Source organism: Sprattus sprattus (assembly GCF_963457725.1).
Source record: "Sprattus sprattus genome assembly, chromosome: 13".
Taxonomy (NCBI): Eukaryota; Metazoa; Chordata; class Actinopteri; order Clupeiformes; family Clupeidae; genus Sprattus; species Sprattus sprattus.
The window spans coordinates 3,541,487-3,613,575 of record NC_137911.1 but is presented as its reverse complement, the minus strand read 5'-3'; the positions used below and the strand labels follow the sequence as shown (position 1 = coordinate 3,613,575).

Here is a 72,089-nt window from a genome sequence, read left to right as displayed (position 1 = left end):
GACAAAATATTCTCATCCACATTTAATAGCATACCTGCAAACTCGGAAGGGCTGAAAAAGGTGACAAACCAAACCCCTGTAGGGGGGTCTGGGGGCACCCCCCCCCCCCAGATTTTTTTTGCGATCTTAACATGTAAATTAAGCATTCTGGTGTACTCAAAGAGGAAAATAAAAGGGAAAAGACCATATTTGCTTAGGGTAAAACATTTTATTCATATATCATTATAATTGAATCTATTAAATAGCTAATAATTTAAAATTCATTTTTTAAAAATTTTGGCCTGGACCAGCCTTTCAAGGGCCCGTTTTCTTTGCTTGGCCATGTGCCTCTTTCGGGCCACACTCTCTCCATCCACCACTTCCGCCCTATTCTGAGCAGCACTGGTGGATGGCTGGCAGCCAAATTCCACCCTCCTCTCCCTCACTTTATTTAACCTTGTTTGTCGCTGGGCTTTGTCCCTTGCTCCAGCAGAGCAAATGTTGCCACAGAGCCTCCGATCTACAACACCAAGCTTAACATCTTCGCGTTTAAACATTTCAACACCACTCTGCTTCCTGCACAGCAGAGCATATTTTACTGTCTGGACAGCACTGAAGGTGGAGATGTTCATGCTGGTGGACCTTATGTCGATGATGTTGCCCATGACGTTGAAAGAAGATTCAACCAGGGGACCATGGAAAATTGACATGGCAGCCTTTACTGCGTGACACAGGCCTGGATATTTGTCTGGTCCACATTGTATCTCAGAATCTCCTGGTGTGTGTCAGCATCAGGTGGTAGCAGGTGACCCATCAGCTCAATGAGTTTTCTCAGTTTGGCTAAAGTTTGAGAATGCCCTCTCACAACCTTGGCCGACAAAGACTAAAGGGTCTCGCTTTGCAAAGGCAGCTTTTTCTGCAAGTATTTGGCACATGTGTTGTAGGCCTGGGACACTTCCTGCAGGAATGGCTTCAGCAGCTGAAACAGATCAACAATACTTACTTATATACATGCAATCATACAAACCCTGCAGAGACTCCTAATTAATCATTAATCACTGTAATTACTGTACACAATTTGATGTACTCACAGGGTGTTGTGGATGTGCCGCTCTAAATCGGTCAGCCTCCCGCCCCACATATATCTCCCTCAAAGGTAGCAGCTTGTTGTCAATCTCCAGGGTAGCCAGAGTTTTGGGCATCAGGTTAAGGTGTTCCGATTTTACAAAGTTCAAGAAAACTTGCAGCTGTTTGTCATGAAGAGTATGCACAAGTGTCTGACTGCCCTATAAAGAAAATAACATGAACAATGTGGTTCAATGTACCAAAATGCACACGAGGAATGCATACCAATTATAACTTAGGTATCTAGAAAGTTAAATAGCATTCACCTCGTTATGGAAAAGCATAAAAGGACATATCCAAGGACCTACAGATACCATGTGCTCAAAGAAAATGTTGCATCGATCGCTATGATTTTTTTTTTACCCAGGTACCACAGAATCCTGTTCCATTTTTATCATGATCATCCAATTCTCATGGTTTAAGATTTTTTTTCCCTTTTCTCATTTTGAAAAACCTGACGAGAAATGTAGCATTCAATGTTCAACTTACCTGGAAGACCATAACATACTCCTTAAGGATGGCAAGCACTCCTGTATAGACACTGAGGTGCAGCTCAGTTATGGTGGCTTCATGCCACACCTTCCGAATTACCCTGCGTCATGCCTGGAAAAATCAAAGGCATAACAAAGCTCTTTACAAAAACTAACAATCTTTTGGCTACCATAGTGCAGGTAAGCAATCCGAAAACCTAGGAGAAACAACTGCGATGCGTTACCTTTTTTTCTGAGGTCCTCATGAAAGGACCGAACCTGTATCTGAGCTTTTTCGCTCACTTTGTAGTCAGCAAAGAGCTGCTTTAGGGGGTCCTTGTAGAGGGCCTTGTCGTCCTTGTCCATAAAACCAGAGTATAGGACCTTGTAGGCAGGAAGCAGCCTCTGGGTGCTAATGGCAACATCATAAGCCGATAGCCAGCGATGATGAACAAATCTTTTAGGAGCCGAACAAGGAATGCTCATGAACTGGCATATCTCTCTGAGGTATGCCAACTAAGAGAGAGAGAGAAAAATCAAATCAGCATTGTATTTTTATTTCAAAGGGCTTAAGAAAGATACAAGGATTCACTTGGATGTCTCTCAGGTTAATATGACAGTACGTATTAAAGAACACTGCACGAAAAGCAAGATTATCGGGCCCGTATACGCTGTGATACAGCCGCGAATGATCACCATTCCTGGCTGATCGCAGACATTCCCCCGAAATATCTGTCTGCCGCATACTGACGGAATTTCCCGGGAAGGAACCTGCGAGGGGAGGGGGGCCGATGTGTTTAGCAGTCTCACCTCCCGCTGACAGAGGTGCGAAATGCTCTTATTAGCATATTGACTGTCAGCAGTCTAGCCACACACACCCTGCTGCAGCCATTGGTTGAAAACGACAAGGAATTAAATTAAAACGTCTTGTGATGAGACGGAATGAGATTCTGTCTAAAGGTCAGCTTTCAACTGACAAAACGTATCCCCTCCCATTTACAGCTATTGCCCCATAAAAACGAAATTAAAAATAATTTAATCAATATTCTGTCTTTAGGGTTTTGGTCCGGGGTTATCACATTTCTTGATTAACCTTCCGTTTTCAGAGTTCTGCCTTTAGGGTTTTGATTCCGTGGATGTCACGATTCTTGCTTTGCTTTGCCTTTCATTTTCAGAGTTCGAGGGTTGCAATGTACTTTGGAGGCTGTTCCACTTATATTCCCGAGCTTCCTCTCTGTAATGTTCTTGAGATTCACTTTTGGCATGTAATTATACAGAGTCGGGCTTACTCTGATATTGAGATAGTCATTTCGCATCTTGGGACATGTTTGCCACTCGTGAATATCTATCCTGTGTCTTTTCAGGTAGATTTTGAAATCTTGCGCGAGCTTCGAACCTGCCCTCTTCAGGTTAATGGTATTGTATACCTGTGTCTAACCGCTTAGCCACGTTGCTGGTAAGGATCAAGCTCTTCGGTGCGACCAAGTACCTGGTTTATCATTCCTCCCTCCTCTGGCGTATTTCTCTTCTGTTACTGGAGCGTGCGAATTGGGAATTGTTTAGTGGACTTATGTGACGTTTTAATTATGTTCACGTAAAGGCGCCCGAGGCAACATTAGAAACTTTAGATTCGAATAATAAACGTTCAATTTCTAGTCTTTTTTACACGTAGTAAGTTTTAATAACACCATACCATTACATATCGACATTCACAGTGGTAGTGGTCCCTGGAGAAGTGGGTATACTTTTTATTTATTCATACAGCACAGGATAAACACCCTGTTTTGAGAAGTGGGTATACCCAATGCTGACTGAAAAATAAGTGGGTATACTCTGTATACCTGCGTATACACTGGACTACACCACTGGACATTCAAGGAGCAAAGATGAGACGTCGTTGTGTGGTGAGAACTGATAAAAAAAATCGCCTGCCTTCTGTTTTCCACGGTTGATCGCATGTTATGCTAGAAATGGCTTAGCATGGGTGGGATGGGGAAAGATAACACCTTTCCATCCAGACGCAAATTTAGCTAATCGGAATCTGTAAGTGGTTTCCAGATATATATATAGTTGATCCCTCTTATTTCACGAAGCAGTGAGTTAGCTGTCTTTCAATGTCTCTTGTCGAATTATCTCACATGTTTATGGTGGTATGTGTTTAAAAGTTTTAACTTAAGCTATGTGTAATGTTCCTAACTTATATATTATTATTTCACCTTAATGTTCTTGAGATTCGTTTCTGGCATGTAATTATACAGAGTCAGGCTTACTCTGATAACAGTCATTAAGAGTCGTTAACAGTCGTTAAGCAACTTGGGCCATGGTTGCCACTAGTAGGGATCGAACCTGTGACTTTCAGGTTTTTTAAATCAGTGAAGCAGTGACGGGGTGCCTCCCCTGGCGGGAGGGGGGGGGTGTTTTCAATCCAGGTCAATTCAATTAACATAACAAAACCTAGGCCTGGTCAAGGGAAGGGGTGGGGGGGCTTTCACACCAATGTGGGCTTCTACGGCAATACACAGGGTCGAATACTGTCGTAAATCCCACATTTCATGCGGTGGAATTTTAGAATGTAGATTAAAATATACATCTAGAAAATACACTCTCCCAAAAGGTAAGTATAGCAGCAGGTAAGTTACTGTAAAGATACAATTTGGTTGTTAGTGTATTAGTGTAGAGGCACGCATTGCTGTCAGTTGCATGTATCATTCTGAACTAAAAAACATCTTTATTAAAAGAAATTGAATTCTAACCTGGTCTGTGGCCAATTGATGATCAGTATGCAGGTTAGTGAAAAGCTTTTCAAGATGGTTGCTGAAAGGTACTGCAAAAACCTTTGCAGCATTGTGTATGTGGTGGCAACTATCACTGTCAATATCAAGGAGACTTGGGCAGTGGTTCTGGCGTATCCTCGTTTCCAACCCCATCTTACTGCCTCGCATGACACCGCAGGAGTCCATCAGCATGCTGACCAGATTGGACCATGGGATGTTGTTCTCTTTAAAAAATGTATCTAGCAACTTCTCAAGCTTGAGAGAGTTAACTTTCAACACTTCTAAAGATCCAAGGTGTTCCACATCAACCATCTTCCTGTCTGGATTGAAATAGCTAACCAGGATGGAAAGCACTTTTTTATCACCATTGGTAGTGCTTTCATCAAGGTAAATAGAAAATGGATATCTCTGGGTATTGCAGAAGATCCTTTCTGAAAAGGTGAACCCCAAACCATGCACCATTTTGTAAGCTGCCGATGTGCGTGATAGCTTGAGCCCACTCAAAGCTACTTTATCCTCGGCCAGCACTTGGGCCAAGTTCACCATCACTGGAGCAAAGGTGAAAGGGAGTGAGTGTTCCGCAAGAGTTGCAAGAACCATCGCCTAGACAAAAAAAGCATTGTTAGATTTTCATCAGTAAAACTTTAGAAAATGCCCTGCCTTTTATCATAACCCTGTAACTGTATGGCTTAATATTCACAAACTTCCACTGTTATTGTATAGCTTTTAGAGTGTAGCCTAATTGCAATAAATTTAATTTAAATTGACTAAACACACCATGTACAATGTGTTCCGGTAATGGAGCCTTCTCTTATGTAGCCTGACATTAGCCTATTAGTAAGTGTCAAGTAGTCTATTTCAATACTTAATCATAACTAGTTAGCCCTTGTTGCAGTCATTTATTTCTTTTAAGCAAAGGCTGCATTTTGAATACCCTGCTTTATCAATTTTTTTTAAATACTGTGACAGCGGGAAGCTGTGCTGAACTCCCTTCACCTCAGTCTTGACCTCTATTTTTAGCCAGGCCCAGCTCCATCTGCACCTCAGCCCTGAATCAAGCTGTGCTACATAAATAGCATCTTCCTCTATAAGTTCTCTCATTCTGGAAAAGAATTAACCAAATATTATTGGCTGGGTCAGGGGTCCTTTTCCCGCCAGAGCAGGCGGTTCCATCACTCATTTAAGGCCGTATTGACACTTGACTTCTGTTTTTCAACTGCCAGCGCCTTTTTTTACATGCTCGAAATTAACTTGGCTGGTAGATGGAAAAAATGACCAGCCATCATATTTTTTACCAGCCAAAACTAACCCTAGCATTTCAGACCTACTCTGACATTGTTTGACATAAACAGCCTTTATATAATGTAAAGGTTGTTTATGTCAAACAATTTGATTTTAATATCACCTGGCATCGTGAAAAGTAAAAAAAAAAAAAATTATAATAATTATCAAATAAAATACATTTTAATATTTCTTTACTATTCTGTGGTATAAATGTATTTTATGCATGATTCCAATAATTTACAGCATTTTTATAATCAAAATCGCTGAATTTGCGTATGGTCTGTTCAAACAGACAGACGACAGCGACACGATGAGGCAGTGACGAGCTGTGCCTCTTCTCAGATCACTCACAAACTGGGTTGAGCGCATGCTTAGAATCTATTTAGTCTTTCTGATCTGACAAACCCGCAATGAAAAAACACAGAAGGCTCAAAATATTCGAACTTTATAAACATATTCGCGGGAAAAATATTAGAATTTTCTATTCGCGGGCAAAATATTAGAACTTTGTTTTTTCACGGGTGCCAATTTCAAGCCCTGCATGATACAACCCTATGAGAGAAGAAAGAAGGCGGACGCGTTTTAGAAACTTTTAAAAAGCGCAGTGCCCGACTCCTTTTTGAGTTCAATTTTCTCAGCTTTTCAGAAAAGCGCTGGGTGACTTGAAGCGCCTTTCTGACAGCTGACCAATCAGGTCGAGAGTACGTACGCGTGTACGTTCCCTAGTAACCTACTACCTTAGTTACTCACGCCCCCTGCTTTTCCCTTTTGAGGAGGATTTCATGCACCCATAAACGGAGCCTTGGCAGCCAAACTCTTCCTCCTCATACGCCAAAGCTAAAGCAAGTAATTGTATTTTATTCGCCAAAGGAGCTAGCTAACAAAAAGCAGTCGATAACCAACGGATGGAAATGTATCACTAGAATGTATGATTCCCAATATTAAGGTTACAGGATTCTCGCGCTGAAGCGCTCAATAGCCCCTGAAGGCAGTGCTTTAAAAAAAATTAAAAGAAGTCAAGTGAACACGGCCTTTGATCCATCACCAATATCAATAAGTACTACGTGTTCGTTTCCATTTCTCTTACGACAACGGCATACATTGATATCAGATAACAATACTGATGCAGTGGAGATAACCTTCCCTAGCTAACGTTAACACACAGTTCAGTTATGTGAATACTAGCTAGCATACAAGCTTTCCATTATAAATAAAGATAAACAAGTTTAACATAAAAAGGTAACGGATCACGATACACGTAACGTTGCTAAAGTAAGATTATTTAAGTAAATCAAGTTTAAGTTACACAGCATATTATATATCAATGTTAAATTACAGAGCATATTATGTCATTGACAGATATTGAGACTTACCTCAAAAGTAATGCAGGTCTTCGGCGAAAATTTGCCTTTATCGATGATGCTGTCATTAAGCTTGATTGTGATTGGCCAAATGACTCGCGTGCCACCAAATATATTGTATTGGGAAGACAACAATCCCGTTCTTTCTGAAATTTCAGTCCATTCATAGTTTTCACGTGACGTCAACTTTGAATTGGAAATTGTATCAAGACGACCCCCCCCCCCCCCAAAAAAAACCAACTCTTTGGATCTACACGATTCACGTACATGACATATTTCTAAGGAAAACGGCGATTTTCGCCGAAAAGCGACAAGTTTGCAGGTATGTAATAGTAAACAGAGAGGAGTCTCGATTCTTATCAACAAAAACATCCCATTCAAACTCAACTCATCCATCACAGACCCAGAAGGACGATTTGTAATAATCAATATCTCAACCAATCACTTAAAACTTACTTTTGTGAATGTTTATGGCCCCAACAATGGTGACCCAGCTTTTTTCCATAACATCTTCTCTCTGCTGAACAATTCAAGTAACCTCATTATAGCCATACTGTTCTCATTCCGTCACTTGACCGCTCACATGACCATAGCAACTCACGACTTTGGCACTCATCAGAAATAATTAAACAATACATGATTAACTATGGCCTTGGCGATAGCTGGAAAGTGAGAAACCCATCTTCAAAAGAATACTCATTTGTCTCCCCAGTCCACCAATCATCTTCGAGAATTGACTTTTTCCTGGTAAGCAACTCCTTAATTCAACATATTTCAGAAAACAATATCCACTCCATCATCATTAGTGATCACGCCCCTGTGTCCTTAAATATAGCCACCCCATCACAAACCAAACCCTCTGCAAGATGGCGCTTCAACTCATCACTTTTAGAAGACCCTGACTTCACCACTCTGATCAAAAGAGAGTGGGCATCCTTTCTGGAGATTAATGACTCTCCAGATATATCCCCATCAACTCTTTGGGAAACAGGCAAGGCAGTCATGAAAGGCATAATAATCTCATACTCATCATTCAAGAAAAAACAGCAACAACAGTTAGAAAATACACTAGAGGAAAAATGTAAACAGCTAAGCAATTTCCAGTCAATTACCCCCTCTGAAGAAACACAAATCCAGCTAAGACAAGTCAAAGCACAATTGGATAGTATCATAAATAAAAAAAACGCAGTTCTGTATCCAACAACTAAAATACTCAGCAACAAAGCAGGCAAATATTTGGCAAACATGTTACAACATAAAAAAGACAAATCACTTATCCCATCTATTCTCGATTCCTCAGGCAACCCTACTCAGGATCCGCAAAATATCAACATCTTCCGACAATTCTATAGTAGTTTGTATTCAGCCGGTACTGAACCCACCCAATCAGAAATTGACAGCTTTCTAAATAATCTTGACCTCCCCTCATTAACAACAGACCAAGCAAACCATCTGGACCAACCTATCTCTTCAGAAGAACTGACCAAAGCCTTACATAGCGTGCCAAACAATAAATCACCAGGACCAGATGGCCTACCAGCAGAGTTCTTAAAACATTTCTGGGTTCTCTTTGCACCACTTTTTCTAAGACTTATCACAGACATCAAAACCTCTTCCACTATTCCCACCCACATGAATACTGCGGTCATCACTCTTGTACTTAAACCCAATAAGGACCCAACACACCCTTCTAGCTACCGCCCTCTATCATTAATCAACACTGACCTAAAAAACATCACAAAAACATTAGCTTCCAGGATAGAAACAATCATCCCTTCTGTAATTCACCCTGATCAGACAGGTTTTATTAAGAACAGACACGCATCAGATAACATCCGTAGACTCTTCAATCTCATCAGCATTGCACAAAAACAACATCAGAAAACCATAATTCTATCACTTGACGCAGAGAAAGCATTCGACAAAGTAAACTGGTCTTTTTTATTCACTGCACTTCAAAAATTTGGTTTTGGACAATCACTCATCCAGATGATCTCCTATTATACCTACAGACCCCACCCACATCTCTCAAAGAAACATTCAATATCATTAAAGATTTTTCTCATTGGTCGAGTTGCTACAGTTAAAATGAAAACCCTCCCTCAGGTCATATACCTGTTTTCCATGATCCCCACCACCCCCACAGACAAATGGTTCAAAACTCTAGACTCTCTGACAACCCATTTCTACTGGAAAGACAAAAAAGCAAGAATTTCACTCACAACCCTACAAAATAAGAAAGACCTAGGTGGACTTGAAACACCACATTTCCAAAACTACTTCCTGGCAAAACAACTACAATATTTACATAAATGGACTCAACATAATACACATACCTACCCATGGCTTAGTCTAGAACAATCCCTATGCTCTCCGGTTTCTATCACAGACCTCCCCTTTCTACCACAGTCAATAAAGAAAATGGATTTCTATCACAACATTACAATATCCTCAACTCTGACAGCCTGGTGGAAAGCCAACAAAATCACCAAATCTACCCTAGCACCATGCAGACCCACCCCAATTTGGCACAATCCAGAATTTCAAAGGCACCTATCTACTTCCCCAAATGGCACCAAAAAGGAATCACCCACCTCCATCATGTATTCGAAAATCAACATTTCATCTCATTTACCACATTTACCCAGAAATATGGTGTCAGGAGAAACCAATTTCTTCAATACCAACAGTTGAGATCTCTAGTCAAATTCAAAATGAAAATAACCAACAACACATTGCAGCCATCTGAATTAAGTGAACAACTCTTAAAACTCGTAAACCAACCCAAAAAAGTCACATCTCATATCTACAAACTCATCTCTACCTCTAACCCCTCAATAACACTACCCAAAACAAAATGGGAAAACGACCTGGCACTATCTCCTGACCCCAATTTCTGGACACAAATCTGCAGTAACATCTTTGCAATGACTACCAACACCAACCTACAACTTATACAATATAAGACCATTCACAGAACCCACTTCACCCGTAGTAAGATGCACAAAATGGGTTTTATTGACACTGACATCTGCCCACAATGCACTTCAGGGAACACAGACTCCTATCTCCACGCCACCTGGTACTGCCAACCCGTTCACTCATTTTGGACCACCGTTATTGAAACACTAGTATCCACCATCCTGGAATGCAGAGTCCCAATGTCTCCAACACTCTGCCTTTTGGGAGACACTTCAGAAATCCCCCTCCTATCTCAACACAAAATCCCAGTACTCGTCTCTCTAGCTATCGCTTAGAAAATAGTCTTTCAGAACTGGTTATCCAAAACATCCTGCCATCTCAAACACAGGTCCAATCTATTAGCAGAACACATATCAACAGAACAAATGTACGCTAGAAAAAAAAAAAAAACATATTTGCCTTTAAAAACATCTGGAACCCTTTCATAATCTTCTTACAAATTAAACCGTAGCATAAACCACGTACTTCCCCTTCTCCCTCCCACTTCTCTACTCTCCTATCTTTCCCTTTTCTCCCATCCCATTAGGCTATCATATGCATAATCACAGACACACACACACAAACACATACACACACTTATACAACCCCAATTACACCTCTTCTCCTTTTTTTTTCTCTCTCTCCAGCTTTACTCTCCCTTTCAATCGCCATCAATGCAGGCACATCTCATCTCCCTTAATTCACACACTCCAGGCACATTTTATCTCCCCTCTTTCACACAGATCTCCCTCATCAATTCCTCCTCTTCCTCCGTTGACTCTGGTATACAACAATCCCACCGCAACTGGATAATGTCCTGTGTGTTTGTCTGCTTGCCTGTCTGTTGGTCTGTCCACATGTCTGTCTTTTGGTCCGTCTGTCTGTATGTCTGTCTGTATTTTTATTTTTCACAAACGAAAAAATTATATATATATTTACACTGTAAGGAAGTCTGTAAACACGTAAATAATAAAATTAAAAAAAAAAAAAAAAAAAAGAAAACTGAATGCACGACGGGCTGACAGACAGCGCTTGCATGTCACCGATGCGCTTCGCTGACACCAGTGCCAGGAGCAGCGCGGTCTTTAAAGACACCAACTTCATGTCTACCGTTTCCAAGGGCTCGAACGGAAGACCCGTGAGTGCCCGTAACACAACTAGCAAATCCCAAGAGGGTAAAAGATGCCTGACAGGCACTCTAAGACGCCTTACCCCAGCCATAAAGCGCAAAGCCAATGGGTGGTTACCGGGAGATTTGCCATTAATGCCAGTATGGCAGGCGGAGAGGCACCAGTATGGCAGTGGAGGCACCAGTCTGCTGCTTGAGGGTTGCCCCTCGACAATAGGTCTGCTCCGTAATTGAGATGACCTGGAATGTGCACCGCTCTGAGAGAGCGAACATGGTCCGCTGCCCACGAGTAGTCGGTTTGCCCATAGGTAAAGCGCAGGGGAGCGCACCCCCCCTTGGCGGTTTATGTATGCCATGGCGGATGTGTTGTCCATCCTGACGAGTACATGTTGCCCGCTTAGTATGCGTAGAAAATGCCGAAGCGCTAGAAAAATCGTTCGCAGTTCTAACACATTTATATGTGACGCGGCTTGCGCTGATGACCAACGCCCGTTAACAGATTCCCCTTCGCAGATCGCGCCCAAGCCTGTAGTGGGGGCGTCTGTGGTTACGACAATGCGCGCGTCACTATGCCTAGTGGAGCCGCTGTCAAGAGAAAATGCGGGGTTCACCAGATGGCTAAGGCCTGCCAGCATCTGCGATCCACCGTGATCAAGTGAAACTGCTTTAAAGACAGATACCACCCCTGAAATGGCCGCGCATGCAGCATCCCTAGTGGGAGTGCAACTGCGGCGGCCGCCATCAAGCCCATCAGTTTTTGACAGTGAAGAGATGTGACTTTTTTGCCCCAGCCTGAACTGTTGCACACATGCCCTGATGACATCTATTCATGCCTGCGACAGACCGACCGTCATTGAGACGGAGTTTACTGTCATGCCTAGGAAATGAGCAGTCTGCTGTGGTCATATTATGCTCTTTTCCCTGTTGACTAGAATCCGAGGCGGTACAGGTGTGCCACCACAAGATGGCATTCTGCACCGCCTCTGCCTCTGAGCGAGAAGCCAGCAGCCAATCGTCCATCTAGTTGAATCGGCGAATGCATATTTTTCTTAACGGGGCAATGGCAGCTTCCACGCATTTCGTAAGAACTCTCGGAGCTAGGGATAGACCGAAAGGGAGCGCGTGGAACTGGTATGCTATTCCGCCGAATGCAAATCTCAGATATCTGTGATGTCTGGGATGAGTCTGTATGTGGAAATACGCATCCTTTAGATCTATTGTGACCAGCCAATCGCTTGGCTTTATGAACTGAACCAGACGTCGTGGAGTTAACATTTTGAACTTCAACGGCATCAGTGCTTTGTTCAACACACGTAGATCTAATATAGGGCGATAATTCCTGTCCTTTTTGGGTACAAAAGAATATCGGCTGTAGTGGCCTGAGTTCATGTTCTCTGGCGACACTACGCTTAGAGCCCTCTTTACGAGTAACACGTTTATCTCCTGTTGTAGGAAATGTACGTGATCTCTGGCTCCATTGACTGAATGACGCCCCTGAACTTGGGAGGTGGTCTGGCGAACTGCAGTGTGTAACCACCGAGACCGTCCTCAGCACCCAGGGCGAGACTGCGCATGCGCGCCAGCTTACAACGCAGTCAGCCAGGCTGGGAGATAAGTTGAATTTGTCGGGACCTAGCCCGCTCATAACCAATATGTCTAAACCTAGATCTGCCCCCACTCCTAGGGAGGAGGGTGAGATCTGGGGTTTCCCCCTCATGGTTTGAATAAAAAATTGGTTTTGCGAATGCAACGGGTGCATCGCGGGAGGGGAAAGACAAGCTTGTCTTGTGTCTGCGCCTAACGGGACAGTGTCGGAGACATGGGGATGTAATGCTTGTGGGAACGTTTGAACCTTACATGAGCGCATCTGGCGACCTTCCCAGGTGATAGCGGGCACACCACCTCCCCCCCTTTCTTTTCAGGGGACGACGAGCATCAGGGCGCCGGCGGCTTGCCTCGCCCTCTCGTGCCTCGGCGTGTGTGTTTGTGCGTGCTCAAACCGGTGCTTGTCTGGGCAACTGGCTGTTGCTGCTTGGCGGTGGGCTGGGCTGGTAGCCAGAACGGATTCTTGTTCCAGCCGTGGTGCGCAGGCAGACTGGAGCGTCAAGGTGTGGCGCTTTCTCCCTGTCAGAAAGCTTGGCCAGGGAGAGCCACAGGTACCTCTGCGTTGCCACAGAGGCCCCCATGACTTGCCCCAGCCCTTGCGACGAGCACCTGGTGAGCCGGAGGGAAGGGTCAGTCGCCCTGCGCAGCTCCTCCACGGTCTCGTCGTCCCCCAAACGTGCAGCAAGCTCCGAGAGGACGCCGACTGCCCCACAGCTAGGTAAGCCTTCTCGTCCAGAACCGCCATATGTCGCGAAGACTTTTTGGGTAGCACGGGTTTCTGGCCGAGGCGCATCGTAGGGGAAGCAGGCGAGAGATAACCTGCTACCTTGTCCTCCACTGGCGGGAAGGAGTGGTAGCCCCTCTCCTTAGCACGGTCCAGCTGAAGGTACGCCGCAAAACCCGGAACCGGAGCGCGCCCTGAGTAGGGCCCATGAGGTTTCCAGCTCCTCGTGAACCTCTTCAAAGAAGGGGATCGACGAGGGAGCTGAAGCGGGTGGGCCACCATAATACTCCCCGTCCAGCAATGCGGTACGCACGCTGGGTGGGGGAAGGAGGGGGAGACCAAGCCGGCTCGCCGCCCTCCTTGCTACCTCGTGTAGCTGGTGGCCCAGGGTCCGGGAGAGCGCAGCAGGCTGTGTATCCCGCAGCGCGTCACCCAGAACCATGTCTGTGTCCTCCCCGTCCGAGACGTGCTCGAACGAGTCGTCCAACAGACTCTCTCACTCCAAGTTGACGTCCAGCTCCTCGAAGCGGCTCAGCTCGGTCAGCGGCTCAGCTGCCTTTGCAGTCACTGCGACTGGGGCAAGCGAGCGCGCCGGAGATGAGCAAGAGGACCCAGCAACGCCTGATCCACCACTGCTCATGAGGTGAGGGGAGCACCGCCCGACCGGGGACACCTCCCTGGACATCGCGGGCTGCACCCTCGCGTTGAGGTCCTTTCTCACCCAGAAAGAAAGGCGCCTTGTGACTCGTGCCGTTGTCATGGCAGCACCGAGCGCACACGCGGCAGGGATATCCCCAGACAACGCCGCCTTGTCGCGGGGATGCCCACAGTCCTGGTAGGGCTTGGACATCTTTATCTGAAATGAAACAAAGATTAGCAAAGAAAGCTATATCAACGTAGCACATTGTAAGCAACGGTGAGACGGCAAGTCGAAGACGAGCGTGGTCACCAGCTAGACAGCAACTTTGCTTAAAGCGTTGAATATCCTTGTAGCACTCAGAGCTAGTAAGGGAATTAAATCCGACAACTCACCAACTCGAAAGAGTAAAAAGCACACAAGAACAGGAATACGCTGAGCGAATAGAAGTACTGACGGTCTTTAGCTTCTAGAGCGAAGAGTCGAAAGAGGAAGAGCGACGTAGTCACCCCCTATTTAAGGGTACCTGAGGGGGCGGGCTCAGGAAGGTGATTCGTCGCAATTCGGCCTTCCGGCGTGAATAGATAGTGCTTCGATTGGTCCATAACAGTGCCATGTCCCGAATGTTACATCGCAGTACCTGCGAAAGGGAACCTAAAATGGGTATACAATGTCTATCTAATTGAATAAGAATTTGTATTCTGCATTTTTGCAAAGTATCACCAAATTCCTTTCCTTTTTGATTATCTTTTCAACCATTGTGGGTAAAAGTACATTCATGTGTTCTCATGTCTGAAAATTAAAAAACAAATGACAGATGAAAATGCGGGACACTATCACAATGTGTGGGACGAAGGGTCAAAATCCTGTGCAGTACAACAAAAGCAGAACACCTGCTCACACTCCTGCATATGCTCACACTCACATACCCATGACAGCAACAAGAACAGCAATCGACTACGGAGAGAACATTTTTTTAACATTATTTGTAAATGCATGTACCATGATCCACAAATATTCAACAATTTCCGAATGTGTCTTGCTGTAACAGCACATTGTAACTATGGTATTTAATGTTAGACACGCAAAAAGTATTCAAACCCTTTACTTAGTACTTAGTTGTGACACATTTTGACAGCAATCAAGCCTCAAGTCTCTGAGGGTGTATTATGCCACAAGGTTTGCACACTTGGATTTAAGTCATTCATCCCTGCAGATGTTTTCAGGTAGATGGGCTCCAATGACGTAGAGCCATTCTGACCTCTCTCCAGAGATGCTCTATTGGATTCAAGTCTGGACTGTGGCTGTGCCACTGAAGAACCTTCCCAGAGATGTCCCTAAGCCATTCCTGCGCTATCTTGGCTCTGTGTTTGGGGTTGTTGTCATGCTGAAAGGTGAAGTTTCTCCCATCTCCACACACAGGACCTCTGGAGCTCAACCAGAACGACCACTTGGTTCTTGGTCCCTTCTCTTACCAAGGCCCTTCTCCCCTGACTCACTTTGGCAAGGCAGACAGCTCTACAAAGAGTCCTTGCTGTTCCAAACACCTTGCATTTGAGAATTATGGAGGCTAGTGTGCTCTAGTGAACCTTTAATGCAGCAAAAAAAAATTGTGTAGCCTTCCCCAGATCTGTGCCCTGCAGGTAGTTCCTTTGACCTCATGGCTTGGTTTTTGCTCTGATATACATTGTCAGCTGTGAGACCTTGTATATGCAGATGCATGTATAATCTGTTGAATTTACCACAGGTGGACTCGGATGGAGGTGTAGAAACAGAGAGAGTAAAGAGAATTGTGAGGCACCTGTGCAATTTCAATGAATATTAACCATGAGAAAATGAAAAATGTAAACAATTTTAGCATAAGACTGAAAAAAATGAAGGGGTCTGAATACTTTTGAATGCACTGTAGATAGAAAGAGAAAGTAATTCAGATAACAGAGTGAACATACTTGTTTGACTTAGTTTAAGCTGCATAGAAAGATATTTTGACATTAAAACAACATTATACAAGTTTAAACGGTTTTAAAGGTATGTCTTTGTAGTTTTTATAATATGCTTTTTGCCCAGGGCATTCACAATTTAGATCTGTGTTTAAGCAGCCCTGTGAAAAAGTAAGAACAGCTTTTACAGCAAGACATTGTGAAATTACAGTATATGCCGAAACATCAATAAGCAAGTTAGCTAGTATAACTGTAGTCAGTGGGTACTGTGCTCTGCATTGAGTAAACCTCACTCTCCAACAGCTTAAGAGACATGCTAGCAAGGAATGCTAGCACCCATAGATTTTAGCCTCCATGCTAGTACATCCGCCTTCCATGTCTGAGATTGCGAGTTCGAGTCTGGTTCAGGACTGTGCTTGTCTACATGATTCAGGTTACATTGGTGCCGTGAACCAGATTGGGAGTGAGATTTAAGGGGGTTGGGGGTGGTAACCAGCGGGTACAGTGCTATGCAGTGAGTAAACCCCATTCTCCAACACCCTTCGAGTCATACTAGTGACAGATGCACCCATGGGTGTTAGCCTACTTAGGTGTGGGACAGGTTCCACTAGCTTTTCAGTGCCAACTATGCTGTTGTTATGCAAGTACATTTTCTGTTAGCTAGTTAGCTTGCTTATTTGAGACAAAAACTCCTCTTTAACAAACAATTACACAATGCAGAATGTTAGTCATTAGGATTCCTGAATGGTGCTTCCCCCTGAAAAATTATTTTTACAAAAACTGCATTGAGTTAGAATACAATAAACAGCAACCGCAAAATGGCTATACAATGTAATTCAATGGGACATGCATCCTCATCAAAGTAAATCTATTTTTAACACCACTGACAGGCTCATAATGTAGGCCTAATTATAAGTGCCTGACTACATGGAAATTATCCCTACAGTGGTAAGCCAGTGTCTGTGTACCTCAATAACTGTGAAGAAACAGTAGAACAATTAAACAGAAACTGACAATTAAACTACAGAAACTATACAGGCTGAGAGTTTAGCCAATTCAAAGGTCTGTATATCATGACGTAGATCTGTATAACTGCTCAAATCAGTCAGCATTGGCCTCTGTAATTTTAGACAGTAGGTGGCATGTTTTAACCCATACAAATGCTAACTCTGTTGGTTGATATTACTGTAATCCCAGCATTGATGTGTTTCACCACAGTACAGTCATATAATTGAGCTCACAGCTCATATAACACATTTAATTAATAATAATAATAATAATTCATTTTATTTTTAACGCACTTTTCATTCAAAAGAATCTCAGAGTGTCTACATATTAGAAACTAAATATAATAATACAATTAAAATAAAAAATGAAGGGTGCAGTAACACTTTTTCAAAATCATTGATCCTAATATGCTGAAAGATTACATTGGGATTGTTGAAAAGTATGATTGTAAAACAGTGCCGTGGTGTTCAGAGAGCAGAATTGCAGCTACAATTGTCATTAGGCCCGTGTGCAGGGATGGGTATCATGTAAGGTCGAGCATGAAGGCCAGGGTGCAGGTGCAGGCCAGTGGAAAATATACAAAGCAGTCAGGAGGGGGTCACTCATTCACGCCCACACCCACACACACATACACGCACATACAGATATACACTTACACATACACACACATACACACATACACACACACATACACATACACTCAATTACACACAGAGTCACACACACATGCACACACAATCATACATAAACACACATACGCACACAACCATACAAGATGATGCCTTTCAACATGTGATAACCAAGAAAATTGGCAGGAGATATATCTCCCCCAAAAACAAAAGCCACCTCGCAACAGGTGACTGAGAATATTCTGAGTGGCTAAAAACGTGGATAAAATATGTGGAAATATGAGGGAATATTCTGATTAGGTCTTTAGATAAGGTGTGAAGTCCATGGCTTGCAGAAAGTGACGAATTATGAGTAGGCCTATAAAAAGTCAATGCATTGGGTCTTATATTCAGAGTTGCTCCATGGACCACCACTCTCGTTTTGGATTAAATGTCTGCAAGGATTGAATAAAACCTCAGTTTATCGGACTCTGGACTTCTGACTCTGATTGAATATTATCTCTAATATTTGGAAACAGTTGTTTTTCGCTACAACAGGATCATAAGCAAATCTCAGTTGTTAGCAAAACAATATGATCTATTTTGAACTTCAGATTTTTGCCAAGGCAAGCTCAAAACACTTAGGCCGAGGTAAGCCCAGTGGTGTAGTCCAGGGTATACGCAGGGGTATACCCACTTATTTTTCAGTCAGCATTGAGTATACCCACTTCTCAAAACAGGGCGTTTATCCTGTGCTGTATGGGCTGCTTAAAACAATTAAGAGTATACCCACTTCTCCAGGGACCATTACACACCACTGGGTAAGCCTACATGTAAAAGTTCAGTGATTAATTTAGAACAAAGAACTGTAAGAAGCAGATTGCAGCTAGTTGCCTGTTAAAACTCCCATCGTGTTCTATTAGGCTCTGCTTTGGAAACTGATATCAAGTGTGGTAGGCCTATGTCTATAATATGCCACATGTGTGTGCCTGCTGTTCTTAATTTCAGCAACGATCAACTTCTCACGGAAACATATTATATTACCTGACCACATAAAGTAAATTACCTGATTTCCGATTGAGACGAGGAGGGCATGCACATCGCTGTATTTTACTAACCGGTACCAACAGGCCCATTTCCAAACATGACTGAGCCACTTCTTCTGAGGCGGAACAACGGAGATCTCATATCACAAGGTGGATCGCGAACCTCGAATCCTCGTAAAGATATCATATCATATCAATTTAACATGACAGACCGATGATAATTATTTTAATGTCTTAATGTCTAGGCTGACTATTGAGGATTGGAGGATAGTAAAAAGCTAGAGATAATAGCCTACCGTAATTATAGGTAACCGACAATAGGCCTACAGGATATTAAATATTAATATCAGTAATGTTTAAATTATTGAAAACAGACCGGAGCCTTTTTAGCCTGTATACAAATTGGAACTACTGGAAGAGCACAAAAATAGCCTGCTACCGTTGTGTAAAGGCCAAGACTATATGTTTACCTATAGGCCTACAACCTAATTCACTATACGTCACATGGGATAAAAATATGGGCTTAGATTTGTCTCAAAAATAACTGCAAATGCACAGAGGGTGATCTACAAATATGCCTTGAGTTGTACACGTGTTTTGCAATCCACAAATACAAATTTCCGATTTGTAACTTGTGTGTTGGTTTTTACAAATACATGTGTGTTTGTAAATATATAATTTTCCATTTGTAAAACAAAAAGACATTTGTGAAACTGAAAATTCTGTTTGTGAAAAAAAAAGGCATTTGTGAAACTGAAAATTCTGTTTGTGAATCGTGGCTCAGCATTTGTGCATCCCCATTCACACGTTCGCATTTTTGAGACAATCTTTCCGCAATTTTGATTCTTTCCACCACAAACTCGTAAGCTCGTGATTCACAAGCACCATCCAGCAGATGGCGCTGTTGTTCACTGATATATCTTTACCTCGCCTAATTAGGCCATAAGGTGAACCCTGTTTTCGTTTCAACCCACTCCACTGTCTGGCATCTACACAATCTTTAGCTCATAAAAAAGAACGAGTCGTGCTAACATACCAAAAAAAAGTTCATCGATGAATTTTCAGTCAATTCTACGGTCTGCTTTATTTTATTCAGAACTAGTTTCTTCAGAGCATAATAGGATCTTGGTTGCGAATGGTGGCACGGTTCGACAAGTGATCATTCTAATCTACACCAATGGTAGCTGCTTTTTGTCAACAGAATGGAAAGGTGGCGTGGTTAGATTCAACATTACCGATAGAGAGGAAAACATCCGAACATCCTCAAAAGTGGACTAAATTGATTTTAAATAGTGCTGTATACATTGCCGCGTCCAAGAAGAACAATGAGGCAAATATACGATTATTTCATTTTATGTTAAGTCATTTAGATCAAGTTTGACATACCTGGGAATACACCTTACTGACGATCTTACATGGACTGTGAAAACTGAACACCCAGCACACACTGAATAAATCAAGGCAAAGACTGTACTTCGTACGTTAGCTGTGAATAGTGTCCTGACAGCATCATCACTTTGTATGGGAACTGTACAGGCTGTAACTGCAGCACCATCAGAGTATTGTAAAGGACTCCTAACATCCTGACCAGGGACTTTTCGAGATACTGAAGTCAGGCAAACGTCTCTGCTGCTACAAGATCAAAACAGAGAGAATGAGGACAAGCTACTTTCCTCAAGCATTCTGTATCCTGAACACAAATGACTTTATAAACTGCAATTACACTTTCTTTCACACTTGCACATCGACTGTACACACACTGCACTTTATATTACCTCTTACTATTTATGAAAAATATTTCTTGATCTTTCTTTCTTCACACTCGCACAGAAAAAGCTTAACACCAAACGAAATTTCACTACATGCTTTATGTTAGTATTTCTATGTATGTGACAAATAACCCTCCTTCTTTGTATCAATAAAAGGCAGTTATTGTACTTACACCAACAATTTGCTCGTTCGTTCATTCATTCATTCTTCCACAAATGAAAACAACACTGATGAACCATAAAAACAATCTTTATGAAAAATATGAAATATGATACATAAAAGTGTACAAAAGCCCTTTCTGTGTCTGCTTACAGCCCTTGGAAGCAAGGTACACAATGTCTTGACAAACAGAAAACACTTTCAAATGCAAGTCATCAGCAATGTTGACTTAATGATCCAGTGTTGGCTCCTCAGTGGCGCTTATAATTCAGCTAACTAGATTGTTTAGTGCAAGGGGAACAACAGTTTGTCACTAAGATGTCTTTTTAAGAACAACACTGCTGTATAAAGTGTCCTTGCATTCTCTTGTGTTGTTTGGCACTTTGTTGCCCCATTTTCAGTCTCGCTGTCTGTCTGGCTCAACTCCCTTGACTGTGTGGTTTCCTGATGGATAAGGTAGCATGTCCACGAGTGTATCTGTTGACAGTCTCTGCAAAGTCAGCCTCTTCTTCAACATATCCTGTCTGCAACACAACAAAACATTGACAATTAAGAGTCACAGGAGTATCATGAAAAGCAGTGAGTGGTGGAGGTGGTACAAGATATTACAGGCTAGAACCTATCTGCCATACAGCACATTTAACAGCAAAGATGCCCAAGAAAGGCACACAAGATCACAAACCACACCACACACACACACACACACACACACACACACACACACACACACACACACACACACACACACACACACACACCACATCAGCTGTTCTCTTGGTTGCCAACTGGTACATGTCTGTGCAACCAGCAGACTTAAAAACAGTTTCTTTGTTATAATGAATGACGACAGGAGAAGCCCTCCCAAATGACAGCTGTACTCTTGAAAACTTTTATCTTGGCTTATATATATAATATAGTATCTGTCAAGGTAACTCATTAGCTAAAATTAACTTACAAAAATGACATCTACCACCTTGCTATCAGTATTTCAATGTTAGATAAAAGGCAAACTTTAATGTTACATGAGTCTTATCCTCCAAAACAAACCGCTACTCATTTACCATGGCTCACTGACAACTGAATAAAAAAACGTTAATGAACAAACATTACATTACGAGTTTGTGGTGGAAAGAATGTCTCAAAATTGCGGAACGATTGTCTCAAAAATGCGAACGTGTGAATGGGGATGCACAAATGCTGAGCCACGATTCACAAACAGAATTTTCAGTTTCACAAATGCCTTTTTTTTCACAAACATAATTTTCAGTTTCACAAATGTCTTTTTGTTTTACAAATGGAAAATTATATATTTACAAACACACATGTATTTGTAAAAACCAACACACAAGTTACAAATCGGAAATTTGTATTTGTGGATTGCAAAACACGTGTACAACTCAAGGCATATTTGTAGATCACCCTCTGTGCATTTGCAGTTATTTTTGAGACAAATCTAAGCCCATATAAAAACGAGTACAGAAATGTCACTAAGTCACCAATGCAGATCAGGATGTCTCTGGAGTATTGGCTAGACCACCGGTTGCATCCCGATTGAAAAAGCATTTGTCAGCCTTTGGAAGCTCGTGATTTGTTCTCAAAAGCCACACCTTCTCCCTTCATATCTTTCAGAGGTAGGATCATGCACATAGCCTACAATGTCAGTCAGTCACAGCGCATGAAAAGCTCCTGCTGTGCAGCAGGTAAGAGGCTTCTCTGTTCAACTCTCTCGCAAGATAGGTTGTTAAGTGTTAGAATTCACAGCCTGTTGGCCAATTTGCTCAAGCTGTTATTTAATCATTTCCCATTTTACCCTGAACATTAAACATTTATTTAGTTTAATGTTAATCAAATTTAGCCTGTGTTATAATTGTCAATGATGTAGGGCAAAAACAGAGTGCCTCATAGAATTCTGCTTTTTCTTAAAGGCAGTTTTTCAGTGAAGGTTTAGTTTAGTCCAGTTGTTGGTTAATGCAAGTCATTATCTTTAGTTATAGTTTTAGTTTAAAAAAATAGTAGCGAAACCTGTCACGTCCCAGAAGTGGACAACACAACAGGCATAACTAACAGAAGAGGCAGGCTTGGGTAGATTCGGCTGTAGCCTATGTAGCACTTAGTTTCGCTACCTTAGTGCGAGATTTGACAACACAGGTAATGCTGTGGGAGGAAATCTTTGGTTACGTTGGAGAGAAAACAGGATTTAAGAGGATTTACCACAACCGAGTATTATTTTGTTAGGATGAAGATTAGCGGGATGAACACGGCTATTCAAGAAAAAGGCATAGAAGATTGATTATCTTAGAACTTGTGTTAATGTTATCGGTAGCGTAGGCTACATCAGAGGGTTGTTGGTAGGTTAATATTGCCAGAGGCTTGAGTCAACATTCTAGCCTATTCATAGCCTATTTTTAAGAGAATGTGTCAAAAACTTCTGAAAGATACACTTAAAAAAATCTCTGTATTTGTCATTTATTTTGTGTAATAAATGATGACATAAATGATGATACATGTAGATGAAAAGAAAAATGTAAACGAAAAAATATCTATTAAGGGATTTGCTTGAAATGTAAGCAGCATGTGATTTTGAGGGAACTGTCACACAACATTTGCAGGTCTGCATGTATCAGTGAATGTGGTGTGAAATTATACAAACAAACTTTTTATGTATATTGCAGGGTTATTGTGTATTATGAAAATCGATATGTTGCAAAGGATCATATATTTAAAAACCCAAATTCAGAGAATCAATAAAAATCCCTCTGCTTGATATACAAGGTGAGGTTTGTATAATAGTAATTGAAAGACCGTGCAGCTACATCAGTGTTAATGCTTGCATTACAATCACCACAGCCTTACACATTGTACTTGTCTCTCTGTAATTTTGCTTTTTTTTCTTTTGATAGTGAATCCAATTTATAAGTAATATTACAATTTAAAGATGAGGTGGGCTTATATAATGGTTGCTGAGGGTGTAACAGTTTACACATTAAGTTTCTTGTAACATGAGGTTGATTTAGCTGACTCAAAACATGCGTTTAATTTTTGGTGGCAGTGTTTTGTGTAAGGCTACAGATAGAGCAGATTTAGATGAAGGTAAAAAGATTTACAGGAAATTTTAAAGTGAATTTGATTCTGGAGTCTTTTTTTAATCTATTTATCTCCATTTATATATTTATGTTAGAGTTGAAAGTATATGCACCTTTATTAATTGCCTTAATAAAGGCAACTAAGTAACCTAAACCCTTACCATAACTCAAAGCCCAAACATGTCTTGTGACAATATATATTATGTGGCTCTAAAACAGATTCATATTATTTGTAATTTGTTTTGACAACCAATCACGCAATATTGCAGAATAAAAACTGATATCAGATCAAGATAATCTATTTTGTTACCACATTGTTATACATACATGCCTCTACATAGTCACCTGGAGAGAAATTTGGTTATGTATTTAATCCTCTCAAAATTTGTCAACAAATTTGTCGACATGTTTGCCTTATATGTTATAAAATTGTATTTATGTCTGCTGACAGTCTTTGTGGTGTTGTCTTTCCCGACTAAAGTGAAGTGCAAGAGTCTTGGTCTATAGTTCTATAGTGACCAGATATCAAGTGATTCATAACTATAGATAGACAGGCCAGGGGAACTATATTGTGCAGATTTTGAGCAATCAGGTAGTTCTTTCATGTGTGAGGAGTTTAAAGCTTTACTCTACAAATACATTTTCAGGGCAAACTAGGCTACGACCCTAATATGGTTTTATTATGAATTCAGTCAACGTAAGTTAAATGTGTGTACAAAACAGTAAGAAATCTTTTTTCATTCAGTTTTGTCACTTGTCTATTATTGTTTGTCACCCAGCATTAATGTATAGCATGAATCATACAATGCAGGTGACTCTGACTAACATGTTCTATGAGAGGGCAGAATGTGGGAGGAAGTGTAAATAACTCCCATCTACATAGATCTAGAACATGAGCCACTCTCTAGCTGAGCAGCAGTGTTACAAAATAGGGAAATTCCTTTACAGAATATTGTTATGGGAAAATGAACAGAAACTGATACAGTATATTGATACGTTCCTAAACACATTCTAAATTGCAGTGTTGTTGTAGGGTCAAATTTCACCTCAGCGTGTCATTTTGATTTGCAAAACATATCGGACACTTGAAATTGAACAAAGACGCACCCAGTGCTAAGAAAAGGTTAAATACTAAATACATTCAGAATAATTACTTTGAAATAGACTGTAATCTGTTAAACAACTTCCCAACTTTTTCAGTGACACTCATTATGTAAATAAGCCTCTTACGTAGCCAGCGTATGTATTCATTTGCTAATTAAAATCAAACTATTCTACTTATTGAATTACTCAAGGTGGAATCAGTATAATGTTATTACTAAAATCTTAAATCATTTTTTCTCCTTTGTTTTAGATACATTGCATCAAGTACTGAATCTACTTTTTTCACCGTATTTGCTGCTTTCCCTCATATTACGAGTGTCTTGGTGGTGACATCTCAGTTTTGAATATGAATTTTAGTCTTCCTGACCAGAGCATGCGTAGCCCTGGTGAGGGCTGCCTGAAAGAGGACAAATCAGAGCTTTTGGTGTCCTGCTGCCACCGTAACATGTTTGAGGAGCCTCTGACAGCCTATCCAAACAGCTCCATCATCTCTCACTTGCTCCGCAAAACCATCCACAACAAAAGAGCTATGAATGGGAACATGTTCTATCTGCCAACTCCAACAACACTGTCTGGCCTAGAAGATCAGAGCATTATGGGCTCCAAAGACAGCATGGAATACTCAGATCCCATAGAGCACCACCCTCCACATGGCACCAGTGGAGAGGTGGAGAGGCCCCTAAGTGACCATCTCCAAGCAAAGAGAGCTCGCGTAGAGAACATCATCCGGGGCATGGCAGGATCACCCAACTCCAGGCTCCATGGAGATGAGGACATGGGTGACCCTGAGTCAGAGCAAGAAAGAAAAGAGATCCTTAAAGAGAACAAGCGGAAACAGAAGCTTCCTCAGCACCAGGAGAACAGTCCTAATAATGGGACGCCAACAAGCATGGCTGGCAGCAGAAGCAGTGTCAGTGCTAGCAAGAACCAGGAGTGTCACAAGTTGAAGCAGCAGCTTCAGAGCATGCAAAAGCTCCTTCAGCAGCTTCAGGAGAAGTTCTTTCAGGTCTACAACCAAAATGACTCTGAGAATAGCAGAACAGAAGAAGGAGATGGGGACATTGTGCATGCTGAAGAAAGCAACAGTTTGACACAAACAAAAGGCGCTAATGAGACAACACAGTTTCCCTGTGCCATAAATGTAAGAGAGGGATGTGAAAACAGGCCAGACTGGATGACGGGCGGCCAAAAAGAGAAAGTCATGACAGATGTCAACTGTCTTGGTAAGAAGGAGGACGGGGGAAGTTTGCGAGAGACTCTTAAGTACGAGCTCTCCAGAGCTGTTAATGAAAGCATTGATACAGTGTTCCAAAAACTCTCATCAACACAACTGAACCAGTCATCTGAACTATCCTTATACCATCCTTGTACTCCAGACCGCACAGGATCTGTGAAGAGGACCCGCATGTCATGCAGTCCTCCCGAGCAATCTGAGACAGAAGAGGCCACCATCAAACCAAGGCCTCTTCAGTATTATAAGAGCTCAACTCCTCAAAGCCCCGAACAACAAACTGAGGCTCTGTCTCTAGTAGTTCGGAAGTCTCCAAACAGCCAGCTGAACTCAAACAGTCAGACAGTAAAACAGCCTTATACGCTTCATCAGCCTCCATTCCAGTTTGGCTACACCACTCCCATGCATGACAGCCAGATACTAGAGCATCTCCTTAAGTATGGGCCCCATGGGAACTTTGGGGGCCTCACATGCCTACCACCCTCTCTGGACAGAGCCTCCCCAGATTCTGGAGACCTGCCTTGGGAAAGTATTTCCATGAGGTCCAAGGTGATGTCTAGTCACCTGGGGCAGCACAGCAGGCCAGGCACTCTGGGCTCGGTGTCCGTGGATGGCCTGTGCCTCCCACATGTAAAGATGGAGAGTCGAGATCTTCAGAGCATGGCTGAAAGGAGCTCCTACATATCTCTCAGTATATCCTTTGCAATAGCACAGGACCTGTGCTGCTATTGACCAAACAGGTTATAACTGTTAGATGTATCATATAGGCTTACATATCACAGTAACTGTTGCATAATATTTATAGATGCTAGTTCCTTTCTATTATAACTTTGCATTCTCCATTTTTATGTCAGTGTTGGGTGCCAATTCAATTTGAGCTTGATAGCTACAGATCAGTAGATGCAGAATTACCCAGATAGAGATTCAAGTTTTATATACCATACCATACCATACCATACCATACCATACCATACCATACCATACCATACCATACCATACCATACCATACCATACCATAATTCTGACTATAAAGTGAAGTTCACATCAACCCATCCCAGATTCACAGCAGTTTCATTATACCATTTATATTACCATTAGTGTCTGTAGATAAACATTAGTCTACCTCCTATTCTGACCATTTCTTTCTGGTGTTTTATACACTTCAAGGGATAAAAAAGGAGCAAACAATCTTTAGGTTGTATCCATCCTGGGTGAACAATGACTTGTTGAGTAGAGTGGTGAGCAGAACAGCCAGTGCAGACTTCAAGGAGAATTTTCACTTTGATCTTGGTAACCCCAAAGAAAATTACAGCATATTCTTTAATCTGAGTCCAGTAATGACTATAAGTTCAGAAAAAGACAAATAAAAAGGAATACAATGCTTTGATAAGAATTGTCAGGAACAAAAGGCAATTTTCAAAGCGAGAAAAAGCAATAGTTTCTGTTCAGGATATTCGCTCTCTTTTTTTCTCTGACTTGAAAAGGGGCACCTCATCTCTCAGTACCTGCAAAACCTACTGTAGCACATCAGTGAGGTCCCTTTTTGTTGTTTCTGCTGAGAGCTTTCAATTTAGCATACTGTCTATACTGTGCATGCTTATTATTATTATTGTTGTTGGTATCATTTATTTATGTATTTTTATGAGTTGTGCACACAGGCATTTAAAAAGCAGTGATAAACCAGCCCACAGGTCCCCTGCTATGACAGTAACAGTTTTGTCCAGTCTTGGGACTGGGTCACTGCAATCATACATTCTTTTCAAAATAATTTGTGTGAGTTGGTTAAAGCAGCTACTTTTTAGGATCTGCTTTATCTTCGCAAGACAAAAAAACAAGCAACTCTTTGAACAAGCTCTCATCAATCTTTAATTTCCGCTTCATCATTTCAAAGGAAAGGTTCACTGATAGATAACATGGTATAGTCTCACCCAGCTCAGAACCAAAAGACTGTTATAACTAGGCATGGTTCTATGTGGAGAAATCTTTACATAGAGCAGCTTTTTAATTTTGATTTTAAACAGAAGTTAGACAAATATGAAATTCAACATATTTTTGGTCAATATGCTATGTAGGTAATCTTCACAAATGTAATGTTTTAAGTAATGTGCCTAACTCTCTTATTCTGTGATTTAAAAGCAATGCAGTCAGCTAAACTAAGTATGAGCCCCATACCTGTGTGTGGAAGTCTGTAAGTCCCAGATCTAACTCACTATAGGTCTCATGTATTAAACTCTGTGAATCTCTACACTAAAAGTTACCCACACAAAAAAACAAAATGCCTACCACTTCCTTCATAAATGCATAATTGTATGTGTGTAAAAAGGGCTTTGGTTCCATCCCTGCAGTGATCATAAAACTGATAATATTGGTCACACTTAAACAGTACGTATACATTATGCAGTACCTAATGTTTTCACAGTTATGACGACCTGTGTATGTGCATGATATTCCAGCAGTACCTAGGGGGAAAAATGCATAATGATGTAAAAAAACAGGCGTTTTCTGCTGGCATGTCAGTTTCATTTTTCAGTCAACAACGATTATGTCACTGAAAGAGGTTGAATGTTTTTAGATACTGCAAACATATTTACATGGAGACACATACAGCTTTGAAAGTAAAGACTGTTTTGTGTTACACAACAAATACTCTTTTGCCCAAAGCCCCCACACTCAACTTCCTTGGCTACAACATAAATTAAACCAGCCTTTAGGAAACAAACTTCTTGGCACTCAATTAGGCAATGCTGACTGACTGTAGTTAACCCCCTGCATTGACTATCTAGGGTGCTAGGGTCAAAGTTCAACATAATGTTGTTGTTCAGGGACTATCACAAGAAATTAAAAATTTGTATACCATTTTTCACTGTGACCAAAACAACTGATATGGCAATATATACGTCTGACTCATTTTCTTTTTTGATCAGCTGTGCACATCAGTATAAACATTGATCTAGTGCATAGTGCAGAAACATTATGATCAATTTGTAACTTGCCAGTTGTAGTTTTGTTGCATTCAGGTGTACATTAGTATGATGAAAAGTTCATTTAACAATATGCAGGGTCTAGGGTCAAGTTTGTTTTCCATAAATCCTACATGGCGTCACTGGTGTGCGACATCAGTTAAAGGTTTTGTTGATTATAGATCATCACAGCCGTCATGTTATTATTTTGTAACACACAACTTGAATGTTTTTATTTATTTTATAGATCTGTTTATAGTCATAATGAAGACATTGTCTTATGGTATAAGGTGTTATGGTCAGTAATTATATTGGGGTAATTCAGAGACATTTTTGATCTTTCGACATCAGACAAGTTAGTCAAACCAAGTTATGTGAACCGAGCCTCGGTTTGTGCCCTAGCAGCTCTGTGCCTTCGAACGCCATCTTGAGGCTTTCAGCATGCTTAGTGTTGTTCAGAATGTGTTCCACAATCCCACATAGTGATTTCAAATCCTATTGCTTGTTACAATACCTAAATACATGTTACTATATTGTGAATAGATTAAAATTTTCATAGGTTGAATCCATGTACTGGTATTTCCAATGACTCTCTCACACAGCTTTTGTAGCCTTAACTTTGAACACATTCAGGAAGGTTTGACTCCTAATCATCTTAAGAAGGCCAAACTGATGTTCTTCTATACGCGTTACCCCAGTTCGAATGTCCTCAAAACATACTTCCCTGATGTTAAGGTAAGGATCCTTACAAAACATATTTCACGGATGTAAAGGTAAGGATCTATACAAAAAGTGAATTTGAAACAAATCCTATAAGCACTTTCCTTCTCTTTGTGTCTATTTCTTCTGGTCTTCTTTTGTTTACTATGAAACTAACATGGCAATGATTTTACAACCTGGTTATGTTTATTTGTAGCGACCGTGATTCAAACTAGTTTTACAGCCAGAGAGAATCTTTCAATGAAACCCGCACACAACTTTCAGATTGTGTCTTCACTCTCCCACTGAGGTTCCGTAGAATTGTGAAAACCACATAAGTAGCTCCAACAATAAATACCACACAAATGTGGTTAGCATCCATATCCCACAAATGTCTTCTGCCAATGTTTTGCTCTTCTCAGGTTCATGCCATTTCATCCGTTGTCCTTGCTGGCTGTGCTTAAGAAGCCACTTTTGCTTGTCTATGTTACTCTTTTTGCTTGAGACTAAACCCCATGATGTCTAAATCTCACTTGAACCAAACCCTGCCCTTCCTCTTTGTACTTGCCCAAAGAAGTTGTAACTAAGGTCTTATCAATGAAATCGGTAGCCTTGGCGATATCGTTACTTAGCTCAGAAACCTGAAGGCTAAAAGTGAAGCTAAATTAGACACTTCAAACAAGGTTTATATAGACAGAAGTTTAGAGTTCAGCAGGGATAATCATGTGGTGGATATCTGACGTCAGAGGCTCCCCGTCTTGCAAGGATGGCAGTTTTGCACAAGGTCGGAAGAAGCACAGTTCCCTTCTCACCTCTGGTCTATCACTTCTGGTCTAAATATGCTCTTGTACATATGCAGACTAAGTAGCACCTAATAATCGAAGTTACACACACACAGGAACACAGAAAAGCCATGTTCCTGCTTACATACTGTAGGTACATGATTCATATAAGGTAATATAATAATACAAGGCACTTGATAATTATAATCTTAAGTCATTAACAGTGTTTGGAAATGATCTCCATCAGTCCCTCCTTTTTTCCGATTCAATGGATAATTCAAAATCACAATCAAAATCACAAATCATCAATTATCAATTTCAATGGATAACCTCAAAATCATCACAAGGATTTTCAGAACAGAGATCATTACTGAGCATCACTCCATATCATCATAAGTCAATCATTTAAAATATCATCATATTTCTCATCACACATGTGTATACTTCGCATTTGTAGGCCAACATAGTGGGGGTCGACTGTGTGTGTGTATTTTTAGCTCGCCTAGGCTTTACTCCAGTAGAAGCCCATAGGTTGAGTATGAAGTATGAGCAACAAGACATTTCTCAACGGTTTCTGGCTAATTTGACCATGAGGAACAAAACTAGGGTGCTGTCATTTACTGTTACCCGAGCGAACATCGAGATTTTGCCATGCTCTTTTAGGGTGCGTCCAGCGCATCTGTATCTCAGCTTCTGAAGGTCATAGACACTTGAATTTGGTCTCAATATGACCAGAATACGTGTGTTTATATATGCATTATGAAGGTTTCTAAGCTCTAAAACTGTTATTTTTGGAGATATTAGATGCCGTTGAGAAAAGTCATGCTGCTCATACTTCATGCTCAACCTATGGGCTGCTACTGGAGTACTTCAGATAACATTCAAACCAGGCCTCTTTGCTGTGTCCTTAAAGGCCCTGTTTCCCATCAGGCATTCTGCAGAACACACACTGTTGAATATTACTGGGCAGGGAAATGTAAACAGTCTCTTTGTGGAAAGTGTGTTTGGGCAGTCTGATTCACCCACCACGGATGATCTTTGGCCAGGCCCCATTGCGGACATTAGGAGTGCAGCTATTATGAAAAGTCCAAAACATTGTTTAATTTTTTCCCTTGTAACCCCCCAGACTTCACAGAGATAGGACCGCCCCTCCCTCCCAGTCTCCACTAGGCTCCTCAACCCCACTGGACAGTGTTGTTTTCTTCACCAGGTTTGAGACGAAAAAATTGCCTAAGGCAAAGAATCCCCTTTGTAGTTTGACTTCTGTCACAGTGGGCCAGCTTTGAAAAACTGTAGAAGAAGACAGCTCCTATCCTCTATCTCTTCCGCAGGAAGGCTTACTTGCTTACAATGTGTTAGATGTATCTAGGTGGCTCTCTCCGCTATCTTGACTGTGGTAGATGTTGACAGTAGCACTTGGTATGGTCTGTCCCACTTGGGCGAGTGGCAGTGTTTTCTTTTGAGGCTGTTGATTAGGACCCAATCTCCATGCCCAACCTTGGTTTCAGCCTCACAGGTTCCTGTTAAGCAAAGAGTTCTGAGAGTATTTTGATAATTCACATTTTTGCCATATCTTCTGCAAATGTATATTTAATGTCTTTGTCTGTTTCACCAAATGGTTTGAGAGCTTAGGCAGTGTAGGTTCTTCCATACACCATTTCAAACAGTGATAACAACATGCATGCTTAATTTAACTAATTTCACCCTTGGATTCTCAATTGGCTTTTAATAGTTTGGATTTAACTCAAAAAAATAAATAATGAATGATTAAACATCTTTCTCATAAAATATAAATAAGAAGTACAAATAAATGCTTATGTAGCGGGAGCATTAATCCGCTACTAAAATGATGTGTATAGAGTGAGTGTAATTAAGATCTCACTTCCCTGTAATATTGACTAATATTAAATATAATGAAGAGATAAAAACCATTCAGTATTAAATAAGATATTTACTAATATTAATTATTATAAATAGATCAATGAACCTACTCTAAATATTTGCTTTAATAACTATTACACTATTTTCATACCCATTCAATATCAGTGGCCTAATGCCCAATCACTCTCTCGTTCACGCTTGCTATGAATATACAATCAATAAACAACTTAACTAATGCAATAACAATATAACAATATGGCAATACAATCCCGATGTATTTTACAGTTCTTTGTGTTCCGAATAGATGTATGAGTTCAGAGTTCAAAAGTCGATGGCCACAGTTCAGAATACGTACGGTGACGTATTTGTCAATCCACAGAGTTCAATGCCGCTCCGGCAAGCGGCTGTGCTGGCGGTGTGTGTGGGCGATACGAATGTCTGTATAATGCCGTTCAGTTCGGGAAGAAGCTCCTTGTTATGTATGTGTGTGTAATGTCAGGATAATAAATCAATAAAACTGGAACCCAGTACCTCGATGGTCCAGAGAGATGGGTCACACTGAGATGTCCGTGGATGGCAGGGCAAGGAGCGTCAATCAGAAGGTAGAGTAGACCCAGGGCTAGCTGCTAACCGTCTGTCCGTTACCAGGGAAACCAGCGACACACTGTTGAATCTCAACTAGCAGCGATTAGTGATGGGATTTTCGGCTCCTTTGCGAGATGCGGCTCTAATGGCTCTTCTTACTGTGGAGAGCCGGCTCTTTCGGCTCCCAAACGGCTCCCCATACACATGTTTTACATTATTAATTAATTAATAACTTAAACCTAATTTTATAACATTTTGTTTCATTATTGACATTGTTAAGCACTTATGAGTAAAAATGCAGCATAACAATGTTTTATGAATAAAACCTTTATTATAGCCAATTAAATGATCACAAAATAGCACCACTTCCAAAAAAATTACTTGAAAAAATTTAACAGTTAAATATAAATACAAACACCCACCACAATACAAAAAAGTAGGCAATCAAAGCAGCGATTGGTCAGATGTGTGGAGCACACGCTTGACACAAGGGCAGTGGAGAGTGGAGACACCGATGGAGGGGGGAAAAAACGCGCAAGGAGAGAGAGTGAGAGGGGGAGAGAGAGAGTGGGAGGGGGAGGGCAGGGGGAGAGACAGCGAGGCACCGCAGGAGAAAAAAAACGAAAAGCAGAGCACAAGCACAGCGACAGGGAGGCGGAGAGAGCGAAAAACTGAAAAAAAAGAAAAAAAAAACGGCTCCCAAATAGGATCTTAAAATGGCTCCCATCGTAGAGCCGGTTCCAATCGTTCACTTCAAAGAGCCGGCTCTTTGAGCCGGATTGTTCGCGACCGACACATCACTAGCAGCGATAGCTAAACGTTGCTAGCAGCCACTGAAGCTGCCAGCTGATCTCGTAAAAAATAAACAAACGACCGCGGATCACTCAATTAACAACTACGTCTATATACCGCGATACCAGGGCTGTAGTGGAGGGTAAACGCAAGTAAACGCAGTTCACGCACTTCTGGAATTTTGGAAATAGCGTTTACGCACCTATAAATAGCGTTTATCCACCTCTTAGAGGCGTTTACGCAGCTCAAAGTTTTCTGCGCCTTGTATTCTTCCGTTGGAATAATCCGAAATAAACTTGTGTAATTTTAAAACACCTAATACTACGTTTCATATGGTTGAACATATAAACGCTGTAGTCTGAATCATTTTCTACTACTGTATTATGGTCTGTGACCCTCCAATCAGTGCCTTGTGGCTGCAGCGGCGACACCAATCAGTATCCGGGAAAGATGTAAACACATACAAGTTGTGTATTAGTCTGCCTGCCTACCTGTTAGGAAAAGATTACCGGTAATTACTTAGCCATGGATATCAGGCGATTTTGGAAGTGCTCCCACTCCCACAGATGCCCGCAAAAAGCCTCAAGTTTAAAGTAAGTCTGAAGAAGATTAATTCACGTTTTAAGACGTTGTTTTGGTTCGCACAACGTCGCATTAAGACAGGGACAAACGCTATTAATAACGTGCTTTCAAATACGATGATGCAGGTAACAAGCCAGCCTTCCCGGTTCCATCTAAATAGGCCTAATAAAATGTAAATTCTTTCAGCAATTGAAAATTCTGGAGTAATTATCCTCACGCATATAGCTGCAGATAAGGCTAATTCATTGAGAAATTGTAGACAGATTATGTGCAAGCCAGTTAAGATAGCTAAGTGAAATGTTTTAGCTTAGCTATAGAATCTTCCATTTTTGCGGTCAAGGTCAAATATATTTGTTTTTTACTTTCATGATGACACGTCCGTGCTCTCACATAGAAACGTGAGCAGGGAGCAAAGCTGTTGATTCACTGAATAGGCCTATATGCTTAATCAATGCGTTATTTGAAGTCATGAAAGGTGTAGAGTAGCCTGTAAACGAAATACACTGGAAAAAAACATGCTGTAAAGGCTATTTATGAAGACATAGGCAGTACATGAGTATTCCTTTAACTTATGTTGTCAGTGTTCTTTAACTGGTGTTCTCAGCCCCACAACTCTTAAATTAAACATATTATTTCAGGCAATGGTGCAGAGAGCACAGGGAGAGGGGAAACACCAGGAGGTCAAATAGAGAGAGGAGAAAGAGTGAGAGGGCTGGTGAGAGAACAAAATCATGGCAGTGGAGAACCAAAGAGTGGAAAAGAGGAAAGGGGAGAAAATGAAAAAAGACCAACAGAGAAGGAAGTAACAGAGAAAGGGGAGACAGAGAAAGAGGAAATAGAGGGAGGAGATGAAAAAACAGGTAGGAAGAAAGGAGTAAGAGAAGGAACAGGGACAGGACAGGACAGGAGAGATGGAGAGTGGATAATCTGAATTAGAATCTGAAGTAGAGGGAGATACAGAGAAAGAAGAATCTGAGGCTGAAGACAGTCTGAGAGGAGAAAAAGAGAGCAGATGCCACCCACATATCTGGACAGAAAAGCAGCATACTTTTCTTTACTGTTACTTGAAATGTAATAATCTTCAAACTACAAACACATTTATTCATTGTCATTGATTGTATATGACTTTAACTGATAACATAATGCAATATAGCCAGGACAGCATTACAGAGTGCCAGCGCTTTGTGTTGCGTTGCTCCGCATCGTGTTGCTTTGCTCCACATCGCGTTGCATCGTGTTGTATCGCGTTGCATCGCGTTGCATCGCGCCGAGGTCTGTACGATCACAAAATTCATAGTTTACCCACCTCTAATTTTACCACTACAGCACTGCGCGATACCCTAGGGCCTACGTCAAGTTGTCTCTGCTTATCTGCGTTATGTCGTTACACTTTTGTATCTACTCGCGTAATCTTCCGTTGGCTCAACTTTCTCTCTCTTCTGCCGTTTTCTGCCTTTTCTTGCTCGTGCACCACAGTTACCCCTAGTTACTGTTCATTCTATTGTAGAATGTGTACCCCGTTACACTTACATTCCCTACTTATTTAGGCATGTTTTCACCATGGCTCAATATTGCAGCATATCTTTTAGTATTGTGAGATTTAATTCTTCAATTTTGTATGTGTCAGATGGTTGTTGCACTGCGGCCTGGTTAGTGGCCTTGTCTGCTTTGTGTTTTCCCAATGAAACCGGGTTTTTTGCATGGGTGTGCGCAATCAGTGAAATCAATTCCGCTGCCTGTGCAGAATAGTGTGGAAGTAGTGGCTGTGCGTTCAAGGTTTATTTGCTTGAACCATCAACAAACAATAGTAAAAGCAGCTTTTGGAAAAAGCATATCTTGTAGGTTAGCTCTGGCTGCCAAATGGCTCTTTTCTTCTGTTTTTCAGAAATGTTAGCCTCCATCAGCTGTCACTGAAGCTAGTGCCAACTGACCTATGAGAAACTGTATACCAATTGTGCAGTAGAACTTCTTCTTATTTTTGACATCAATGTCTGCAGAGAGAAAGAAAAAAGTGTTAACATGTGTGATATTTATTCATTAAGTATTTTGAGAAAAAATTGCCACACCATCCTTCATTTGCAGCTGTAGAGCCCTCCCAAAACACAGCAAATAACCTAAAGCAATATGTTAATCAAGCAAGAAGACTGTCTGGCTAATGTCTGGGTTTAAGACGGAAAAAGTGAATTTTCCACCACAGGTCTCCATTGTGTCTGTCAATGGTGGTTTATGAAGTACCCTTTATTCTGTCTGAACCTTTAGCCCACCCTAAAAACACTGGACCATGGCGTAAGAACCCTTATGTTAATCCCATTTTCGCTAAGCACTTTCACACTAGCACAAAACGAATGGTTAATGTAGATAACCCAGGTTCTATGAATGAAGGTCAACACGCCACAGTGGGTCTTCCTCCCGCGAGGGTGAGCTGTTAGGAGACGGAATTACAAATCAACTTATCCGCTACGTGGGCGCAATTAGTCCCTATACAGGTGTGCCTGCGCCGCCACTTCCTCTTTTTGCCGACTAGCGTCAGCTCTTCCCCGAATGACCACGCTGTGTGGCGTGTTGACCTTCATTCATAGAACCTGGGTTATCTACATAACCCTTCGTTCTATTTCATATTGGTCAACACGCCACAGTGGGTCAACAGTATACCACATTAAGTCATGAGGGGAAAAAACGTAGTGGGGGGATAATAACCAAAGGACACAGATATTCAATAATCAAATTCCTTTATTGACACCAAATGATAAGCAATAAACAAGGTTACCAGGCGTCGTTACACCCTGAAGGGAAATGAAAAGTGCTCCTGTGTCAGTGCTGTCCCCCTGCCTGTAAGACAGTGGCAGCCACTGTTGAAGCCACGTTAAGGCGATAGAATCGCGAAAAGGTCAGAGCAGAAGCCCAGCCTGCTGCCGCACACACATCTTCCAGTGAGGCCCCTCTGAACAGTGCCCAAGAGGCGATACCACGAGTAGAGTGGGCCACCACCCCAGTAGGTGGCAGGACCCCCCTTTTTTCATAGGCCAACTCGATAGCCTTCACCAGCCAGTGGGCCAGCCGCTGTTTGGAATTTGCCGGGCATTCGCCGGGCTTCGGACCCCCCCTGGACAGAAGATTGGCTGCCACATTGTCTTCCCCTGGCAGATATACAGAGAACCCCTTTGCATGAACCCACTGAAGAAGCTCGTGGGTTCTCTTGTGCAAGGACATAGAGCGTGTCCCGCCCTCGTGATTGAGGTAGAATACCACTGTGGAGCTGTCTGATCGTATCAAAATATTTCTGCTCCGCAGGCTTGGCATGAAGTAGACTAAGGCTCGGTGTACAGCCTCTAGCTCCAGCATGTTTACGTGAGCCCCCTGCCATTCCTGCTCCCAAATGCCCCGAGCTGGACGGCCCTGCCACAAGGCCCCCCAGCCCGTCATTGAAGCATCTGTTGTTATGGTTTCCCTTGTGCTGTGCTGACCAAGGGACATCCCTTCCTGCCTGGATATCGCCGATATCCACCAGCTTACGCTGGGGATGCACTCTGCATCCCGCTGTAACAGGCGTCGGCCACTCTCGTAAGGAGTCACCTTGTTCCTCCAAAACCAATGCTGCAGCGGCCTCATATGAAGCAAGCCCAGCGGCACTACCTGGGCTGCTGCTGCCATCAGGCCAAGCAGCCTCCGACCATGTCTCACAGATATCTGAGTTTGGCCCAAGAGATGGCCCAAACTCTCTCTCAGCACCAACTGCCGCCGAGTTGTTAGACAAGCTGTCATTGTCGCTGAGTTCAGCACAATTCCCAAGTATTCCACAGACATGGATGGCCTGAGCATACTCTTCTCTCTGTTTAGCGCAAGCCCCAGCTTGAGGAGGTGCTCCAACACCACCTCTGTGTCGCTCCTTGCCCTCTCTAGGGTAGGTGCACAGATTAGCCAGTCGTCTAAATAATTGAGGATGCGAATGCCCTGACGACGGAGTGGCACCAGGGCTGAAGCTATTCACTTTGTGAAAGTGCGAGGAGCCAGGTTTGTCTCTATTGTGAAATTAAACCACTACTAAAGCATCTTGATGCAGCCTGCAATGGACCTAGTTTAGATAAAATCCCACAATTGAACTTAATAAGAAACTAGTTTGTCAAAAAAATGGCCTTGTCAATGAAAACAAGTGAACTCTGCTAGTTCCTTTCTCAGGTAACTTATAAACTTATAACAAGTAAATAGGGATAACATGGTTAATAGTTTTCGCAATTATATTCAGATATCAGAAACGTAAACTAACCATTACCCCTTTCTTGTCGAGTTCCTTTCAGAGCTGTAGCCTTGTTGGCATCTATCTCTATGTCATGTCAAAGAAATGTTTAGTGTGATCCACACCCTCATTCATAGGCTATGGGTAATTATTAAAGGCATGTTAGCTATAAATCCTAGGCCTCCTTAAAACGATGTGGTACAGTTAAGTATCATCCACATAACAGTGATGGGAGAACCCATGAGAACAAAGTATCTAACCTAAGCAAATGGTGTAAATAGACAATAGGAGGGATCCAACTACGGATCCCTGAGGTACACCGGTGGAGAGGTCGTAGGATTTTGAAACCTGTCCCTGCCAAGACACACTGAATGAACGTCCTCTGAGGTAGGATTCAACTGTGTGCTTTCCCCAAAATTCACAGTTCAGACAGCATAGAAAAGAGGATGTTATGGTTCACTGTGTCAAAGGCTGCTGACAAGTAGTAAAATCATAACTGATGACTGAGCAGAGGCTTTTGTTACTCTCAATGCTTCAGTCCCTGATAAAAAGCAGTGAAAGCAGGTCAAATTTTAGGCAAGATAGACTGGCGAAGGTTGGTGGAATGGTTGCAGGTCGATTCATTGAGAGGAAATAATTAATTCAATGACACTCTAATTCCAGACAAGGTGAAACCCGTTTAGGAGGATCTGAGAATGGCACACTAATAGCAGAATTTATTCTTCAGTAAAGAAGTCATCAGCAGAGAGAGAGGTAACTGGTGGCGGAGGTGGAGGAGTCATGTGCCCTACTCACCATATCATTCACATTGGCCTTCTGTTAGCCCTGTGAGTAGGGACACTGCTCCACCTGTCAGCTCTCTCTCCCTGTGAGTAGGGACGCTGCTCCACCTGTTAGCTCTCTCTCCCTGTGAGTAGGGACGCTGCTCCACCTATCAGCTCTCTCTCCCTGTGAGTAGGGACGCTGCTCCACCTGTCAGCTCTCTCTCCCTGTGAGTAGGGACGCTGCCCCACCGGTTAGCTCTCTCTCCCTGTGAGTAGGGACTCTGCTCCACCTGTCAGCTCTCTCTCCCTGTGAGTAGGGACACTGCTCCACATGTCAGCTCTCCCTGTGAGTAGGGATACTGCTCCACATGCCCTCACCTATAAGGGTTATCATCACGTGAAATGCATTTTTTGATTATAAAAATATGAATCCAGCAAGCAATTTAAGTTGGCATTTTGTTCAGCTTGTCAGTGGCATCATCTTTATGACATTTTGTGTGAACGCTTTTTTTTAAATACGTGAGGGACCGAGGTGGTCACCCCACATTATTTCGCGATGTGGCGACTGGACTTGGTGATGAAGAAGGATGCAGTAGATAGTGGCTTCTTTTTATACAGAAATATATTCGTATTTATTTACATACAAATGGCACTCTCTCCAGTAACTCCAAAACATGTGTATAAAATAGGACAAACATATAACATATTACAAACAGTACTAAACAGTAACTCAAGTCCTTGGGCTCCTAGGGACCTGCTTTGCCCATTTAGGCCCAAATACCGGTACATTTGGGCACAAGCCAGGCCCCAAACTAGGCCCAGAGACTAAGAACGAAGCTAAGTACCTTAACTAGCAGCATTAAACAAGACACAAAACAAAGAACAAAACAACGTGAATCGTGTAACGTAGTGAGAGGCTGGGAGCGAGAGAGTATGCTGTTAGGTTGTAATGTTCTGTTCTAGAACAATGCGTATAATACCTCCCTTATTTTTGTTTAATTTGGATATTTTGTGGGCTTTAATCGCTGGCCAAATCACGTGGATCTCCCGCACAATTTCTCAACTCCATTGACCAGGTTTTGTAACTGGACCTAAGTGTAAGGGAATAAGGTTATTAGCCAGGGCCAGGGCCAGGGCCAGGTACCCTTCCATGAAAATGGTATTCTCTGATGCCAGTGGCCTCTTTTGGTATGCTGCACACCATGGACATGCACAGGAATTTTGAAGGGAAGTTGCTCTGCCCTGGAAAAAAAAGGGGAAACACGTTCATTTCTGTCACCGTCGCTGCCACGCCCCCGTCCCCTAATCACAAATTTTGCCAATTTCATTTTAAACTCTCACTAACCGCCGCTGCCACGCCCCCGTCCCCTAATCGCAAATTTTGCCAATATAATTTTAAACTCTGACTAACTGCCGCTGCCACGCCCCCGTCCCCTGATTGCCCGAGCAACCTTAGTGCAAATTACCTTAGTGACTTAGTAGCAAATCCTGTGCACATCCCTGCTGCACACAATATCTAGGAGTGGTTTGAGGAGGATGACATAGAGTTTAATTTACCCTGGCTTCCACATTCCCAAGAGATTTTTCAGAGATTTAATCAGCATCTTTGGGATTTCCATCCATGGTGACTCCACCTTGCAACATACAGGACTCAAAGCAAGTTGGAGCTGTTGTGGAGGCATTTGCAACCACACATAAGGCAGGTAGTCCTTAAGTTTTGGCTCATCAGTGTATAGGATCTAGTCTGTTAGGTGGCTAACATGTGGTTGCTATAAAGGGGACATTTTACCGCTGAATAGTTCAGGACAAAGCAGTCACTGCCTGAGAGAAAATAATCAACATGTACCTAACCTGTTGCCCTATTATTTTCACAACTATTTACTGAAAATAAGCCGGTAGATAAATCCATCTCAAATGAAATTATAAATGCCTTTGCAAACTAAGCTATTATGCACATGATGGAAATGGCCTGGCATCCGACAGGTTTACTGTGATGTACTGTGATTGCTACTGTGATTCAATCATGTTAACAAGCCTGACTCCAGGCAGGTTTGACCTGATAGACGTGTTAACAGCTAGTCCAACATCAGCCTTAAGGAACACAGAAATTCAATATCATGTGAAATTCATGTATGTAGAATGGGGTCCTGTATATACTTCTCACCTGCATAGTCAACTCACATCCATAGCCCTGCATTCACTACTCTTTAATTACACTGCTTAAAGGAGAATAAAGTATAGAGAGGACTAATATGAAGTCATATAAATCTATATATCTCCATGAGGGAGACATTTTTCTCATTGCATATAATTGACCAAAAATGATCATAAACATCAGTACTGATGAAGGAAAAAGTCCCGTGTCTATTCAAGTGAAGCGCAGCAGCCACTGAGGTGGTAACAACAGCCCTGACAGCTGCCACATTGTGCCTTCCACCCCTGTCTGCTTCACCACCCTTCCTGATGGGACCGTGGCATTACACTAAGCCCCTAAGGGTTTGGGGGTCAGTGAGGAGAACCTGGCCCAGGCCATGTCTCCTCCTTGTCCATGGCTAACCCCGGGGAAGTCAGACAAAAGAGGGGGGATCATCCAGATGTCTGGTTCCATTCTGTCTGTTGGACCCAGTGAAAGGGAAGTCTCCTTCTGCCGTCTACCCATAGCGCTTCCTCACAGAGCACAGGATGGAAGGAGAAGAAGCTTTGATGATGGTTCAGCATGTTTGCTAATCTCTTTATGTTGTTGGGGCCCTCTGTATGAGCCACACAACAACAAGACTAATGTCCAACTGTGGCTTTCTGGTCAGATGTGTTTTATCAAACTGGCCAGCTGACAGTGGATGAGCATTTTTCATTATTAGAGTTAAACATAGTTAGCATATAGACCCAGTAATGCTATGGCTCAGTATTTAATACATTTTACTTACTGAAATACAGAGGCAGTCACAGAAACTGGGGTTAAAAGTCATTGTTATTCAAATATTCAAATTACTCTGGCCAATTAGTCCCTGAACAAATTTTTTTTTTCTTTTTCTGTATCCCCAGTTCAATCGCTGCATCACATCCCAGCTGATCAAGTGGTTCAGTAATTTTCGGGAGTTCTACTACATTCAGATGGAGAAGTTTGCTCGCCAGGCCATTGTGGACGGGATGAATGAGGTGAAAGGACTGTCCGTCACACTGGACTGTGAGCTGTTCAGAGCTCTCAACATGCACTACAATAAAGCCAATGACTTCCAGGTATTTCACAGCCTTTTTTGCTTGTACACTTGTTTCATGTTACTTAAATGTCTGCTTCCCTGAAGAATAGTGAGCAGTTTAAGCACTAGTTGTGTTATAGTGATTGTATGGAAATGTGTACATATCCATTTAGAAGCTCAGCATAATAAAATGCTGTAAAACATAAAAAATACTTTTCATGTGTGAAATCTGGTGTGAGGAGAATTCCATTGCTATGATGCCCTTTTTATTTTGGGCACTTTGTGGACAATGCTGTGCTGTGTGGACAATGCTTTTACTGCTCATTATTTTTCTACCAATTGTTCAATCTCAAACTGCTTAAGAATACCTGGCTTGTCTGCACATAAGAACAGTTTAATGAAGAGTTCTTAAACCTTTTCCAAGGTTCACTCGCAAATGACTCGTTTTGCCAACAAGTGTTTCTTAGTATAGAAAAGATTCTGTGGAGGATCAATAAAATGTAGTCCCTGATGTAAAATCAAAAGTAATAGCAGCCACATGGTAAAAAACAACATGAGTGTGAACCCCTTCCATTTGACGACTGCCCCATGCTCTGACCCTTTGTGCTGGACTGCACCTGTGGCTATGTGGCCCTTCTGCAGTCATCATCCAGAGCTGGAGTGCCGCTTTATCAAACTGTGGGAAGAGGAAGCTGCAGAATCCCGCTGAAACAACTAAGGATTATCTCATTGCCATGCCTGGACGCATCAGGGATTGCTACTGATGCGGAATGCTGAGAAAGACGTGGCAGATTCCGAGGGCGAGGTGGCGGGCGGTGGGAATGAGCTGAGACAGTTTTCTTTACCTTGGGACCAAGACATTCCTTTCCCAGGGCCTCTTTGTGTGTGGAGGCGAAGGGAAAGAAAATACACCCACTCCCCTTACCAACAACAGCATTGTTTTCTATTCGTCAAGATCTGAAGGTTTAGGATTGGTCCATTGTCTCTTCTCTACACCCCGATGCGGCCCCCAACTCAATTCTATCCTGAACCCATTTTGTCTAGTGTGGTGTCAGTCGAAAAATCCCTGGGAAGAAACTCAGCACTGACCGCTTTGTCATTTTTTCCTAACAGTTCGTTTCTAACAGTAATCACAAGGCAAAAAGACAGACAAAAAAGACAAAAAATATCAAAGCAGTCCTCCACTGCAGCCTCCGATTGATTTTGACACAGTATTTGCTTTTTTATATACGAGAGAACAAAGGCCAAAGGAGCTAGCAGTGTTTGAAGTGATTCCATTAAAGAGTGCCCACGGTGATAAAGGGATCTGCAGTGTTTGTTCAGCACTCTATGGCAATGATCAGGTATGAGAGGCCCAGTCATCCTGCTGCCTCATTGTGCCCCAGCTTCAAAGGGCTCAAGGTTAGCATATTGATTTAGATGAGAAGTGCTTTGAGATCTGGCCTCCTATGAATGACTTCTTCAGTTCCATTGGATGAAATCCTGGATTCATGGCCCCCAACAATCCATTTGGGAAAAATGCTCCTCACTCTGGAAATAGCCTAGCTTGTCAAAGATTTTTTTCAGTGACTTTCCTAGTAATATTTGGTGTGTGTATATCCATGGTGATGATGGAAGGAGATGTACTTTTGGAGCAGATTGTGTCGTGCTTGTGATGTGGATACTGTGATATTCTTAATTCTGCGTCAATATTAATGCAGTCATTTACAAAGTCATAAAGTCTAGTTTGATATCTTTGTTCACAGGTGCCAGAAAGATTCCTAGAAGTGTCTGAGATCACTCTTCAAGAGTTCTTCACTGCCATCCTGCTGGCCAAAGACTCAGATCCCTCATGGAAAAAAGCTATCTACAAGGTTATCTGTAAACTGGACAGTGACGTTCCTGAAGAATTTAAATCATCCACTTGTCTGTAAAGAACTTCATCATTTATTATTGAGAGGACATAGTTTTATGAACAGTATGTGACTGCAGAACGATTTTTTTTGCCTTAAACTTGTAATTGGATGATAACTGCATGCAAATAATGGTTGATATACAGTATATAATACAAGGTTTATCCAGACATTGCTTTCACTTGATATTTCAATCCATAAATTAGTCCAGCATATCATGAAATGGTTCAAATGTTGGCACTGTTTCTGTCTGAAAATGTCAGTGTTTAGTGTCATAAAAATAATTAATTCAAGTCGTTCATTCGTTCAAGATTTTCTTCATAAATTAATGCTTTAATACAACGATAAACCGAAGCTAGCTTAACATATTTTGAAGTTTACTCATTTGTTATTTTCTGTTTTCATAACAACCAAATGTCAAGTATTATTTAACAGATACGGCTAGACTATATGAATATAAGGAATTTGTAAACAGATTTTTTTGATAGGCTTAGTTCATTGCCCTGTGAAAAAAACTATAATGGGGATATATATTATTATTATATGTTTGGTTAAAAGACATAGTACTCTTACATTGTGAAATCATGTATAATAATGATAAAATGTTTTCATGGTAGCTACTTTGCATTGAGATGGTAAAAAAAAACTTAAAACGTAGCTTGCTATTACCTTAACTAACGATTTATTTAGAAAATTTAAGCTTACAGTTTATTGGGCTATAGTTTTTTGTAGCAGTGATTTCATGCACTGATTAATTATATGATGTGTTCTATGAAATGGCTTCTTTTTTATATTTTAAGTTAGTGGAATAGATCTTTTAGAATGATTGTAAATGGCTGTTGTTGTAAATTGCATTAAATGTTTAAATTAAATTGCGTATATTTTGAAATACCCTTCAGCTATTGATGAAGATGACACCCTTGTATTTGCATTGGTTTCGTGCTGTATATACTATGCCCCAACGTTAGGTATAACATCAGGTCTATATTTGTTTTGTTTAGATTGGAGATGAGATTTGAGTGTCTCCAGTATCGCTGCCTCAGGGTTAACTAATGTTAAACCCATGCTAATTGTGAACCACCCTTCCATGAAAAAGAAAGCACACTAACAGTGTTTTCAGTCCATCTCAGGCCCCCCAGGTGCCACTAATCCAGAACATAAAGGCAACTGTTAAAAGTCCACCAAACTAGTCTGCAAGCATTGTTCCCTGCAGCCAAATCAACTCACATGTCTAAGGCCTGCATTCATCCAGTGGCCGTGGTGAGCGCTTGTGCCTGACATGTCTTAGAACAACAACAATACATTCAGGCCCAATGACTAATGCACAGTGTGACCTCATAACACATTGTGCCACCAAAGCAAAATTCCACTCGGTGACTTTTTCCTCCAAGCATCCAGCTTAAACTAATCACTTCAGATAGAGGCGCACATGCCTGCACCCACTGAGCCTCAACTTAGAGGACACAGTCGACAATCACAGCACATTATGTCTCAAAGATACATTTAGCTGAAAATACATTTTGTTGCATTCCCTCACAGCAAGCTGCTATTTCACGAGGGTCCGATTTCTTACTCCAATTATACTGATAACAACCAATGGAAGATAATAATGTAGTCAAAGTAAGAGGATGAAGCCCCTCACTTTCACGTCTGAGGGTGGTGGGACAGTTGTTTCTTTTTGCAAGGCAAGTATGTGACACTATTTCTTTTATTTAATAAGCTTGGTAATTGTTTCTGCTAAAAAGGCTTTAACATTTCCTTAACAATCATTTAAGGGGAAACCCTGCAACGTGCTGGAGAACAAATTACAACTGAAACAATGGAATAAAAGAAACAAAAACTGTAATTCAATTTGCTTTGCCAAAAGGTAATGGAATTGCACACAGTAATTATTTAACAGACATTTATTTTCAATTATATTGATAAACAAGACATGATTGGTTACAATTTTCAATTAAACATTGCGTGTAGAGCCAAGTTGTTTTGCAGAATTAATTTGTGGTGGCATTTTTAATATGACACAGTGTTATGATGGAAGTGACTACAAGCATAATAGATGAAGGAGTTTGAATGTTCATCTTATTCTTAAAAGTGTATTGGTTTTTCTGAAATGGATGCATAATTACAAAGACAGAGGACAAAGAGCACATTCAAAAAATAAGTCTTTTGTTGTTGAACCAGTATGCATTTTCTTGTTGAGAAATGTAGTATTCTGTCACTGTACCACTGTGCAGGTTTTATACCACTGCTCAAATACATTTACCAAACTGTTGAAAACTAACACACATATACCACAAAAATAACACACATATAGCACATAAATAACACACATATAGCTTGTTGATGTTGGAAAAAACGTATTTCTGATAACCTACATAAATTGAACACCATTACAGCTGTGGAAATGTCTAATGCTTCCAATGCTATACATTTACCTCTGCTACTGTGATAGATCAGGAGACATTCAAAAATGGATAACATCATGTTTAACTGAATGTTATTTCAGAATTTGTGATTCGCAAATCACAAAAAGCATATTCCTCTACTGTGATGCTCTTTCTCAGATTAAGTTACAATTTAAGCAGTCTGGGATGGAAGTAAAATGCGTTTTTGTTTTATTGTCTGCTGAATCACTTGAAATGGTGGTGTAATGTGTGAACAATTACAGTTTTAAACAGTTTCATTTATTTCCAAATACAATTCCTCTTCAATGCCATCATCACCAACATCATCCTCATCCTCTTTGGAGGAAGATATTTTCTGTGAAAAAATTGAGAAGTTATGACTGTGTCAAAAATATGTAAATGGGAATGGGATATGTAAATAAGTAAATGGGACAGGTTTTTCTGACATCATGGTTCATTTCTATTTATGTTTCATGTGAAGATTTTAACATGGCTTCTTTCCTTCTTTTCACCACAAGAGGTCAATATTGGCACATATTTGAGCAGAATGGAACGGTAGAGTGGGGTGTTCACACAGTTTGTCTCTGTAAACATGTGCTCATTGAAGTAGATATACATACATTTTTCCAAATCACATCATTTAAGATGAAAACTCATCCTAGCATAAATTTGAAAAGGTTTTTTTACATTTGGTAAAAATCAAGATAGCATATCAAAGGAACCTAATCAGACTGGGACAAAAATACTCAGTTTACATCAACAACAACAACAACAACAATAATAATAATAATATTATTATTAATAACAACAATAATGATAACAACAATAATAATATTAATTCATAATAATATTCTTTCTGATTATATCCCCAGGTGCTTTCCATAATTTAGAATTTACAATCATCCAGAATCATCATAAAATAAATCGTGTCTGCATGAAATGGAGTGAAATATTACAAAACACATGAAAGAACACACAACATTAAAAATTAGCTATTAACACTAACATGCTAAATATATATAATATCATGTGCAGCATAAAATATCTGGATAGAGTAAATTCAAATTATAATTAGAGACATTACGACTGCCTGTGATTTTACTATAAATTGTACCTCATTTAGATTTCAGTAATTTTAATTACACATGATATTTTTTTCTATAAGTGGTACTTCTAAAGCTATTCATCGACTGGCTGTAATATTGTGAAATGTAACAAAACAAATGTTTCCTGTCTCAAAACTAGTCGTTTCATCCACATTTACTGGAAACAAGGAATAGTATCAAATATATATTTAATATTTATTCATTAAATGTGTATGTGCACTTCAGTACACATTAAAACAAATGGAATGGCATTTGCACCACCAATGATGGTACAAAGAAGAATGACCACACATCTGGAAATCTGGTTATGTTTTGGACAAATACAGTATGTGAGGATCTATGAACAGTTTGAAACAGACTGAAGAAGATCATAGCTGCTTCTTTGACTCATCTTGCCGATGAAGATGCAGTGTAATTTGGGTGGAGTTGCTGGGCAACCTATGCATGTTTGGGGAGCTGAGATTTGGAAACACATGCTTAGATGGGTAGAGAACTTGAGTGGCAAAGAGAACTGACTTTTGCCTGCCCTTCAGACAGACACTTCTTGGCATAGCTTTACATGATCACCAGTAAATCTTTATTAATTTTAATTGGGATCCCCATTTAAAAGAGCAATTAAAGCGGATTAATCGAGCCCATCCCGTATAATGTCTTCTGTTAATTAGTTTGTCAGCACTGTTTTAATATCGCCTAATGACTTCATATTTCAGAGCTGACATTAAAGAGATGCTGAGAGAAAAGAAAGGGCCTTATCGAAGTGTGGTGCTTTCATGAGAGATGTCCTCCCACTGCATTGCAAGGTCGAGGGTTGAGAGGGGGCTCTGAGGGAGGCAGCACTGGACCACAGGGCATCAACACACTCCAGGGAGACTCACAGAAACACTCACACACATACAAGCATGCTCAAACACACACATTGACAGGATATACAGTCTAAATACTGCACACTTTAAGACCTATGTCCTCTTAATCAGTGAGGGCACTTTCAACATAAGGTCAAAAAGATTTCATGACCTTCTTGGTCACAGAGAGACTTGTGATATACTGTGTTTCAAGACACAATTTATTTCTTGCTCATTCATTATTTTGTTCCTCTATTTTTTTCCCCTCCTAGCTGTAATGTCTTTGCAAATGTGCAAAGAGGGTAAAAATGTATTTAAGGTCCAAAAAGCAGTGTACACTTTAGTTCTTGTTTGTGTTATACGGTGTGATCCACAGAAGGAGGCCTGGATGACCTCCTGCTGACCTGTCCATCTGAGAGCCCCTCAAGTGACTGGGCGCTGCAGGGAAGCACTCTTCATTTGCATCTGTCACCACCAAGACCCAGGTAAACACATCACAAACATGGGGCCCTTTAGCTCGTCTTCTCCCAATGAGCAGTGTCAGGGCTCAAGACCTATGCTCCCCAAAGAGAAGGACAGTGGACTGGTGGACAGGTGTCTGTCATTTTAGGGTCAGGAAACGTACACTTGTATGTTTTATTTTATTTTATGTATTCTACAAGTTTATTTAACATGGGCAGTGCACATTAATAAACATAAGAATTGGTTTAAGCTGCTGCTCTTTTTAGAAGATCCTTTAAAGTCCCTAATCCCTCATGTTTGGACAAAATCTCCCAAATGCCTTGACCGGTATAGACATGCAAAGGCTTGACCATCAATAAAGAGGTGGTAGCGTGCTCTGTCACACGCTACCTTTACACGGTCACACACAAACATTGTCAGTAGCTGGGTTTCCATCCGACTTATTCACATCTTTTATGCGCATTCATGAAAATTCTGCTAAACAAAATGTGAATCAGTGCACATTTCCGTCAGCTATGCAAATAAAAAAAACACTCTCCTAATCAAGGGAGTGATTTGAACAGCTGAGGGATCAAAATGAAAGGTTGTCAGGAGTTTACACCTGATAAAATGTCAACAAATGCGAATCTATGCATATAAACCCGCTTCCATCAAACATGGTTGCATTATACCCTATGCGGACTCGAGTTAATCTACCCCCTAATGGCAAATTGAATTCATGTTTGCAGTAGAAGATTTTAAGCGAATTGCAGTCAGGATTTCTTATCGGAATTGTCAAAATGCGCATTAAAAAGTTGGATGGAAACCCAGCTAGTCACACACACAGCAACCCTCAGTTAGTGCTCTATTAGTGATGCTGGATAAACATAATAAGCCTCAGGAACAGAGAAGAGGGCACTGCTGCTTTCTCCATCTGCCCAGCCATCTGAGAAGCACCCATATGTTAGCGCCCCTTCCCCCATCCAAGGCTCACAGTGGCTGCCCGAATTTACACCGTTCAGCACTGACCCCCTGTCATTCTGATCTGCTGAGCTGGGAATGGGGTGGGAGGGCGGGGGGGGGGGGGGGGGGGGGGGGTGCTGGTGTGCATGCAAATTTCTTCCAATGAGTTGGCCTAATCAAACTTGATAATCAGCAAACAAAACACAACACCCTACAACCTATTTCCTTCATACAGTCAAGATACCCCACTTTTTCTAATGCCTTGTTCTTCACGTTTAAATCCATTGATATGAGCATTTTTAAGAGGGTTTGAAGAGTTGAAAAGAGAATAGACTCCCTGTGAAAAGGGTTAAGAGAGAGAGAGACAGGTGATGATGTTAGAATAATAAACTGAGGGAGAAAAGTGAAAAGTGAAAAGTTTATCAGAAAACCAACGGGGAAAAAAAGAGCTGATAGGATTTATAGCAGCTCTGGAGTGCATCCTTGCTAATTTGAGCTCGCCTCTCCCACCTCCGCGCCTCTCCAACCCCATTCATAAATCTCCCTCCCATTATCCCACTAATTAGCCAGGATTACAGGAGCATGTAATGCCCCCACTTCTCCATGGATTGATCGGAGGAAGGTCTCTTTGTTTTGAAATCACTTTCTGATTGATGTACAGAGTCCTGGTTTGCAATTGTAATGGCCCAGATGTTAACAATCAAATGTGTTTCCGCTCCAGGAAGTAACAGTCTGTCATGGAAGAGAGACTAGCAGAGCGTGTAACAACACATCACTGGGGTGCAGGAAGTGGGGGTGGGGGTGGGACTGGGGTGTAGACACAGTGGTAGGACAGCGGCAAAAAAAGACTAAACTGTCTCGCCTCCTGTACAATATTCAACATACTACCAGTTGGGTGCCATAGATCTTTAAATGGTCACACTATGTTGTTTTTTTCAGGCATTTTCAGATGTTCTGAGGGTTATGTACAGTACATTTGGTAATAGTAGTGGTTGTAGCATAGTTACATGGAGCACCACAGCATGTTTGCTGATCACACACACACAGATGCACACCTCCACAAACCCGTATTTACCTGTTCACATGCATGCACGCACACACACAGACACGCAACACGTAATGTTAGAGCAGAACATATTCAGAAGATGCTAACTGAGTGGCAGATGGAGCCTTATTGATACCCAAAGCGTCTACCTCTGCATACCTCTGCTTCCACCTTTCAACTCAGAGCTTTCGCAGCTGAAATTGGACTTTGGTGCTACACCAGTAGAGGGCACAACTGTCTTTCCCATCTTCAACGTTGACACTCGGACACTCGTTTTCTTTTTCTTTTTCTAAATCACTTTTTGGGATATTTGATGGATATAGCAGCAGATCATGAGTGAGTGATAATTGAAGTGAAGATATCCCACGCTAACTGTAGTGAAAGGTTATTTATTACAACGACACAAGGCAAAACAACAGCACAACTGCACTGACCTAATAAAAGGGAGGGTACCAGTTAGCTTACCAGAGTGGTGAATAGTGGAAATAGGATTCACTTTCCAAATTGTGATCAGGTACAGCTGGTTTGAATCCAACATGTAGCCTGCTTTTCTGCACTCCTTGAGTTGTTCATTATGTGTTTTAGGTTTGTGTTTGGGGACAGGTGTCCAGACCTTCATTTATACATGTAAATGTTCTGTTTTCTCCCTGTTCATTTATCCAACAAGTGAAATCCTCTCTCTCTCTCTCTCTCTCTCTCTCTCTCTCTCTCTCTCTCTCTCTCTCTCTCTCTCTCTCTCTCTCTCTCTCTCTCTCTCTCTCTCTCTCTCTTTCTCTCTATGTGTGTGTGTGTGTCTAATGACAAAATGTGAGACCCCTAGTGCTGTCCATGGGCTGCCATGAAGGACCATGATATTGATGGCTTGCTGTTGTACTGTAGGGAGGCACAGTGCCCAGAGGCAAATGCCTTCTGCCACAGACAGCTGTTTTGCTTTCGTCTCATGGAGGATACAGAGTTCACCAGTCAATGCAGACCTTTAAAAAGATCATCAAAACACACACCACATGAGAATGATGCTTTTGTTTCCTATACAACATTGTCAAGTGAGTTGAGCACTGCCTTTGTTAGCAAATAAAAACTGACAGGACATTTTTTTAAATGCTACTTATGTGAGTGTCTGTAACCTGTAATTCAATATAATTGAGGTGAACTGTTTGAGTGGACAGTCACAGTCACCTTGCATATTGTCAAATAAAGATGATTACCTGAAAATGCAAGTCCTGGACAGCCCACAAATACACTCTCCAGTGTTCAACTCCTCAGCTTCAAGTGGAGCCCTCCCTCATCAAATGGAGACATGCCTATTGTGGTCATAACTATTGTCATTAAACCACTCCACTACATCTCATTTACAGAGAACAGACAGATCAGTACAATCCATAATATGTCGTCCATCCAAACTCAGCACAGTCCAGTAGCTTTCAGGTCCCAAGGCTTCCAAGCCCTGGTTTCACAGTTTATGAGTTATGGGGTCACGTCTTTTTAACTGTATGTATGCACTTAAATCATGCTAAACATTATTCTACACTTAACATTATATTTATGAGAAAAAAATGTGCATACTTCTGCGCATGGTGCCATTTGCACAACATTTGTAATCTGCACACTTGCGATACCAAGAGCAACTAACAGTGATGCAGAACATTCAGGACCTCTTGCCCATCTATTGTTAATTGTGTAGGCCTATTACTGCCGTAACTGATCTACCAAAGTAGCTATCATGCCAGCTGTCTGGGAGGGAAGGGACCACCCGGTTGACTTCAAGGACATTCAAGCCTTCAAGCACAAAGGCCAATAGCATAGTATTTCTTTCTTCATTAGGCGTGTATTTCTTATCACAACTAAGCAGGAGCGGGAGAGAATGTACATTTGAGAAAAGCTTATTGTGACCCTTAGGTACTCATATGTTCTTAAACTGTGTACTCAGTTGCTGGCCCAGACATGACTTTATCTCAGTGATGTAACCCAATTGGAAAGCAGGTGTCAAAGCGACATTAGAATGCTAGTATGAGCATAGCTTTCTCCTCCTCCACTCCTCTCCACTCCACTTCACTCCACAGGTGATTGATGTCAGCCATCTGGGGCAGCAACACCGCTCCCAGATGAGCTCCCCAAACAAACCCTCTCCCCTGGAGGTGGACCCATCTAGATGCTCCTCCTTGCCACTTCCCTCCATACCGAATCCCAGATGGGTCTAGTGGAAGTAGTTAGACAGCGGAAAAACTCACTCCACCCCAGGGGGCACCTGCTGCTCAACCAGGGACAAATGGTGACACGCTTCTGCTCTCGTGGTAGGTGAGGTGAATGGCTGAGGGGCTGCTGGAGATAAAAACAGAAGGGAATCTAACAGATCCTTCTGTCTGGATAAACACTCAGGTTGGGTGGGCATCTGGGGCGATAGAGAGACAGACAGATAATTAAGGAGAGGAGCAAGAGGCAGAGAGGTACCATGAGTGTCACAGGGATTCTGCTTTGATTTTGTAATGCAATAAAAACCATGCATTAGTACACAACATAATGGCTTTTCCCCAATGAGAGTTACTGCTTCTTTGGTAAAAGACGTATTTTTCTTAAAATCAATACTATTGAAATTCATATAAAGTATACAGACCACTTTTATACATGACAGGCTTTTGGAAGGACTTTTACAGGCTTTTTATGGCAATGTTTCTTATTGTAGCAAAGAAAGGGCACTGCAGCAATGAAATCCTGCACATGAATGGAGCATAGAAAATTCAGATAGAATTTTTTATTTTATAACAGCTCAAGAATACTGTCCTTGGGACTGAGCAGAGAAGTACATTTAGTTAGTTAGCTACTGTAATATTGCAATACTGTGGGGTAGCGCAAAGGTAATTTAACTTCTGTCAAAAACTATGGAGACACTGTCTTAATCAAATGAAAGTTCTTCACCCTTTCCTGAGAACAAAGGTTTTCCTGCATCTGCAAAATTCAGAAAACAAAACAGAACAAAGATGCCCCACCTCCCCTAAAGATCTTTTCCCCAGTATAAAGCTGACTTGATTGATACACTGTCATTTAGTAAAATAATCTTACAAACCAATGTTGGCTCAGCCCAGTTTTTGCTATGCACCCATTTTTTATGATATATTATCCAACTTAACACACACCCCTAACCATTCACTAGCTGTAATTGAATTAGTTTTTTATCATCATTGTGATTAATAATATTAATTTGTACTAATTAAGAAATGGTGTGAGGTGATAATTAGATTAATGAAATTCGTTTTTACCCCCCCCCCCCCCCCTCTTTTTTGCCTTGTCTTGGTACAAAGACAAAACACATTTACTGATGTTTATCTGGAGATGTGAAATTTCTGAAATTGAGAATCAGGCAGAGACACACAGGCAGAGAGAGAGAGATAGATAGATAGAGAGACGGGGGCGCCATCAGGCTAGTTATAAAACAGTTGGCAATGTGGTTATTGGGACTAATTGAATGTCTTTATTAATGATGAAATGTATACAAATCCTGGGGGGATGAATGCAGATTTAGCTTGGAAGAAGAAGGAGAAATGTATTACAATTCCTGTAGATACTCACGTTAAAGGTACAAACAGTCACTAGACCAAGGATGTGGTGTACAGTAAGAGTTTATTTACATAAGCAAAGAAAAAATATGATATGATATAATCTAAAGAGGGCTTTGTTTCTATAGTTGAGGTTAGAGCTCACCAGAGACCGCAGAAGGAGTTGACTAGCCTTCTGAGTAAGACCAACCTGAGTAAGACCAACCTGAGTAAGACACGGACTGAGTTAGACCAACCTGAGTAAGACCAACCTGAGTAAGACACAGCCTGAGTAAGACCAACCTGAGTAAGACAGTCTGAGAAAGACAGAGCCTAAGTAAGACACAGCCTGAGTAAGACCAACCTGAGTAAGACCAACCTGAGTAAGACATACACAGCCTGAGTAAGACATACACAGCCTGAGTAAGACATACACAGCCTGAGTAAGACACAGCCTGAGTAAGACACGGCCTGAGTCAGACCAACCTGAGTAAGACCAACCTGAGTAAGACACAGCCTGAGTAAGGCACAGCCTGAGTAAGACACGGACTGAGTCAGACCAACCTGAGTAAGACCAACCTGAGTAAGACAGTCTGAGTAAGACACAGCCTGAGTAAGACACAGCCTGAGTAAAACACAGACTGAGTAAGACCCACCTGAGTAAGACACAGCCTGAGTAAGACCAACCTGAGTAAGACATACACATCCTGAGTAAGACTAGGCCTGAGTAAGACCAACCTGAGTAAGACAGTCTGAGTAAGACACAGCCTGAGTAAAACACAGACTGAGTAAGACCCACCTGAGTAAGACACAGCCTGAGTAAGACCAACCTGAGTAAGACATACACAGCCTGAGTAAGACACAGCCTGAGTAAGACACAGCCTGAGTAAGACACAGCCTGAATAAGACCAACCTGAATAAGACCAACCTGAGTAAGACATACACGTCCTGAGTAAGACACAGTCTGACTAAGACACAGCCTGAGTAAGACACAGCCTGAGTAAGACAGGGCCAGAGTAAGACACGTCCCGAGTAAGACACAGCCTGAGTAAGACCAACCTGAGTAAGACACAGCCTGATTTTCCTAATGTGCAAACTGACCAAGAAAAGACGACAGTCACTTAAGATTGATTTATTCCCCTCTCACAAATGTTGCTGGAGTTTGACTTATTCTTAGACAAACAGCAATGCTTTCATGCACCTAGTGTGCCGTGAGATTGCACCAGAATCCCTTACCACCTGTGTGCTCAGTGATGATCAGTCATGACTCTTAGATTTCATACGGCTTATGTTGTGTTAGCAAGAGAAGGAGAGGGGAGCTGAGGTTCTGCTGAAGGTAGCATTCCGTCAGCCATACTGAAATATCTGTGAGGCAAGCTGGAATATATGCCCAGATCATAGTTTTTTTCTTGAAGGCATGACAGAAAGAGCTAGATATAATCTACATAAAAACTGATAAAACAAACAGGGACGTGCACAGGAGTGTGCTAAGGTTGCTTGGGCAACTGCCCGTTTGCCCTCCTCGAGTAAAAGTGCCCCTCCGAGGGAAAAATAAAAAATTATATTATTTTTCCCCCCCCCCTCGGAGGGTCACTTTTACTCGAGGAGGGCAAACCGGCAGTTGCCCAATAATTTCATGTAGACCTAGTTTTAAAAAATCGCAACCATAAACATGTCATAAAGTAGCTTTCTTCACTTCCAATCGATAAGCCTATGGGTAACGAGAGTGAAAGTCAGTAGGGGGAGGGGAGTATGCGCCTTCTGCTTAATTGTAACAGAACACCGGCACCTGAGCCTGCATTTTCGCACTTAAGAGACGGTCTGCTTTAACGTTGTCAGAAAAGTGAGTTTTAAGTTGTAGAAATGTATAACAAACGAACAATCATAATCATGTTTTATGAAATGAATTAAAACCTTCATAAATCGAGGCTCAGTTTGCCACGTTTAGCCTAAATAATCAGATGGCTAGTTTGCCTACCAGACAACCAGCCCGTTATCACATGCTAATGTTTTGGTAGGAAAACTAAGATACATGTCTGCTGATAGTCAGTTTATAACATTTCGTTTTAACAAGAATAAATGATGGAAATAATGCATCACATAAATTATTTCATTCAAAATGGTTCACTATTTTGGGTGTTGTTAAGTGTAGAGTGCAGAATGCCTACTGAAAAGAGGAGGACTCAGGAGAGAGAGAAGTAGCTTAAAGAAGCAGCAAAGGGGAGCACAATCCCTGCAGGTGAGACAGAGACATTGAATTGTGATAAAGATGATAATGCATAGACTAATGAATAAATCAAACTTGTATTTTTAGCCTACTAATGGCAATTTATCATAAATACATTACATTTAAGATGAGCAACCACAAGCCTCCAGGCTAGAGGAAAATGCGGACCAGGAGATACATTCGACAGGTAGGCCTAAGTGCTGAACACCAACTTTGAGATAAAAGGACCATTCTAGAAAGTACAGGGATAAAGAGCCACATGCTAAATAATTGTAATCTTAAAATAGTGTAGGCTTTTAGAGATCCTCTCAAAGATCTTGCCTGAGCAGAACAAAAGTACCACTGCTTCTAGTGGGCATTATAATAGTAATGATAATGTTAATAACAGTAATATATGATTGGCCAGATGATGATCCAAGCGCATCAACTGCATCCAAAGAGGCAGACCCAGACCCAGATGATATCAGGACAGACTTTGAAAACATGGAAAGAGATGACACAGAAAGTCAGGACAGACTGCCTGCCAGGGAAGATATTGAGATGGAGAGTGAGGCTCAATCCATGACAACAGATTGAGGTGGGGTTGGTGCTGTCAAGCTAAAAAGGCACCGGATGCCAAAAAGAGCCCGGGTGACGTAATGTTGACTTTCGAACGCCTCTTGAGTGACAGTTTCTATGCCAACGTTAGCATTACGTAATCCGGTCACCACGTAGGCCGGGCGCTTATTAGCTTTAAGTCTCAGAGTCGTTCGAAAGCCATCAGCTACTTTTTAGTCGCTTAATATTGTGCCTTAACGGACACTACGCACCCGGACACTTTTTAGCTATCAGTCAGAGAGTCTCAAGAGTTGTTCGAAAGCCATCAGGTACTTTTTACACGCTTAATATTGGCTGCCGGTCTTTTGTAAGTAAGCACACATCAACAGGTTTCGCGCGCTAGCATCTATATTGCTAATAGCAATTCCTCCTTTTGTGCGACAATATTAAGCGACTAAAACGTAGCTGATGGCTTTCGAACTACTCTTGAGACTCTCTGACTGATAGCCAAAAAGTGTCGGGGTACATAGTATCCGTTTAGGCACAATATTAAGCGAATACAAAGTTTTAGCTACACCTGCCTGCTGGTAACCTGTAAGTTAGCAATGTCCGCTAGCATGTCAAAGCTAGCAAGCCCCCGTTGTTCTTTAGTAAAATGTTGTGCAAACAATGCCCTGTTTTGTTCAAATTTAATTGTGGGTGCCGTCAGATATGTCTTAAAATCACAACACATTAAGGACTTTCTTAATTTAAGCACAACAGATGAATAGCTTCAAGCTAACAAGATAGCTTGTTACACTAGCACGAGCTAGCTAATGAAATGTGCTTACTTTGATACTATAACCAACTAGCGAATCAACCACTTTCCTACCAAAGTCAAACATCAAGCACATGGTTGTTTTGGTTGGTTTATTGTAGGTCAAATACAAGCAAGCTGGTCTCAGGTAGCAAAGTACAATGCAAGATGCTCTGAGGTAAATCGCGTTAGGGTGACGTATTGGCGTTGGCATAGCAACTGTCACTCAAGAGTCGTTCGAAAGTCAACATTACATCATCCGGGCTCTTTTAGGCATCCGGTGCCTTTTTAGCTTGACAGCGCCCTTTTTTCAGGCCAGAGCAACTGCCCCTCAAAATTCCTGTGCATGTCCCTGAAAACAAACCATCTGAGTGTATGATTAAACCTGAGAAAGTGGTGCAGATTGAAAAGGGAACGGGACCAAGCAACAACACTTGAGCTACACCAATAAAGAAGTAGTGAGACTTGGACAACTCTCCCTGATTGTTTATATAGATATAGGAGCCACTTAGTTAAAATTATGCTTGGGCTGACAAACTATTTTTAGGACCAATGTATCAATGTTGCACCCTTGGAAGAGCCATAGAATTGAAAATGTCCCTGACACTCCTACAGTTAGCAACTCATTTAATTTAATAAACAGTGAAAATGAAACAAATATTTAGCAAATTAACAGGCAAAGCTATGGTGTGGTGTGAAAGCATAGCGCTGACCCACCTATGTTTGTGCTTAGGATCTTGCTCATGGTATTAAATTAGTGAAATTATTTTTCCAAGTTATTAAATTAGCTTTAGTTCATGCGTGGCGGACTTTGCTCATTGCTCTGCTCATTGCCAGTTGCCTGTCAACGAAATTACGGCCAAGGGTTTCACTTTTTGTCATGCATTATTTGATGCATGATATTGGACTATTCCATTCAATGTAGTATGTGTGCTGTAGGTGTGCCTAACTGCAGGCTAGTCTGCTCTTTGTAGCCATTTGGTAACATTTCATAACCAGTTCTGTTGCGTTAAATGATCAGTCAATTTAGAAACTGAGTGGCAAATGTTACGCTTTCAAACTGCAGATGTGCCTATCATAGAGGTTATAACTGCAGATGTGCCTATCAGATGTTTAAAGCAAAGATGGAGGAAATGGCAGTGTACTGTGCTCAAAACAATTGACATGAATCTCACACCTTTTTGATCAGACATATCTAAAAGGTGCGTAATGCTTTTTGTATGGAATGAAATTATAGCAAATTCATTTGCCCTACTAATTGCCCTACTAAGTTGCATTTCTGCAATACCCTTGTTTGTTGCACAATAGAACCATATTGTGCATATATTGAATTTCCAAAAGGTGTCATCAGCTGTGAAAAAAAAATGTTAATGAGACTGTGTTTCCGTCAAAGCCTTCATAAGATCCCAAGAGCACAATACAATGTTTGACTTTGGCTAGTAGTTTTCAATACCTACCAAGACTTGTCAAGGCCAGTGACTGGCTCACGACTGTGGAGTACATTATAACTCAGTATTTATAAATGAATACTAATTGCAAAGTAAAAATGCTTGCACGGCGTAGTACTGTAGTTACAGATATTCTAGTAGCACTGTCTTCCATAAAAAATAACAAGCAAAGATTAGATGTGAAAAAACCCTGCTGTCAGGGCAGCAGAGCCTACATCATGTTTCCCAGGTGCTGGGCTAGGGCTGGATGATTGATGCTTCAGGCAAACCTTGTTGCACTTGATACGATGGGTCTGGGAGGTTGGGACTTTGATACCCATGTTGGACAGACACTGGCTGCTGATCTCTGCTTTGCATATTCAGCTCTGCTGTCTCCCTCTCCACAGGCTACCTCATAATTAACAGCTGTTGAGTTGTCAGAAAGTGGCCCTGACTGTGGCACATGCAAATGTGGATGCATTCTATACCCAGGACTTCAGTGTCATGATATTACAGGCTGTGATCCTGTCCGTTCTCTCTCTCTCTCTCTCTCTCTCTCTCTCTCTCTCTCTCTCTCTCTCTCTCTTTCTCTCTCTCTCTCTTTCTCTCTCTTTTTCTGTATCTTCTACTTTTTCTCTTATTCTCTCCCTCTTCCTGTATGATGGATACAAAGTTGTAGCTCGACATTTTAAAGCTTCTGAAAAAAATCAGCTTGAGCATGTGCAGACCCCCCCCCTAAACATCACATCACACACACACACACACACACACACACACACACACACACACACACACACACACACACACACACACACACACACACACACACACACACACATACACACATACACACACACTCACAGTCCCCCAGCGGGTCCAGGTGCTAGTGCTGTGGCTACTTCTGCATATGTCTGTCCTGTCTGGACAAATAAAGTGGGTATTCAAATGAAGTCTCTCACATTGTGTGTCTGTGTGTCTGTGTGTGTGTGTGTTTGTCATGCTTGTTTAGGTAAAGTTGAAATGTAAATACAGAGCGCAAGAGATCTGGCTGACGATATGCTGCTTGAAATTCTAATAAACAGGTAGCTGTCTTCTTGTTATAAATGATACCCATAAAAGAGGTGATTCCTCTAACTGATAAAGATGAAAAGTAATTGTTTGTGCTTGCAAAAAATTAATCAGATCAAAACAGGTGCAATCATTTTAAAAAGACAAAGACCCTATAAAAGAAAAAAGTAAAATGTGATAAAGTATTGGCCATCACCCAGCCCAGCCTGACGGTGCCCATTAAAATAATACAGAGACCTGGTATTCAGCATGGCCAGAGATAGTATTATTGCATATATTTAAACTGAGGGATGGGCTGGGGAGATGTTTATATGTACAGAGAACACAAAGGTGCTTGGAAGGATACAAGGTCACAAACGAGTCACAGTGCCACTCCTATGAGCTTTATGGGGAGGACAAAGACATTGCACTTCAGCACTTTTTACTCAGCACTTTGGAATTAAATATCAAGGATGGGAGAGAAAGAGTTCAAGCTTAGATGACAGTGGCATCAGAAATGTGCAATGTTTCAGGCCAGAGGAAAGAAGTTCAATCTGAATACAGCTGCCTCGTATTTATTACAAAATTTGACTAAAAGAAATGGATGGTCTATTTTCCAATAATAATTGCTGCACCAGTGCTCCCACTAATCAACATATTTGACCTATACCATTTCACTATAATTTCTGTTAATAACATTCTATATGTGAGTTTGCAAGAATTGTATCTATATAACAATACCAGACAAACACAGTTTGGTGAAATTGTCTGCATACAATACTTCGTAGTACTGAATGGAAGAGCTCACAATAAACAAAACAAACACTTTAGTATTAAATAAAAAAAACCCAGATGATTCAGATTTCATTGATTCATTTGTTTTCCGTGTATGACAAAAGGACATTTTTTTTTTTTGTAATTCACTTTTTATTGGTTTTTCACAAATACATGAAACAAAGACAAACACTGAACATCCACAACTGAACAGGAAGGACTACGGGCAGATACTGACTAACAAAGCTATACACTATACAGTATATAAAAAAGTGAGTGTAAGTATACACATTTGTACATCACTGAATGTTAGAAAGTCCTCCTAATCAAAAGGAGAAAAGGGAAGGACAAAAAACCAGAAACAAACCACAAGCTTAGTGTATTATGTCTAAAGACAAAGGGACATTTTGACAGAATACTCTTGCCAAATAAAACTAAATGCAAAAGGCTTACTCCTAAAAAGAGTGTTTAGGTGGTTCATATATTTTTCTAACCAGAGTAATTATGCAACATTCAGATTTTATATTTAAATATAAAGGAAATTAAGAGTGTAATTTTGAGGGATATATGATGATTTTTCCAAATGCAAATTTGTGATTTGTCTGTGGTGTTTAGAGAAAATGAAACTTCGTTATAAAAGAGTCCCAAAAATTAGCCTCTTATTTGAATCTGGACCCTGCAATACACTAATGTCACAAGCTAGACACTCTCTTAGAACTGGTATGTGTGGCATTTTGACTCTTGGGTTGAACGGATTGTGTAGAGAAATATATGTTTGATGTTTGGTAAAAGGTGTGAGTTTAAATAGAGCACAAAATATCTGTATATGTGTACTGTTTAGAAAAAAAAATCTTTCCCAATCCTCTGTGCCAAAACTCACCCTTTGTGTCCACTGCATGTATTTCAGTAATCTGTAATGGTAATTTTCAGCATACTTTGTTGGCTGACAATACAAAGGTGATGTGTGTATGCACAACTCTTTGGCCTTGCCTACTCTGTTTAAGAAAACTGCACATAAGGATTTATGTGTTTTAGTCTATTGTGATAAACTAAGCTGGCAAAAATACTGTGTACACAGGATAGCAACATAGCAACAGCTGCAAACACCATAAGCATACCAAAGATAAACAAACTTTTACATATTTGGGTCTGACCACAGCTACCCTTCAACCACTATGTCTTCTTTCACAACTGGCTTCTTGCTTTGGAACAGGTATGTAAGTGTATCATTTTGAAGACTAGTGCCTTAAAAAGGCCCACACATGTTCAAGGTCTGATTGTGTGAGAATAAGCTTATACTTTTGTAGATTCAGTGTGGGGATTTGTTCTTTGAGTGATTTGGTTTCAGGAATTGTGCACCACATACATTTTTCTGTGTGTAAGCAATAAAAAAATGTTTTTCACATGGACTAAATACGTGACTAAATACGATTTGTACATCATAAAACTAAAATCTGAAGCTAGAATGGCTGAACCTATACAGAAACATTCACCCATGTGTAGTTCAAAACATTTATGGTGAAGAGGAGGATGCTAACAGACAGCACTACAGAAGTGCACTTGGTAAATAGGCAAATACACAGCCAGTTGGTAACACTGACCAACAAATGCGTTTTACTCATTTCCTCACACTATCTAGAATTGTGTTTCTGTATTTCTATTTTCAATATTTCAACATGCCTTAAGTTTAGCTGACTTAGGTTTGATAACTGAGTAAGAATCTGTAAAAATGCAACTATGAAACACGCAATAAATTAATAAATTAGTGTGCAAGTGTCAGTTATAGATTGCATTGTTTTGCATTTCACTATGATAATTTTAGAGACACTGGCTCTGGTCGATGGCTTCATTTGAACAGCAATCAATTCTGATTATTTGCCTTTTTGTGCCATTTGCATTTGACTCAGTGAGTCAGTTTCAACTCATGTCACTGTCAGCATCAAAATACCACAACAATGTACAGTACACACACAGTTATTTCATCCAAACCCTTTCTATGCTAGTGAGCCAAACATGATAGCACACCTGGGCAGGGAGGAGGCAATGGTCAACATGTTTATTGTCTCAGCTTGGACACTGGTTGACATGTGGAGCCAGTAAAGGTGTTCAGAGTCTACTAGGGGGCTCTTGCTTCACAGCCTAGCAATTCCAACATAACACACACACAACAAACTGACCTGCCTACCTAAAATCGCGTTTTCCGATTGGGACACTAAAAACCTTTCTGATATGACATTTCACAAGATGGCATCTGCTCTGGTTGTAAAACAAGATGAAAAAAAAATAGTCAGAAATAAGTGTGTGTGCGTGTGTGTGTGTGTGTATTAACACCTTCACTCCGAAGTGTTGCCTAGTCAACACAATGTTTAATGAGTCAGATTAAGGTCAGAAGTTTGTAATAGAGCCCACGTATCCCTCATCCTTCAGTGGCATCAGTTAAGAAGCTCACCATCACACAAACCTTTCCACTTTGGCTCTGTCAGAAGCTTCTGCCCACATTGGAGAAAGGGGCTGGGTGTCAAGTGTCTCATCTGGTTAAGAGCTACAGATTACATTTGAAAGCAGAGAGTCAAAAGGCACTATGCTGACAGCACGCACGGCAGCCCCACCACTGTCTCACTGTGGGGCTCCTATTCTCCAGGCTCGTTCTCTGCTCGTCCTAGCAGCGTGCATTTTGGCAGGTTGTAGTAGAAGATAATTGTAAAATAAAAGCCATTCTCTAAATCATTTCCTCTCTGTCCGCAGAAGATTGATTGTGCTGCCGATTCGTCCTCACACAGCAATTTTCATATTTAATGAGCGTGACTCCAAAACTATTACACTAATTAGTCAAATCTCACATATCGTTAATGATGCTCGCAGTAATTAATATTGTATTTAATTAAAAAATTACCCATTTCAATAGCTTCCACACAAGCGGGCGGGAGCTGAAGGGCTGGATCGCCCAGGGGTGTGGCAGGAGATGGATGTGGGTGTATGTGTAAATGTATGGAGTGACTGAAAAGGGGACATAGGAACAGGGGAAAGGATGATGGGACAGTGTGAGGGTAAGAAAGAACATTGCCATACAAGATTATGCATATTTCACTCAGTTCAAATGAAAGTAAAGTTTTATTATGAATGCGAGTCCTCCGAAAACAAATCCGATTTTTTCAGAACTCTACACAATCATCACAAAACCACTCCCAGAAAATGCAAATCACCCCCAGCCTTGTGATAAATGACACATTGCATATCATCACTTTTCAAAATCTAATTCTTCAAACAAATGGCGAAGTTACAGACCCAGACTGCAATGTAGAAACACACAAACATAGTACTTTTACTAAATTAGTTTTTCAAAACAGGTTTGTACACAGACAGTGTTCCTTTTGCTTTATCAGTGATACAATGTACACAGAGTAGTTAGCAAAAAAAATATAACCATACCAAATCAACCAGTTGTTAACCACACCAACACTGTTTCCAAATTCCTGTTTTCATGCATAGCCCAAGATACAAAAATAGAGGATCGTGCAGGACTGACGCCTTCTACCAAGCATGACAAGGGAAATGTAAGGCTATGGAGCTGTCATGATGGTAAGGCAGGAGATTTATATGTGCAAGACAACATGAAGGAGGAAGGTTACTATTCTTTTTTAACAATCTTCCTATCCCATGTGATTCGTGTTTCATTAGGGAACATTTCATCAAGCAACAGGACTTTGATCCAAAGCACACTTCTAAGCCATGAAAAATGTAGTTTGTTGGAAATAGTAAGCCAAGTTGTGGGAAGAATTTCACTGTCAGGCCCTACAAGCTCGTAACAGCTGTCAAAAGAATGCAATGGGCATGGGTTGACATTTCACCTGAATGTCTTAAAAAAATGGCAGTGAGAATGCCATAATCTGCACAAGTTGTAGATAAGGCAAATGGAGGATTATTTGATGAATGTAAAGAAATAAACCATTTGTGAAATAAACGGAACATTCTGATATAAATATATATTTAAACACAGCAATATTTAATTTTGATGTATGTGTGCCCCTGTACTCCAGAGTGCATAGACCAGTTTACACAATAATTACCAGAAAATGAAATCTGTGGCTACATTCTATTCATTAGCTGTTTCCGCTAGCACAGAGCCAGGGACCGTGCACTGGCCAACTAATGACGCAGCTGTTGGTGGTGCTTCTGATTATCGCCGAAAATCTTGTCACTAACAACAGCGAGGCTGTTTTGTTTACAGAACAATTACAAAGGAAAACAAAGACAGCCAAGCTTTACAAGTGCTCCAGGATGGCTGTTTGTAATTGATTTTAATTATAAAACAATTGGGTTCTATCGCGTAATTTAGCTGTTCCTGATTGGACGAGAGACGTTCCATGCTATAGGTTATTCGTCAACATACCAACAGTTACGGGACTTTTCACAGCTAATAATAAATCACTCCGTGATGAAATATTCGCGTTGATGATAACCATTAATTCAAAACTTCGTTTTCACTTCGTGTTGAAATGTTAATTTGTTGACGGTAGAATTGTTTTATAAAAGCAATATAGCACTCGTGGGAGTGGGGTAGGTAAGGGATACCTACCCCACTCCCACTCGTGCTATATTGCTTAAACATTCTATCTAAAACATAGATAGATATCAAGAGAAAACGGCTGTCTTTCCATGCTTTGGATCATGGGTGTCATATTTTTTCATGTGAGCCGCGATGCATGTTAACAAAATATTAAACTTCATTTTTTCATTACTACACAACTGACTGAATTTTGACACTGACAAAAATAGTATCCGAAGTAGGATCAGAACCCCAGACCAAACCCTTATCTACCTATCCCATACCAAAAACAGGTATAAATGTTAATTTATACACTATCACTTTGGTTCTAGTATACTGTATTTTGTTTGTTTAAAAAATATGTTTTGTATCAATATACAGAATATAATTCTAAATTGAGTGTGTGGCTGAGAATCTGAGTGTGCACTAGGCAGCGCAATGAACAAAATGATTGAACTAATGAACATTCATTATGATAGGGCTCTAGTCCCCATCCAACTCTTTGGATACGCACCCCATTCTGGCTCTTCTGCCCAAGCTGTCCTGTCTAGCCACTGCCCGTTCTCTGCATACTCCTCCAGTGAACCCGCAATAACTTTGGCTGTCCCATCTGTCATCATCTAATGTGACAAAGTTTTATTGCAAAAGCCAGATTAAAAAGTCAATGTGGCAGTCTTGCCAGCACTTGGTGCTGGCAGGTTATGGCACATTTCATGCTGTCTTGAACACCTCATCAGGGTCATACACTGTCAGTATGGCCCCTCCCTAATAACAGAGATGTGGAGATGTGTGTGGGGTGTGTTGTAGAACAAAACAGCCCTTGGGGAGAGAACCAGAATCTCTAACGGGGGGGGGGGGGGGGGGGGGGTTGGACCAGTACTTCTAACAGGGGCTGAATTGGGGTTAAACAAATGTTGCTCAATACCATCAATCTTTCATGTCTTTCCCCAAAACAGTGCGCAAAGAAACTGGTGTCTGTGTTTAGAGGATTGGCTTCTTGTTTGGTTATTCTTGCTAAATTTTATATACATCCTGACACCAAGAGCACCAAGGTCTAGTCTCTCTCTTGTGTTTGCTGCGTTTGAGCGGATGGCAACAATGGGGGTACATGCGCCGTGGCACAGTCATTTGTGACCTGACACATTCAGATATGAGCACACCACGCCTCAATATGCCACTGGTCTGCCACATAACGCTAAAACATGAGTTTACAAGCTAATGGATCAATCTGTTCATGGCTTTGGTATTCTCTGCTTGATGGTGTGAGATATGTGAGGTGTTTACAGCATCCTTAATAACATGCATGCAAAGAGACTGCTGTATTGTATGTTTCTATATGTACTGAGCACTATCAGAAATTTCATGCAATTTTTTATTTTATTTTATATTTTTATATGTCATATTTACATATTAATTTACATACATACCAATGCAAACATACACATTATGTAAATACAGGGCCGAAAAATTATGTAAGATGATTGAGTGAGTGCTTCCCTTTCAGAGCCACCACTTGTGTCCTACAGTAGCCTAATTAACATAACATCCCAAAACTATAGTAAGAAGTACCCGTTCGATGTCTGGTAGTTATAACATGTCCCAATATGTAACAATGCAACAAAAATGCCCTATGTGTTGTACGTCATCCCTCATGTATGACTGCGATGTTAACTATATCTCCTCAAGCACAATCAACTTGGTGAAACCAACAGAATATTAGCACCTTTATTCTGTTGAGCTACATAACATCAGAATAAATAATGACATTTTCAGTTGCCAGGCACTTTAATATGAAGGGGGTCACCATGGATCATATCAGTGTAAATATTCTCGGTATGTTTAGTCTTGTAAAGTACATGTATTTATTATGTAATTGAGTTTATATGGCTTGACAGAAGCACTTCTCAACGTTGCTGTTTTCTGTATGAACCTACAGGGCTACTCTGAGGTCTACACTCATGAGATGCTGGACTGCTCTCCAATGTGTCAAACGGGTTCAACAGGCTAACTGACCCCATCCAGATGTACACATTGCTACATGGCTGCCTCCAGATATATACAGTAGATCTGTGTATTGTCCCATGGTCCCATGATATATCTGCAAAAGCCAGCCCCTGAACTTAGCCATTCCAATGTTTGTTGTACAATATATTTGTTGTACGATGCTTCTTAATACTCTGATAAATGTACAATTGTTAAGAGTGGTCCTGATTAATTAACCAGTCCTACATTGACTGTAACAAACCAGTCCATAAAAAGCCATTACACTAGCAAAGGACATATGTAATACAAGAAAATAATTAACCAGTGATTTGTGTAATTTGAGTGTACTCTCTATAATTAAGTGTGTTTGTTTGCATTTGCTAGTGTGAAGTTGTTCCACATATACTTTTTCCCCCTAGATACAAGCCCATTTTGTTTTGTGCTTCAAATGTTACACACCAGCTCGTCTGATATGCAACAAATGAAGCACAAAACAAAATGGGCTCGTATCTAGGGGGATATTTATTAACAGAAAAGGCTAAATGCAACGGAGAATTTCGATATCAACGTAGAACGGCGAGGAAGGCCCGAATAGCGTGGTGGTACCAGCTGAGCGAGAGCGTCCTGGTCGACGATCCCGGCCCACGGCTGACAGGCAACACCTGCACACAATTACAGCAGTAGACAAAAGTAATGGCAAACGAAATAAGGGAAAAACAGTGACCCCTTGGCAGGAGGACGTAACAACATCATAATACTATAAAAGGACTATAGACCTACTTCATTTAAGTATATCTAAATATATATATATATATATTTGAAATAGTTTGGACTCACAAACCCTTCAACTGCACAAGCTCTTCAACTACATTTTGGGCTTACTGCCATCTCCTTTTTCATGGTGTGTAGATCTGCAGAGCTAAGCAAAGCTGTCCCTGCCAAGCTGCCCCTGTTTGATGAGTGGCTGAGCTGACAGGGTGGGCTGCTATCTGCAAGTGCAGTCCGGGGGGAGAAAGGAGAACATGTGTAGCTGTCTCTGTGCTGGTCATTAGCGGGGAGGCTAATGGAAAAGGCGGATCCCCAGTACACAAAATCAAAATGGTGAGAGGCTGCCCATGACAGGCAGAGAGTCAATGGTGCCAACTACAGTGATACAGTTTGGAGGCCACTTTGCCAAGTCATGTCTGGGCAGTACATGTGAATGGAACATCAATAAATATTGGCAGAATGTGAGTTGGCTTCACGATGAGTTCTTCTGAGATTGCAGAAGGGATTCCCTAATCACCATGACAACTACATAAACTGCATGCAATTATGTGATTTTATGATAAATACTTGAACTTACAGTCATGAAGGAGCCAAGCTCTAATGATAGGCTGTTAAACTACAAAATAAATAAATAATTAAAGAAAGAAAACGGTTTTCTTTGTAATTCAACACACACTGGCATGAAGTTTAGAAGAGCAGAGGCAGAAACACATAACGGCCATGAACTTCCTGCGATGATTCTGTCTCATGGCAGGCATGGCACTCATCAAATGGAACCATTTCAAAAGCACCTAGATATGGGCAAAGGGGACCCTGTTTCAAAAGCCCCTAGATATGGGCAAAGGGGACCCTGTTTTCATCAGGCTGGATTTCATTATGCTTCTTATTTTCCAGCAGTTTGGGAACACATCTAATTCATGCTGTCACACATTTCTCTACCCCTTTATTTAGGTTTAAGTTGATTTTCTATTGTAAATATTGCTGGCAATAGTAAGGAAGAACATCCATTAATGTGATACTTTTTGTCGAAGACAGCAGATTTGAAACAAGCCTATGTAACTACTCATAATCTCATGTCATGCACGCCTTTGTAGGCAATCCATGCTAACCTAGCTAGTTGTGCTAAATTACGCATTAACGTGGGAGTGTCCAAATGCGCATCCATTTTGTGTTTATCTTCCTGCTGTTCTCTACTGTTCCAAAGTTTGGAAATACTATTACAAATGTCCTTGTTATTGGAAAAAATCCCTAACTTTTTTGAATATATAAGTAACAACATTAACATGATCAGAAGTATAGTCTACTCTAGACAATGTTAATGTTGCAAATTACTATTATAGTCTGAAACAGCTGATTTTAATAAAAAAAATCTAAACTGTCACACACAGGCCAATTATCTGCAGCCATCACTCTTCACCCATCACTGTGTCTAAGTGGCACATTATGTTATTTTACTCATTTATTATGTTAATAAAATACTTTTAATCCTCCTTTAAGCTCTACCATCAGGTTTTGTCAGGTATTGTAAGCATTCCCACCCACAATAAACAATGGTTGTCTTCAGGTGTATGTATGTATAGTATAGGTGGTTTAGAATCTACTCAGACTTGTATTCAGATGTATGGTGTAGCCTTACATGATGAGTTGTTTGAGCCTTGTATGATTAAGAGGAATTATAACACGGGTAAATGAAATCAAGTATTCTGATTGGTTGAGAGTGAGTCACGGGGTGTGCTTTATTCTGCGATAAAGGTACTGTACGACCTGTTTACATTTACCTGAGCGTTCCATATCAGTGCGCACTCAAAATAACACTAGATTCGAAATCGAACCAAGATGGCGGCATCTTGGGAGCCTGTTAGTGGGAAGTATTTTATGTGAATAAAGCTATCTACACAACTTTTTATATGTCTACATTGACTCGGTTAGTTGTTAATGTGCTACACGAATGTTGCAGAGAATTGTAGGTCTTGACTGAATCTCTCGAATATTATTTGTAGGTTACTGCTAACGCTTAGACCAAAAATCAACTGAAACACATTGTAGCTAGCGAGCCTCGCTGCTAAAAAGTATAACGAGTCTCTGGGCTTTTTCACTGCTGTTTTATGTAAGGTCAGCCATTCTAAATAGGTTCTACACATACATGAAATACATTCCCTATGTAATGGATTGAGAGCAACGCTCCCATCATTACTCCTTAGAAAATTACTTTAGTTGTCATTTCAAGCTTGCTGGAGAAGGCACTTCCAACACCGAGCCACCAGCAGAGAGCAACAGTGGTCGGAATCAAGATCATCAGAGACGAAGGGGACATGAGAAACGTTTTCCACGGATGCACAATTAGTGGCTATACCCAAATCATTATAAACAAATATTAACAACGTTGAAAGTGTCCCATTGTTGTTTTAATGGCAACTTTATAAAATGAGCAATGTGAATGAATAAAATGGTGCGAGATCAATGTCGATCTCCTAGCTAATCATCAACAAACTTTTGGTTCTAGGCTAACAGAGGTGATGTCCTCAATGCTGTTTGTCTGTTGCATAGCAACAGTCACACAAAGGGGGACTATTTTCTCTAGACTACTGAAATGCGATACACAATGTTTGGTGGCTTACTATTTCTAATTTAATTTTACTTAATATTTATAATGTCGCTGGCAACCGTGTTATAAAAGCAATAAGGTACCCGAGTCAGTACTGTATCGTCAATGATGTACTTGTTCGAGGGTTCCGCTGCGCGTACATTATTGACGATACAGTACTGCCTCTCGAACCGTATTGCTTAAATATTATGCAGCCTTAAATGAGCAAAAACTACAAATGTGCTGCTTGATGAGAATGGTGTGGAATTGGTTAGAGGGTTAACCTGAATTCATGAAATCATTCTGGATCTGGTCTGATTATTTATCCGGTACTATTGTGAGCCACTCATGACTAGGGTCTGTCTAGGGGCGCCCCTTCTTCCGAGGTTTTGAGTAGGAAGTGTGTGCGTGAGAGTGGCGCCAGCATTTGAATGTTGCAGCCATTGAAGTGTAAAAACATTCCAGACGGCAGAAAAACATATGATCGCGTCTGAGTGTGGAGATCATTAATATACACAGCACTGAACGGCATTTGCGGGAGTCAGGAAGAAGAAGCGTTCATCTGGTGGGATTCTTTTACCTGTGATACAGACCGAACTTTTTTTGTTCCTTTTTGTGTTGGATATACCCGGCCGGGTGTGATTGCTCATCTTGTTGCCTTTTTTGACGTTGTGCTGGATTATTTGTTTTTTTTTGCTCACG

The 72,089-nt window shown here is 41.1% G+C and overlaps 1 protein-coding gene across 1 annotated transcript; it reads left to right on the top strand.

The window, feature by feature from the left end:
• Positions 1–25,113: 25,113 nt before the first annotated feature.
• Positions 25,114–44,387, top strand: prox2 (prospero homeobox 2; the record flags this gene model as incomplete). The annotated part of the gene is made up of 4 exons (XM_080849687.1): positions 25,114–26,689; positions 29,584–29,693; positions 42,320–42,514; positions 44,220–44,387. The coding sequence occupies 4 exons, from the start codon at positions 25,114–25,116 to the stop codon at positions 44,385–44,387; spliced, it is 2,049 nt and encodes a 682-aa protein (XP_080705813.1).
• Positions 44,388–72,089: the final 27,702 nt, after the last annotated feature.